Here is a 68209-nt window from a genome sequence, read left to right on the forward strand (position 1 = left end):
TAGTTCCGGGGTGGGTGGGTTCGGGGCATAATTTTAACAAACTTGAAACCAAATTTCCCAAGGATGCTTTTAAAAATCAATATGACACATATATATATATATATATATATATATATTTTATATATATATATATATATATATATATATATATATAGCCTCTCTATATACCCTTTGAACAAATTTGAATCTTCACTACCTGAGAATGCTTCCATATCAACTATTACTTATCATGGCTGTTCTTGGGAAGAATTTTAAAGATATTTTGATATATAATTTGATTCTACGCTACTTAGGATCCTTCCATGTAAATATGGCTTTTCATGACTGCTGTTCTTGAGAAAAAGAGTTTTCCCATGTTGAAATTTTATTGCCCGTCGTGACTCCTCCCTAAGCCTGTGTGGTTGAACAAACTTGAATCTAGACTACCTGAGGATTATTTTCTAACACAGTGGATAATTCTTGTAAAGGAGATTTTTAAATGATTTCATTAATTTTTCATAAAATCGCAATATGTTCCCTTGGAAAAAGGCATGGTCCTTCATTTGAACAGACTTAAATACCCTTAACCCAAGGATAGTTTGTGGCAAGTTTCGTTGAAATTGGCTGAGTCGCCCTAGAAGAGACGATGAAAATAAGAAAAGTGTACAACAATAACGATGACAGACAACGGACGAATTCAAATAAGAGGACTATGGGTCACAAAACCAACAAAATTGGCCTAGTGGTTCTTGAGAACAAGTTGAAAATCAATTCAATTTGAGATTTTTAAAACTTGTGTTTTTCAAACTTAAAAATGTGGCCGGAAAATCGGACCTCCAAATCATCTCTGGGATCAGCTGCCATGGACACAAAAATTCCTGACTGGTTACACTTGCCGTGTGCTTCTTGTCATGATCGGGAAATAACGTAAAAAAAATCCGTCGACAATTTTGTGTGTAATGACATAACTATTAGTATGAAAAACGTCAGTCAGCATTTGACTTGATGATAAAAACTGACAAGAAATGTTTATTTTCCATAGAAATTTCAAATGATGACTTTAAACGAGACTGTTTATATTTTTGTGTCATCAACTTGTTTGTCAATAACTTACCTCGTTTTAAAAGTGTTCATAGGCAGAGCATGCTCTTGCATGTCGAATAAACTAGGAGATATAAACCCCGTATGCAGGTGATGAAGGTACATTCATAATATTTCTGCATGAGTAAGAGAAGTTGACGATTGAAAAGTAAAATCATCTCTTTTGTCATTACGCTTGGTGTTTAGATCACCATTAACGTCTTTTTTCAAGTAGAATATCTTAATATAAATGAAAGATATGGAGAAAACGAACGGTATTCAAACTCAAAAATCCATAAAAGAATACAAAATAGAAGTAGAGCAAACAGGGACCTCCAAAATATCAGAGATGGGATAAGGTGCCATGGAGGAGTGAGCATCCCCTGCCGACCGGTCACACCCGCCGTGTGCTTCTTGTCATGATCGGGAAATATTGTAAAAAAAAATCCGCCGACAATTTTGTGTGTATATAATGGGCTAACAACTAGTATGAAAAACGTTAGTCAGTAATTGACATGATGATAAATTGTATTTGCTGACAAGGTCATTGTATCGACCATAGAAATTACGAAATGTTACTTTGAACGAAACTGCTGATATTGTTTCAGCAACTTGTTTGTCAATAATTTACTCATTTTAGAAATACTACATACGTAAAGCATGCTCTTGTGTATCGAATCAACAACCGAGAGATATAAACTCCGTATGCAGGTAATGAAGGTATATTGCTGCATAAAAGTGAGGAAAATTGACGACTGATACGCTATAAAGTCATCACGTTTAGATTTTGGACAAATTCTGCTTCATATGAATACAAAAATAGGTCTGCTAATAGTGTGCTTTAAGGTAGAGACCGGGTTTTCCAACAGTCTGTACCGTTTGTAATGTGTACATGTAATAACCCTGACTTTTTAAAAAGTAAGTCTGTGTTTTAATGCCTATGAAGCACAAATTACTTATACCCCATTCATACGACGAAAATTTGCTTATGTGTGCAAATTTACATATGAGTAAATATACTTACATATGAGTAAATATACGCACGTAAGTAAAAGTTAATTTGCTATGCGTTCAGACGAGATTTATGTACTGTAAGTAAATCCTTGTATTTTCATATAAAAATAAGGCGATCCACAGATTCAGAATTGTGGATTTTTATAGAGAAAGGTTATTTTCTTACTCTTTGGGTATAATACGACTAACTTTTGAATATTCCTCAAAGAACGTAGGGGCAAATCCGATCCATTTGTTTTCTTGTACGGATAAAAGCGAACTTTATAACTTTTAGGAAAAATTTACACACGAAAAAAGGAAAATTAATTAAAATCATTGTTTAAAGTTGGAAAATGGTTTAGCCTCGGTTCTAAAGACTATGGAAGAGCCGTTGGGTGTTAAGAAAAAGATGGTTGACTACTGGTTGCTGTCTTCAGAAGAATAAAGGACGACTGGAAATCTTTTTGGTGTTTGGAAATCTACAGTTCATCAAGTTTGCGAGTTCATTATGAAGTATCTAACTTGAATATTACATGTATTTTCCAGGAGAATGAAATGGGCAATCGATTTTAAAAAATTCAAACAAAAGAAATATGTGAATAGGAAATAAACACGAATCCCCTAGAAATTCATGGTGGGATCGGGTGCCAAGGAGAATACTTAAAATGCTTATTTTCAACAGTGTTGTTTAAATTCCTGTAACATCAATGTATGTCAGTAGCTTGTCTTGGTTTAAATATAAAGAAAGGTATAAGACAGTCAATCTGTAATGGGACCCGGGCGATTGATGCTATGCCTATTCCTATTGCAGCTCCGGAGGATTCCCATGAAGACTTCTTGAATTGTTAGGGGACTACTTATTGATCCTGCAGGACACATGTTTGCGCGAACACAGCTATATTTTTATAATTTAGAGGCATAATCATAGGTTTGTCAGAAAGGGTGCAAGATGCGCACGTTTTTGCAAATTCAAATTTATCTCAGAAGAGATTGTAGATATGGTGTGGATCCTTGTTTTCAGAGTTGAAAAAGCCATTTGTGGAAAGAACTATGCTAGTGCAGCCCGGCGTATCCTTTAAAGACTTTAAAGCAGTACCCTTATCAAAAATCAATTTACTTTCAGCTGTCCTTAAAGTACAGCAAAAATGACCATAAAAATCCAGTTTTTTTCTTTTGCTTTCTAGCCGTCATGTTAACAGACTGATATTATACACTTTACAATGCATAAACAACCGAAACAACACTTAAACTGGAGATTTATACAATAAACAAAACAAAATACATACAAAAGTAAATTTTGCTGCGTGTTCATACGACAAAATTTACACACAAGAACTGATAATTTGCGACAACATGTATGCAAAAGTTAATTTGCAGAAGTTGAAGGTGTAAATTTAAATTTCAGAATTTACATGTAAGCAAATCATTTCAATGCAAAAATTGCACATGTGAGTAAATTTACATACGAGTAAAATATACTGAGGTATGCAAATCATGTCGTATGAATGGGGTATTAGATATCTCGACATGGCATAAGAAATTTCTTGCAACGACCTTCCTTTAAACATTAAAATACACGTCTATCTAAGATATACTAGTATTTTACCAATAAGAATATTACTTTTCGTTATATACTTATTATGGACACGTTTTATCAGAGAAAGACATTTATGGCAAGAGAACAGCTAAAAATTATGAAAAAACGTGATGATCAACTTTGCTATTGTCAAAGTCCCTAATTTGTTCCAGTATACCGTTATCACATGCATATGGTGTCTTATGTTTCCTAGTATATTCACTTTGTAAGAACAGAAGATATATACACTGTACGACTTAAAAAGAGAAAATCTTAAAGACACAAGCACATCATCCTCGTGCACTTGAAAATAATTCCAAATAACTTAATTTTGATGTTTAAGTGTATATTTTTATAAATAGAAAAAATTGCAAAAATATCTCTCATTACGACCTTTCTGTGATTACCTTGTTTTCATACCTCTGAAGTACAATTTTCCTCTCCAAGCATTCCTATCTCTGCTTTTAATAGGTTCCACACAGCGTAAGTAAAGCAAATAAAATAAAATAGTCTCATTTGAATGAAAACAAATGTATCAATCTTAATGTAATCAAGATCAGCAATATTCTCATTAAAAAATTAAATAGGTATTATACTATCAGTAGTAACATAATTTAGACATACTTGACGTATCTTTATAAGCTCTAGACAGTTCAGTACAGGTTGTTAATATTCAGCATGATCAAGAACGCAGAAGCCTTCTTTTGATTCAGTCAGTATTTGTAATATTTTAAGTACAAATTATCTCCTATTATCTTATACAATATATTTTCTCTAGAATTATAAATATTATTATACCACCCGCTTGAAAAGCGGGAGGGTATATAGTAATCGTTAATTCCGTCCGTCTATACAGTACATGTGTATGTCCGATCTATTACGAATTTTACCATCTAAGAATATCCGCAACTCCTTCATAATATAATGAATTTGATGAAACTTTTATCAGAATCTTTATTACTTATTATTACTTTAATTAATAACTAGCAAAAAATTATCATGATAATCGTCATAATCAATTAATTGCTTTATAAATAAAGGGAAATGAAAAATTTTATTACACTGTGCTATTTATTTTCAATTTACTGTTTTTGTCCGTACAGCATTATCAAACTAATGCCCTGTTCACACGACAAGTTTAATTCGCAGTAAATTAATGCGAAGTAAACTAATGCGAATCAAACTAAAAGCAGAATTGCGTTCAAACACACAACCACGTCATTCTCAAGCACTTTAAAATAATTCCAAATAGCTTATATTTGATATTAAAGTATTTTTATCAATAGAAATTGAAATTGCACTTATTAAAAAAACGTCTCTCATAACGTATCTATATAGTAATAAACACATTTTTTCTAAGTTTTTTTTCAAAAATAGCACAATTTTAGCATGATGCAGGAGAGCATTTGACTTAATTTTGCCATTACGCATGCCCCAGAATTTAATTCAAATATTTTCTCTAAAAAAACGTAATAAAATATATGGTTTATTTATAAATAAAGAGAAATGGAAAATTTTATCACACTGTGCTATAATAATTCCAGTAACTTTACGTTTAATTTTTTTTAAACTGTTTTCGTGTGAACAGGGCATAAATTTACGTATAAATTTCAATATTGATCAGTTATAAAACTAATTAATTTTCTTACGATAATAGCAACATTAGATGAATTTAAATGATATGAAAGATGGAACCACAACAACATGGTTAACGAGAATTTACATTCATGAACTGGGAGTCAACAAATTAATCTTCCATGGTCGATTTCAGACTTATATTGTCGATATTCAAATAATCCCTCTTAGAATGCTGGAAACATACACCATTTAAATAACGACAGGTTAAAAAACTCATATTCCTCGGTAAACAACTAAATTTGCTGCTAAAATGAAATTCTTCTTAAACTTTATCAATGATCCTTTTTTATCAATTTTACTCGGAATATTCTCGTCAAGGACCTCTAGACTTCCAACATTTAAAAACATGTTGATATGAGATTCGCATTCTAAAGATTGTGATGGATATTGTACAGATAATATACATAGTTGTGTTACTTTCGGAGCTGGTCCGAGGTATTCATTTTATTAATTATACTCTGCAATTATTAATTTTTTTTTGTATTGTTTTTGAACAAAAATAAATTTTAATTTTTGGTTGACAGGTTCCTCCATTTCTTGTCTAAACTGCGTGTTTGTGTACAACTCAGATCTTTCGGAAATTCACGACGCAAACATAAATCGTGCAGTAACTGAATCCATAGACCCTTATACTACAACTCCAGAATGTCGAGCTGGGGCCGAGGACGCAAAATCCCATATGTCCACCTGTTCTTCTAGCACCCAGGGGAAAATTCCCGCGTGTGTGGCATATGAAGGAGATTTTATTTTCGTTTTGGCATCATCTAAATTAGGTATCTTTTAAACTCATTCCTATTCAGCAACTAATAAGAGTAAAGGCGATGACAATTTAAAAAAAACAACTCCTTATATAAAGATCTAAAGATCATTTGTAATTATATCCAAGGAATTTGATACTAAGTTTTTCTTTTATACATATAGATGCCAATTTTACGGCGTCTGTAGTCTACAGAGGCTGTGTAGAAGTTGACGCAAATTACCTCACATCCTGTTACCAGGTAAAGGAAACTGAATGGATGACACTGCCTTTGCCTTCAAAACTTCCGATGTTGACAAACTGTGCTTCTGCCGGGTACTACACGGGATCTGTCTGTCATACAACTGTTTTAAAAGCTGAATCGGCAGGTTACAAACAAGATTCAGGAGGACTTCCTGAACACAAAACTGCATTTATAAAGATTATTTTGTTGTTTGTATTCTTACAATTCACTTTTCTGTACTAAAAATCAGATATCACTTTAGATTTATTTGTTGTGCCATGCAGCTGATGCTCATTTATCACAAAAATCATGATGAAAAGAATGTCAATAAAAGTTTTTATTTAGGTACATGGATTAGTTGTAAAACTGATAACTAATATCAATACTCTGCAAAAAAAAAACCATATGAAATAATATTATAGATGTGACAAAATACAAGAGTTTTCTTTTATGTATAATTTTTAATAACTCTGCATTTTAATGGTGGGGTTTTTATGACATCAAATTGATTTATGAAAAAAAAAATTCAACATTTTTCAATAGCTTGCTGGAAGATATTTTTCAAAAAAAAAAAGATGAAACATATATTTTGAAAATGATGCACGTTAACACCAGCATCTGTTAATCATCAAGTTCAGACTACTTAATTGTTTAAAAAATCCAATTTAACTAAGCAACCAATCAAACCATTTTTAAATATCAGTGTCCATTTTTATCAAAAAATCAGTATACATGTAGAAAGTCAAAAATCTTTTTTTTTCTTGTTGAGAAATGGATACATGAAGCCTATAAACGTCTTACGTTTTGATAATATTGATATTAAAAAAATATATATTAGGAAATTTAGATTTTCTTAATTTTTTTGTGCTACCTAATTAATTATCAAACATGTTTTTATTTACTTGCATCTATGAAGAAGAAATTTTTTATTAATTTTCTATACATGATGAAGAAAACTTGCTGCTGCCTGCAACCATATCAACGACGTTTCATTATTGAATTAACATTTGTTACTTCCATTTATAGCTCAACTCATTGGGCCCAAGTAAACTCGAAATTCACGACACGACAGAGTTTACTGCATCTTTTCAATTTTAGATGTTGTGCTAACTACAGATTATAATAATGTCCGACAAAATTGTATGGCGGGATAACTGTCATCATAGCATACATGTACCTCCTAGTTTCCAACCCCATCATACAAATGTGTTGATGAATTTTCTTTTATCATTGTTTTATTTTCAACTTCAATAAACGCACTTGCCAGTCAACATAGAAATACAGTTAAATCCTGTGTTTTTAATTGGACAAGTTCCAGATTTTAGTTCTCCATTCAGTACATAGTGAATTGTGATTTCCTCAGCCGCAGCTCCCAACAAGTTTATTAATAGATCCGCCTCTTGATATACGATTGATCTGATTCTAGTACTTGATGCTGGTAACCATTTACTAGTATCTCCTAGGAGATAGACCTCGTTATCACTGCAATAAAATTTCAAATTAAATTTCATATATTATTTAATGAGGTGTGAAAACATGAGTTATAATAATAAATGATCATTTTGATATTTTTACGCATTGCATTGTAATATAATTCACATGAGGTGTATATCAAAGTGAATAAAATGCTTTTGCTTGAGTTTCTCCTGTGCCATATTTGTTCAGTGCACATTTAATGCCATGTTTTATTAGTTGTGTGAATTTTTGTTGCATTGAACAATTCCATTTCATTTTTAGGTAAATGTACATTTTTATAAACTGTTTTTTACATTATATATACGTATTGGTATATACGTTTACAATGATGTTCAAAATATATTTGAAACAAAAATGTTATACTAGATATACATACAAAACAGGCAATCAAGCATCATTAAAGAGTTTAAAAGACTAAACCTCTTAAAACACACTGAGATGTCATTAAAACAAAAAATAATTCTTTTACCCATGATTCATCTTTGGAACAAAGTGATAAAGGCAGAAGGCAGTCTTGGTACAGTTATTTGGAAGAACTAACTTTTCTGATTCCTTAAATTCTCGGACTGAGGACGGATCATTATAATCATAGTAAGCATATGGCACTCCTGGAACCTGGAAAATATTGTCCACAACCAAGGGAATGCGCATAGAAATTAATTAATTAATTAAAATTAAGAGTTGCATGCTTACCAGGAATTCCATATCCTTGTATTGCAGTGAAACATCCCCTGTTGTATCTACCGCCAGTATTGTTCCCCAGTGTAGGGCAGTGTCGTTTAACATGTTGACGCTGTAAGTCGACCAAACTTCAATTTTCGACGATTCAAAAGCTTCCTTGAAGAAAAGAAATTAAAATCAATTTTAATGTTTCTTCTGTAATTAATAAAAACATTTTATATGCTTTCTGTTCTACTCTAACAATCTCAGCGTCTTTTTTTACCATATATTTCTAAAAATACTTGAAATAGATGTTCAGATAGAATAACTTCACATAAACTGTATACTGGTATTTACTGATTGTTACTTTAAAAAGTGAAAATCTGGTTATTCATATGTTTTTATTTACATTCTAAAAATATCAGAGGATTAGATAACAATATCTTACAAATCAAGAACATGCTTGTATTCTGAAAGCAATATAACCTTTATGATTTGAACATCCATAGCAGTGGCTGGTTTCGCTGGGTGCATCAGTTGACCATAATAAATACATGTCCTAAAATGTGGATAAAACTCTTTAGCTAACTCTCTTACGGTAACCTTCAGAAAGTCAAAAAAGCCTATTATGGTGGAGTTTTCTCACTTATTGATCAGATCAAAATCCATGTGACCAGACATATCACTCGGGCCATAAGGACCAGTGGAAAGTGTAGCCACAAGAGCATTCAGCCGTGTGTAGGGCTCAGACTTCTCTGTAAGGTATATTTTAACAAAATCAGGTAATTTCAAAACCTCATGTACAATATCTTTTTAGGAAAACGACTTCAAAGCATTTGTATGTAGAATCGAAATGATTTTTAACAAAGTTATTTTGTACACGACTAATCAAAAGATAAGAAAATTGGCCATTTCCGTTTTTATTGAGAAGCAGTTGGCTACGATGTCAAAGAAACCAGTTTTTCAATTCCTCATTAGAAATATTTCTATAAAGCATATAATTATGCAGTTTGATGCTATTTATGTTTGTTTGAAAAGTGTTCAGATTTTACATTTTCCAAAGTGTTTTTGAAGTTTTATATAGAATTTGCATTTGATTAACACCACTTCTTGAATACTAATTAAGTTGTTGCACAATACCTCTGAATGAAGTTTTTCCTTCATAGTTGTTATATTTAGTTAGGAGTAAGCAAGTTTTCTTTCCCCAAAAGGAACAATAAGTAAGAAGTTATGTTGCTTGGTCGCATTTAGTTGAATTGATGGACACTGGCCTCTTTAATGATTGAATAAATGTAAATGTAGCTTACTATATCTATTTCCTGGCTGCGTTTCTGTTGTCCAGAAAGTGTCTTTTGATGGTGCTATCCCAAGAGCATGCGCAAAAAGTGACGAAACACCAATCCGCCATTGTTCTCCTCCGGGGGAATAGTCGTCACTTACACGTGCCTTAAAAAGAAAAAAAACAAAAGTAAACGATTCGCCATAAGGGATTTTTGCAAAATATTTCTTTTTTATTAAGTGAGGAACCCTTTTGTGAAAAGTGGCAATGTATTGATCATCGTTTTATTTACTACCCTATGTAAATAAATGGCTATTACTTGTGTGACTTGTGAGAGGGTTAGCGACTGTAGAGCATGTCGGGGGTTTGCCATGCAGTATTGAATGACGACATTGTTAGCCTTTGCTGCTTTGTTCATCTGTGTCAGCCACATTTCTCCCAAGGTCAGGTTCGTCTTTAAGGCCGTTATTTTGTCAAACTGAACGTTTAACCAATCCTGAAAGATACAGATTTATGACATAACCAGTATGTTATTCGTACCTAAGACATGTAAGACTGGGTTCAAAAACTTTGAAGATTGTGCATATTACCTGTTCATACATAACAAGTCCCCACGTCAAAGTCTTATTCAAAAGATCATTCCAGAATTTCTGAGAAAAAAATTACAATCAAGATAAGTGGGATGAAAATACAACATTAATCAGAAAAATTTTAACATTAATAAAGATGTCTGAATGTTTTATTTCATATCAAATACCGACATTAATTATTTGAAAAGCATGTAAACTATAAAAGGCTTGTCTGGTTGAAACACTGCTGTGAGAAAACCTGTTCTTCTTAAAGGAAGACGGTATATACAAGGTTTATTGTGGTTTCAACGCATCCTTTTAAAATAACGATCAAAATACAAATTCAATACATAGTTTATAGGTTACAGTTTTGATGAGGAGATATTTACCTGGTCTATAGGCAAAGCACCTGACTCCTCGACAATAAAATCGTACTGACCACCATTCTGTTTTGCGTAACTTGTATCCTTTGACCTTTCCATTTACAGTTTTCAGGAAAAATATTATAGAATTTTTTAATAAAAAGTTTTTAACATCGTCGGATAAATATGAATTTAAGTTGATTTTTATTACAATAAAAATATGATAAACCCCTAAATGGTGCAATTTGGGGGACAAAATTAGTGTCTTGGTTCAATTTGAATCATAATTTCATATATCATCATAAACATTTTGTATTCAACTTTTTTCTAAGATTTATTTAGTAATTTCAATAAAAGCAGAATCAAATCACATCTCACCAGTATCGATTATGTAGAGCTAGTAAGGAAAATGTGTGATTGTAGAAATATCTGTAAAATTAATGTAAATCTCAAATGACCTCAAACGACAATCATATTACTATGAAAACGATCATTACAATAACCTATATTGTGTAGTTGATTTCGTTCACTACTGTGTTTACCCAAATCCGTGAGGGAAGACATCGGAGCGTGGTTCCCACAACTTAACACCCCCTGACAGTCCTTTGTAGTACCACCAGGAGTCAAACTGGAAATAGCTACAATTCATAGTAGTAAGATTCCTGTTATATATACCCAAACAAATCGTCAATTCATTGGAAAAAATACATTTATGTTGATGTAAAATCGTACTTGAATGTATTTACTGTCTTATTTATTAGATCCATCATTGTTTCTTCATACGTCTTCTTTGGCTCTGTCTTGTAATAGTAATATGCTCCTGAAATTAATCAAAAATTAACCTGTAGTATTGTCTTACATATATATGTACATGTATATGAAATCACTTTATTCTGGAATTTTACAATTCCTTATGATTTCTATCGTTGAAGATTATAAATTATGCCATTTCAAGTCTTTAGTTTACCATTGTCTGTCCAGTACCCGGCTCTATGAAGGGTCAGATCTTGTGCCAAAGATTGCTCCTTACTGCCATACATCTTCCTCAAAGCCTTCCCCCATCCTTCAAAAGCCTGTTCATAATACAATTTTTTTCATTCATTTAAAAGTTCGTTTAATTTATGAGAAATACATCACAAACCTTGAAGAACCCCCCCCCCCCCAAAAAAAAAACAAAACAAAAAAAACATAATTTTTTCAGAGAACAAAGATTTGGTTGAAAGTTTCTTGTCAGAATTGCAAAGGCCAAAACAAGTGTCACAAGAAAACATTGATGTAACCATCAACTGTCGCCCGGGAAATATATAAAGTAAACAATGGAAATAAGTCTTGATCATCAAACCGCTTTGATATGTGTGAAAAGACATGCGTCTAATTGATGGAGACGATAGTGGCGAATATTTTGAAAACTCATAGTCGGATAAAAATCAAACAAAAATGATACAATTTTAAACTTGCTCAATTCCTCAAGTAAATGTTGGCTGCATAAAATATAAATTGAAGTTAGACACATGCATCACCTCTTTCAAAAATGTACTTTAATTTTCAATTTCCGAATATAAAACACGAACTGTGCAGAGTACGTTTTTATGCGAAAAGTAAAATTCGATGTTCTAATAAAAAGGGACCTGTCATTTTTTCTATAGTACAATGATAAGCAACTTTATATATTAAATATGAAAAACATACATATTTTTACAGATTCACTTTATGGAAGTAAATATATTATGTATCTCCTAATTTATAAAGGAAAGAACATTCTGATTAGCAATCTTTTCAATGTTTTGAAAACCTTTTATTCTGAATAACTACTCCCGCCCCAATCCCCATACACCAACACTTAAACTTATATGTATACAGCAGCCCGGTCCCCCGGGCTGCAATAAACTTTATTCAATGAACTCGCTGCTAAAGAGCAACAACAGCTTTGAAAACAGTTATAATAAAAAATTATTACATTTATCATATACTTAGTAGTAAATACACCGATTCTGAACGGTGCGATACGGGTGACGTCACAATACCCAATATCGAGGACCGGTCCGAAAATCCATATCATGTATCGGACCGGAGGGCAGAAAATCCTTATCAAACCGAAAGTAATGTTTAAAAGTTTAAAAGTAATGTTTAAAAGTTTAAAAGTTAATTCACTTCATTTTATTTATATATTCATGTAAAATACTAGTAATTCTATAATTACATTTGTGGACTTAATTTTTCCAATTACCTAAAATTGGCTCTATTAAATTTTAAAGAAAAAGATCATAAACATGTGCGAAACATTCTTCAATGACTTTTATGTGAACTCGCATATTAAGAATTTTAAATACATGTATATGATAAATAGAATATTACATACTAAAATCCATATCATATGTCATATCAGCCTTCGGGCCCCATATCAATTCTCGGGCTGATATGGGGCCACTCGTGCTGATATGACATCTGATATGGATTTTAGTATGTAATATATTCTCTATCTATATTGTAGGTCCAAACCTTATTTATTCCTTTCGCGTAATATACTATTGTAAAGTAGGTATAATGGTATGGAACTTCATCTACACCTCCCATAATGCCCCAGTAGACGTTCCCACCGACTTCCTTGTCGTGCCAGTTCGAGGCTACCATAAATTCAGTTAAAGGGGAGATAATCAAAGTATTAGCCTCGTTATCAAAAATAACCAGTGGTCCACCAGTAAGACCGTCCCTTATTTCCTTCGTCTTACTTCCCCATCTGTAGAAATAGGATTCATCGAAAAATGTCCATATTGCATACATGTACATTTTATGTGTATTGAAACGTACATTTTTGAGCATCAAACTGGTAAACGTTCAAAAGTTATATTAAAAAAAAAGTCTGTACTGGAGATGCTTACTTTCCGATGACTTTATTTGTGTCTCCTAACATATATCCACCAAATGACAGATAACCCCTGTCAACAACACCGTCCTCAATCCGGAATCCCGGAAATCCAGAAATGATTTCATCAAAAGATTTTGCTTTCGTACCAGTTCCTCCGTCTGTGTAGTTCTATTTCAAGATATAGAAACAAGTTAACAACTTTTCTTCTGTAACCTTTCACAATACACATGTTTTGTTAGAAAAGTATATACATAGATTTATAAGTCTTTAACATTTTATTTTCAGTCTTATTGATCTTTGATAAAATAGTTATCCACATAGAACTTTCTCAACTTTTTCCTAAAAGGAAAGTTATACTTGGTATTTACAACTCATTTGAAAATAAATATTTTTTAACACTTGATTACCTGCACAAAAACAAGGATGTTGGGGTCGTCGTAATATCGTATAGAGACGAACATTTCCTTCTTCCCAGCCCTGTACAAATAATCTCTTGTGGAAAAGTTCCCCAGTTTGTCGACTCCTACCTCCTTCCCAGTATAGAACAGCTTAAGCGAACCATCTGCTGCAGAGAAAAGCTTACCGCTGTCCCGGAAAAATGTCGGCGCACTTCCCAGCCACAAGTTCCCATCAACGTAAAGAGAGTAATTCCCATGGTCGTCAGTTTTAAGAGAAAATGGTTTTTGTAAAACTGCTATTTGGATGAAGGCTAAAATAAATTAAGGGGTAATATTTTTATCCTTTATAGCAATATTACAACATATAAGTTTACTATTAGACCAAAGTATACTTACATTGAAATACGATAAAGAATTTGGTAGACATTTCCTAGTGTGTTCCAATTTGATAACAGTACGGTCTCTTATCTTCTTTTCGAAAACAACAAATAATGGTAGAATGCATGTAGTCTTCTGGAAATTCAACAGTTTTGTATCTTGCTTCGCTTAAAATGACAAGTTTTACAAAACTACAAGGGTTGAAAAACAATTTCAACTAATTCTAACCAAATCCTGTATTATAGTGTAGTATGGAAAGGAGGAATGAGTAAACATACATTGAAAATTCATAAATACATATATATTGAAAACATATGGCTGGTGACCCCTGTATTTCCAGTCAGGTGCTCTAACCACTGAGCTATCTAGGCCGATGTCCTCAATCCAGCCTAATTTCCTACATTCCCCCTTCCTTAAATAGTCTTCGACCCCGAAGACACAACTCAAGTTCACCTTGTCAGGACTTAATATTAGTAATTATACACTGCCTGAACAAGGTAGGCCACGGCACCATCTGTAGTATGGAAAGGAGGAATGAGTAAACATACATTGAAAATTCATAAATACATATATATTGAAAACATATGGCTGGACCGGGAATCGAACCCGGGACCCCTGTATTTCTAGTCAGGTGCTCTAACCACTGAGCTATCCAGGCCGATGTCCTCAGTCCAGCCTAATTTCCTACATTCCCCCTTCCTTAAATAGTCTTCGACCCCGAAGACACAACTCAAGTTCACCTTGTCAGGACTTAACATTAGTAATTATACATTATATATTGCCTGAACAAGGTAGGCCACGGCACCATCTGTAGTATGGAAAGGAGGAATGAGTAAACATACATTGAAAATTCATAAATACATATATATTGAAAACATATGGCTGGACCGGAAATCGAACCCGGGACCCCTCAGTCAGGTGCTCTAACCACTGAGCTATCCAGGCCGATGTCCTCAATCCAGCCTAATTTCCTACAATAGTTTCATTCATCAAATGTCTATTACAGTAAGAAATTCTTATATGAAAACCTTTTGTGGTACAGGAGGAATGTTGCGACGATTTGCAAAATTGTCATATGTTCTAGCTGAAGGCGAACGCTAAAAATTTGGGATATGTTAAAATAGTAATTAAATGTTTTTTTTTAATAATATGTAAAAATTTGAAACACGAAAAAAAAAAAAATTCAATTGAAATAAAAAAAAACAAACCTGCAAAAGTTGTGGCCAAGGTAAAAGTTTTTTGAAAAGTAGGTCAAACTCCAAGGTCAAGGTCCAAGGGGCAAAGTTCTAGGTATTCGTTGAAAGGTCTTCTCACAAGAATTATATATATGAAATATGAAAGCCCTAGCACTTACCATTCAAAAGATATGGTCAAAATTAAAGTTTTTTTCATAGTACGGAAATCTCCAAGTTCAAGGTCAAAAGGTCAAAGTTGTTGGTATCCAATAAAAGGTCTCGCTACAAAAAATATATATGTGAAACATGAAAGTCCTAGTACCTACCGTTCAAAAGTTAGGGCCAAAATAAAATTTTGGAATTTTTGTGTAAAAGTGGGTCAAACTCCAAGGTCAAGGTAAAAAGGTCAAAATAGGTGGTACCCAAATAAAGGTCTTGTCACAAGGAATACACATATAAAATATGACAGTCATAGCTCCACTAAATTTAAAGTTATGTGCAAGGTTAAAGTTTTTGTGACGGACGGACAGACTGACAGACTGACGGACAGACAGACGGAGAGAAGGACAGACGGACAGACGGACAGACGAATAAGATTTAATGTCCCCTCGCTTTCGCGAAAGCGGGGGACAATAAAATAAACCGATCTCGGCACATAGTGTTAAAAGGATCCATAGAGTATAAAATAAACTGATATCGACCATTAAATAAGATAAGTATCTTTGTCTCTTTTTTTATTTATTTATTTATCTATTTACAAGTCAATATGATCATTAAAAGTATGAAAATACTTTTTAGTAATATAATAATGAATAGCAAGTGGGAATAATTTCTCTCAGTAGCTAGAATATATTTTGAATTAAGTTCTGGTCAGGACCAGCCTGAGAACACTTGATCGAATGTTCCTGATGCTCAAAAATCTAGTAAACAGAACTTTTATTCCTACATGATGTTATGTTTGTGATTGGATTCCAACGTTAGGAAAAGCTGGCCGAAATCCGGAAATGTTGGGTGCGTCGATTTACCCAAAAGGACCCAAAAGGACCCAAAAGGAACCCAAAAGGACCCAAAAGGAACCCAAAAGGAACCCAAAAGGACACAAAAGGAAATCAAAAGGACTCGAATTAATATATTATAATACATTGAAAAATAATAATTTGAATTAAATTATGAATATTATATTATAAATTTACCTAAAAATTGGCAAAAACATACATTTATATTGTTGCAACTTTTCTTAAAGAAATAACATACGACTTTTATAACACATCAATCATTAAATCTGGTCAGATATGCTTTGATTTCTTTTAGCTGAATTTAACAAAGTGCACTGTATTATTCTATTTCTCCTTCTGTTTTATTATATCTTATTATATGATATTTGATAAATAAAGAAATAAGTTTATTTAATGACATGTTCTAGGCATATGGTATCGGGGATGGGTGGGGGTGGGGGATGGGGGGGGGGCTCCCACCTCAACCCAAACACGCACTTTACCCTCAAAAAACTAGTTTTAGTTTTAATAAAATATGAAAGTATTCATTATATACCCATTTAATCTCTTTATTTCAAGTCCTTTTGGGTCGTTCTTAATTTCCTTTTGGGTCCTTTTGGGTTCCTTTTGGGTCCTTTTGGGTTCCTTTTGGGTCCTTTTGGGTTCTTTTGGGTCCTTTTGGGTAAATCGACGCACCGGGAAATGTTCGATACAGTCTGAATTTTAGTGATTTTCAAAATGGCTGCCTCCAGTGTGAGAAATTTGGATAAGTCCGAAAACGAGAGAAAAGGGATATTAGATACATTTCATGAAAACTTTTTAAGCAGACATTTGCGTTTTCTAGATGCTGTTGATAAATTCAAATTAGAAGTGACGGTCTTAGGTGCATATGAGATCGGATCTTGCAATGCAGCCGATCCTGATAAGGGGTGCAACTTCAAAAAGGCAGCATGCACACTGAAACCTACGAACAAAAAGTTTGCTCTAGCAAATTTCTTTATTCCTGCTTTCAAAATGTTGCATAAATTTGTAAGAAACAGGGAAATTCCTAATGATGGAAATATGAAACTGCTTCTTGAACGGCTTGTCAAGTTCTTGATACGCACAGGTATATGCATGTAGTTCAAATTTCATAATGAGCAAGTTTTCAATCTGCTATTTAATTTGTTATATCCATACATGTATCAATACATGTAGGATAGGTGTTTTGCTCTTCTCAGCCTGAAATTGAGACCATAAATTTTGCCTTCTGTTTTTACATAATTTAGTTTGGTAAACTGCAGTAATTTGGACATATAACATATACATTTGATACGATCAGCTATAGTCAGTAAAACACATAATTTAATGAATCCTGATATTTCTCTATTTTTTGCATTGAATGTATGTAATCATTTTACTGACTTGAATTAATATTATATATCCAATGTTTAATTATGCTTGCGGTTTATTTTGCAGAAATCCATGCTGCCCTGTCACAGATGAAGGACTGCAGTGATGAGACTGAATTGATCATTCTTCTCATCTTTCATTTGTTTTCTCCACTGTCCCTATCATCCTACTTCACGGTTAATCAATCAAAGTCCAGTCAACCCAAAGTCTGTCCTTGTGGGAAGAAACACAGAAAAATCATCTATGGTGACACAAGCATTGGTAAGGTCTTTAAAATGTCATATACCAGGCTCATATTTTGGCTAACTGCATCCAATTATGTTTACAAATTGAATTTTAAGAACATATTGGTACAATACAAATGTTATCATGATCTTAGATTCAGTACAATGCAGTAAAAGACTGATAAGTACAAAGATCTTTTCCCTAATTATATGTATTGTATATTGTATTATGTCAATGCTGCAAAAATGCATTACTGCGGAGAACTCTTAAAATTTTCAATTTGTTTACGTTTTATTAATCATGTGACATTGTCTCTGACTTGTTCTCCTGTCTTAAAGGTAATACAGATGTTTGGCATGGTACTGTTGATTTGATTATGGAAGGAGCGGATGTCATCATAGTTACACCAGACAAAGGAACCTCAGAAGATTTAGACTCAAGAGAAGCCGTGAAACAAGGACAATTTGACATGAATAACAATTCAGCAGGAAGTAGCCTTGTACAAGTGGCAGCAAAAACAATAGTTCATTCCTTCTACCACCACCAAATTCACCCAGATCATTCCAATACACTTATCCCCTGTATCGGTGTTTCACCGACAGGTTTAATCTTTTACTTCTATGACTCTGTACATGATGTTTTGCTTGGGAGTACACATTTTCCACTGGCTACTTTTTCCCCGCTACATTTAAACTGGACAACCGTTATAGCTGTGTGGATGGTATTGAATCATAGTTACTTGTGCAATGGACTTTCTTCATTAGATATAGATGAAGTTCCTAAATCCCATTTTTTGGACATTGCCAGAAGCAAACTTGATATTTACAAACATGAGTTACAGAGGGGACGAGTTGGAACAAGGCACTTCAGTGTATTCAACCTAAATCCAAATTCATTCATTAATGCCAAATTCATAGCAGCACCCGAGTTAGCAGATCTATAATTCAGCTTATGATGTGTTGAATTCATTTCACCTATCAAAATATACAAAACTAAACAACTGCTAAAGAAAAGTAATATTGTGAATTATTAGATTTTTGTTTTGGTAGGCAATATTGAATTAAGTAGTTGTGTAAAGTGAAATTATTTCAAATTATTTATTTAAAATGCTGTGACATTAAATATTTTTTTGAACATACATTGATATCTTTAAACTGGTATTCAGACATGAATCTTGTATATTAAATTAAACATTTACATTTTGCTTAATGCATGTACTGAAGAGTTAAATGAAATCTGAATTTCAAATTCGATCACCATGTTCACACAGGTTTTCAAGCATTAAATACATGGTCAGGAAACAATTTATTGTCATCTTATGTTCATTCATGTACTTGCAAAAACACACTAAAAACTATATTGTGTTTTTTAAGCTTATTTTTAAAGGATTTTGTTTTGTAGTCAGAGAAAGCTGAAATTTTAGTATATACATGTACAGTTTTCCTAAAAAAAAAAAAATCAGGGGGAATAACTCGTACTTCAGTAAAAAAAAAAAAAATCACTAAGTTAAATTCTGTTGACAAAATTGAAAATTTGACAATTTACTTTAAGCAGGCCATAGCATGAAATGCTACAATAGAAAAAATATAAGAAATATCCCTACTCAGACAATTTAATTGATTCTTTAATAATATTTTTGTACAGAGAAATATTCTAAATTCTTCTCTAAAACTTTTGCAAGTCTTGAGAAAAAAGGGGGGGGGGGGTAAGAGGGGGGTCGTTTTAATTTCAAGCACAAACTATCTCAATTATGGTCCAATTGTTTGAGCAAAGTTTTACAAGAAACACCTCTTAGATGCTTACTTGTGTAATACATGCATATACAACTCTGACACAGTTAGGCACTTCCTCTTTTAAAATCTTCAGTACCAGTGTTCTCTCAACTTAACTCAATAATGAAAAATTCATCATTGTTGTTTGTATTTAATTTTGAAAAGCATTATTATGGAAATCAATAATGAAAAATTCATCATTGTTGTTTGTATTTAATTTGAAAAGCATTATTATGGAAACACTTTGAATGCAAAATACATAAATGACTTATTGCTTTCATCACTCTTTCAATTTGACAATGGAACACATTTTTGTAGAGAGTTTACTTAACAAAGTCAGATATTTAGCCATGTCTTCAGTGATGATCGGACCTAAAACTCCTACTCGGGAGGTACTAGTTACACGAACAATAACTCCATTACCAACTCTCAACATCAAATATACTTTTCTTTAGTAAGATCTCAATTATACATGTATAAGCTTCATAAATGTAAACGTATTCAATGCTTCTTGTCTTTAACTGGCTCCCAGACAAAATAGATAGACCAGTACACAATGTTAAATAAAATGTAGCACAAAGGGAAAACAACACGAGCATGTTGATCCACAGTTCTTCTTCTTTTATTATCCTTATCCATTTTATTGACGATATATTTCTTCTCTGAAACCTGAAATAATTGATAAAAAACATTATTTTGCTAATTTTGCACCGCTTTAAGCTATAATTATTTTCATACGATAAGTAATTAATGCTACAAATGGATTGAAATAATATCTTCATATAATTTGATATAAAAAAAAGCAGGCACATCGTTTCGTTTTTTTAGAAATTTAGGGAATGACAACTAAAAAAAAATCACAAGCAAACAAAACTAACAAGCAAAAGATGTCAAGGGTCCACATTGCTCGCCTGAGCACTTTGGCAAAGAAGAGGAGCAGTATTGAAAAGTTGAAGAATACTTATTGTTCCGACGTTTTATCCTCCATTGAGGCCTTGCCCTACCTCCAGGGGCATGGATTGATTGAAACACATCTGAAATTACTAGTACTCAGAGCGAGGATGCTTTCGAATGTTCATGAGTTTTAACTGTTGAGAATTTTTGAAGATTTTTTTCCGTATCTTAACTACTAGTATGTGAAAAATTTGATCTCTAATAGTGATTCCACCCTAACCCCAGGGAAGGGGAGTGGCCCTTCATTTGAACACATTTATTGAAGGGTAAACGTACTTTGTGCCAAGTTTGGTTGAAATTGGCCCGCTGGTTCCGGTGAAAAGACGAAAATGTGAAATTTTAGCGACGACAAAGGACAAACTTCAGTCAGAATGCTCACTTGAACGTTTGGCTCAGGTGAGCTAAATATGAAAAAGGTCCAAAATCTTATTGCGTGTTTCTGGCAGTAAAAGTATATGTTTGGGTAAAAGTGAGGGGGCATGCCCTCTGATACTAAGTGCCTGTCAACGCAGATGTTCTTTATGCCAATACCTGTATACCGTCTGTTTCATTGCTAGGAATGGAGGCCATGCGTTTTATTATGTCACTGAAGTTGTTTGAATAAGGGGTACCGGCTTCTTTATCAAGCGCCTTTTTAAGATGCTGGCGGGTTTGAACATTAATATATGCAAATTCAATCACGGCAAGGAAAACGAAACCGAGGCTCGCTGCTGTCCACACATTCATTGCTGTTATATATGAAACGTTTTGGACACTGATATATTCATTCTGTGTCGTCATTGCTAACACAGTTAGAATTCCCAGGGATGTCCTGGCTGCTGTAGCCTCGATATCGATCCAGAAGGAAATCCATGAGAGCGTGACAATGAGCATGGACGGCACGTACATGTGAGTGAAGTAGAAGCCATTCATCCGAGTCAAGTATAGGTCAAGTCCTATACAGGAGTAGTTATCTGCAAGTTGTATAATGTTTTTATACATAAACAACACGATTTAAAAATGCATGTATATAAGCAAAAGGTTGGCAAAAAAAAAAATGATGACTGAATTATGTGATCAACATGTGAAAACAAACAATTTTAAAAGAATCTCATCATCTCGAGCACTTATTTAATTTTCAAATCTCCAAATGGCTCCGCTGTGAAATGGCATACATGTATAATGGAAATAAATTGTATTTGAGCAAAACATTTTTCTGCTCTTTTCAAAATTATTATCAGATACATGTATTAACTTACATCCCATATATTTCCGATCACATTTGTAGGCTACAGTTCTGTCTACCGTGAACTGTGTTAGTTTTATGTTGGGACTGAGAATCGCAGGCGAAGAGGCCCAGCGCACCTTCATATATTTAGCACTATGGCCATCTATTTAAAATATGTATATGCTATAAGCTACATATTTAAATCTGGTATATATACATGTAACATCTGTCAATGCTTATTAAACTACTATTAACACAAATTGATATAAACTAAAATCTGCAGACGATATAAATTTATTCATTTTGTTTGATGTTTTGTCACAGTTAATGCACATGTCAAATATGAAAGCCCTATCTTTTCTCATTCAAAAGTTATAAGTAACAAGATGCGTTTGTGAAACACTGATGACCCCGTATGGCAACATAACGAAGATTAAACTTTTCTTAAATGCAAATTAAAAAGTAGGGTCTTCTCACAAGAAATACGATGGTGAAATATGAAAGCACTTGCACCACCTGTTCAAACGTTATGGCCAAGGATAAGTGTTTGAAATGTAGGTCAAACTCCATAGTCAAAGAGTCAAAGTTGTTGGTTTCTTAAAAAAGGTCTCGTCACAAGAATTAGATTTGTGAAGTATGAAAGCCATAGCCCTTACCGTTCAAAAGTTATGGCCAAGGTTAAAGTTATTAAAAAGTAGGTCAAACTCCAAGGTCAGAATGTAAAGTTCTTGATATCCAATGAAAGGTCTTGTCACAAGAATTAAATATTTGAAGTAAAAAAGCCCTAGCCCTGACCCTTCAAAGATATGGTCAGTCTGTTTTTTAAAAGTAAGTCAAACTCCAAGGTCAAGACCAAAGGATCAAAGTTCTTGATATCCAATGAAAGTTCTTCTCATAAGGATTACATATTAGAAGTATGAACGCCCTACCTCTTACCGTGAAAAAGTTGTGGCCAAGGTTTAAGTTTTTGAAAGGTAAGTAAAACTCCAAGGTCATGGTCAAAGGGTCAAAGTTGTTGGTATCCAATGAAATGTTTTGCCACAAAGAATACATATATGAAATATGAAAGTCCTAGTTTCTACCGTTCAAAAGTTATTGTCAAAGTAAAACTTAAAATTTTTTTGTAAAAGTGGGTCAAACTCCAAGGTCAAGGTTAAAAGGTCAAATTTGGTGGTGCCCAAAGAAAGGTCTTGTCACAAAGAATACAATGTTCATACTAGTATGTGAAATATGAAAGTTTCAGCTCCACTAAATCAAAAGTTTTGGGCAAGGTTAAAGTTTTTGTGACGGATGGACAGACTAAGACGGACAGACGAATGAGATTTAATGTCCCTTCGCTTTCGTTAATTTATACTTACAACTCTCTATTGTTAAAGAGCAGACCTGTTTATCCAGGGGATACTTCCTCAAGTCCATGTGACAGGAGTAGGTTCCCGTGACTCTGAAAAGGGTTGGGCAAATTTTTTTTTGGTATCACTTATAGAAACATTCTATACATGCTTGTCCTGTTTCTTGGTACATACAAATTAACAATTCAAAGAATGAAGTCTAGCAGAAATTTTTATTATCTGTCACTATATGTATTACTATAGGTATGTTCATGAATGATTGTCAATAATGGTGAAAATTGAAGACAAATTGATTTTCTTAGGACGAGAGAGCAAATAAGCAAGATCTTTTGTTGTTGATGAAAATTTCAAATTCACGTATCCACCGATATGAAAGAAATCTTAAGAAAAAACAAGTTGTGTTTGTGAAACACTGATGACCTTGCATGATAGTGTTTTGAAGGTTGAAGTTTCTCAAATGCAAGTTTAATCCAATATCGGGATGAAAAATGTTTTGACCCCCCCCCCCAAGAACTTACTCTCAATGAAAATTCCTGTGAAATATGAATGTCCAAGCTTTAACCATTAAAAAGTAATGGCCAAAGTCAAGGTCAAAGGGTCAAACTAAAGGTTCCCAGGGGAAGGCCTTGTTATAAGAAATACACATTTGAATTTGAAATCTTGACATGGTCAGGATTGCCATCCTCATTGGCCAGGATTGATTTTTAATGAATTATATAGAACATGACATGGTGGTCTTCTATGGCTTCCCATAATCCTGACTAAGACATGTTATCATTCCTGACTTGGTCAAGATTGAATCATGACCGGACCAAGATAGGATGGCCGTGTTATCAATCCTGACTTGGCCAGGATAAGATGGCCATGTTATCAATCTTGACGTGGTCAACATTGAATCATGACTTGGTCAGGATAGGATGACCATGTTATCAATGTTGACTTAGTCATGTTGTCAATCCTGACCAGGTCAAGATGGTAAAAATCATGACTTGGTCATGTTTGAAATCTAGACATTATGAGGATTGCCATCCTTACCGGCTAGGCTTGGTTTTGAATGAAATATATAGAACAATACAATGGGGATTCCCCTATGGCTTTCCATACTTTTGGTATCAAAAGGAAGGCTTTGTTACATGGAATACACCTATGAAATCTGAATGTTCAATTGCTAACTGTTTAAAAGTTCTCTTCAAATTAAAGATTTAATCAAAAGTAGGCTAAACTTAAAGGCTAATTATAAGGTCAAAAGGTCAACTTACAGCCATATGACAAGATTTTATAACAATGAATACACATTAGAAGTATGAAATCCTTAGCATTAACTGCTCTATAGTCATTGCCAAGGTTTAAATTTGGTAAATTCTTGCAAAATTGGGTAAAACTCTAAAATAAAGAGGTCAAATATGTTGGTACCCAAAGAACAGCTTCTAAAGTTATACACATGCGAAATATGAAAAGTCATAGCTCCAACCAATGAAAAGTTATGTGCAATGTTAAAGTTTTTGCGGACGAACAGATAAAAAGACAAACAGCTAGGAAACCAGATTGACAGGGCATAAACTATATACCCCCGTATTTTCAATAAATTTATTAACTTTGAAGAATTCTCAATTTTTAAAATCGAACAGAAGGGAAATCGATTGAGTTATCTATAGTTAAATGTTTTATGCAGAAATTACCTGATACTATGTAACAGTTTGCCCTCAGGTAATATATTTAGCATTCTGTTTGGAACCGATACGCTGTGAAACTGAGCTGATTTTTCATTTAGGAAATAAATATCTGGCACCCAGATGGCCTCCATAGCAGAGTGGGGTAGTTCAAGAAAGGTAACTCCACTTGTGTTATATGTCAGTCGCGAATCTTTCCATCGTTGTCGCAGGAAGAAGCTCATCTCGAATTCCTAGATTATTAAATATGCATCTCTTTGAAGACAATAGTTAAGTTTAGTGAAATATACATGTATACATAGTTCCTCAAATTTATTAAAGACATCATCTTTAAAAAAATGTTTGGTTGCCCTTTCCCGACCTATTCTCTTTAGAGAAGTGGACAGGCTTTCGCCTACATGTATATCCATAGATGGATGTAGTCGAATTAAGAGAATATTCCTGACCATCTGACTAAAATTAGCCCGAGTCAAAACATTTATTTACATTTCAGGACACGGTATTTTTTTTCTTTTTATTCTTCTCATCCCGCGTCAACACATCTGTTGAAATTTTCTAGAAAACAATTCCCACCTACCTACCGACCAAATGATTTTACCCCCAGTCAGAAGAAGGCAAAAAAAAAAAAAAACATCACTTAATGGCCTGAAATTATCCCAAATTATATTTTATGCATTTTGAAACTGTGATTTGATCCTTTATGAAATACATATGAAGTGTTTTTCTGAGATTTAACGATATAGATTTATTGCATTGTAGCATCACTAGGGACCTTCTGAATGTAATATTTATAAATTAATCCATACACCTGTCGATTTATTAACTGTCCCAGCTTAATTAAAATATTACTTTATTTAATATTATATTAAATGCCAAAATCAAAGGGCTGAATCACTGTTACTTTTGTCTGTCGGTTCTGGAAAAGCAATCGGAAATAAGGTTTTAATGTTTATCAAAGGTTTGTCACTTCGCCATTACGTACAACGTCGAACATGATCGAGATTGAAGATAGAATGTATATTTGTACCAGAATATAAAGAAAGATGTTTGATCATTACTCTTAGAGTAAAAATGTTACAGTAAAATGTTACGGCATTCAGTAAACGAACTCCTCTATCGCTGTGGCCTTTACGATTAAGATGTGTTACTTGTATAAATTCTTAATACCAACCATTGTTTTGTCACTAGAGAAATCCAGACTTAATATATATAACTGCACATAGTCTGTCACAGGACCATCTCCTAAAGGTTTAAAAAGTGAATCAATATTTTTAAAATGAGAATTTGAAATGTCAAAGTGCAAACAAGTTTGAAAAAAAACTTACCCGCATCATCAGTCGGTGAAATCCTCTTATCATAGTGTGCCAGTAAATCATCTATAATTTTCTGTCTAAAATAAATGTTTATTATTTTATTCCTACATATATGCCAGTGTTTATGTATATGCTAGTTCCTTGACTTAGCTTCATTACTTCCACCAATAGAAAATAATTTTTTAACACTTACAGCACACGAAGGTAAGCAAACATTACTTTCCGTAAAATTTTAAATCGTAAAAAACTTTTTTATATAAAGTGTACCGAGTCATTGTCTTTAAAAAATAAAAAAATGAATATTTCTATATAAAAAAAAATAGAAACCAAAACTTTTACTTTTAAAATATCTTATTAAAATTTGAAGAAAAAAATAGACTAATGAAAATCTGACTTACTTGTTGATTATGTTTGTATGCAATTCAACAAACTGAAAGAACATTGGCAGCACAAAACAAAATGTTGATGGCATCCTCACCATCTCTCAATGAAAACACGATAGCTAAATGTTCCCCGGAAATTTAAGTTTTTTAAAAAATAAATCCTTGACAAAGCAAACATTACATTACGAAATTTTAAAAATATTTTTAAATGCGCCGTTCAGAAATTGTTGATTTGTTTTAAATCAGTATCCAGAAATTTAAAATTCCATCCCACTCAAACACGGTATATTTTCTCATGAATAATGGCCACTATTGATAAAAAATGTCAATGGTGCCTTAATTCCACTGAGAAAGTCAATAACGTGTATATAAACAATAAAATTCAGACATTCTTTCAAAGCCTGTACATTTATGGAGAAATAGTATTGTGATATTAAAATAACTCAAATTTATTCTGAAAGGCCATAAAGTAATAGGATCAATTTTAGTTTAAAATAACTGCTTTTTCAGTAAATCTGAAATATGTATCAAAGACCTTTACTTTTGATTTTCTTTTCTGAATATTAAGATAACTATGACTCATCTGCCTTAATTAATTCAGTAAAAGTTTAAGACTAAATATTATTTTCTTCATGACAATTTGTTAGTGCAAAAAAGTCAAATAATTTCGTTTTTGAAGTAATTTGAAATTTCTTTGTCACAATTTTGAATGGGTCTTTTCAAGATAGATTAAGGTATATTTGGTTCTACTGATTTATTTGGGAAAAAATAGAGGGGGGGAAAAGTGATTTATATTCTAGACACAATTTCTGTGTTAAAAGGTCATATTAAATATATCATAAAAGAAAGTTTATTGACCCCCATTTTTGTTTTTGAATTTTAATTAATTTAGTGTGTAGATACTAAAAAATACTTGTCAAAAAATCTTTCGCCATTGGAATGCAGGAACCAACCAAAATAGTCAGGTAAAGCAATTTAATGTACAATGTATAGGTTCCACTGATCAGAAAGTTAAAAAAAATGGGTGTGTGAAACTCATGCATTGTAATCCTCCACAGTATTTACATATTTACATAAAGTAGATCAAAACCAAATCAAAAACGTACTCACCAAAAAAATTGCATAATTTGTCTACTTTCATTCCAAGCTCTGTTAAACTTCTTTGAATTCTAATATTATGTACTTCACTACACTGCATAACAGCTTTAACTGGATTTTAGTTTTGGGTATCAGAGGTATACATTATTTTATAACATATCTCCGGAATTAGTATCATAGCAAATGCTAAAACACGCACAGACCATGCGTACATTTTTCATAGAAATATTTATAATACAGCAAAACAATATGCAATTGATTAGTCATAGCATTTGCCAAAGGCTAACTGTTACCAATTGCTTTGCAAAGCAATCTTGAGTTAAATATCATTTTTAGAATGAATATTTAAAATATCGTAAAATTTACTATATTTTAAAGGGAACTAGTTATTCAGACTCATTCTTTACTATGAAACAAACTGAACGAACATGATTAAATTTAAGTATCATCCTGTCAGTGATGATGAATTTTGAGCTAATGCATGATTCGACTGGTGCATTATGGACTGATAAAAAACATTTGATCTTGGTAGTCCCAAATTGTCCCATATTATTTCAACACACTATTGCAGGCTACTAGTGCAGTGAATTTACAGTTGAAAGTTACAAGAAATATTCTTTTTCTAGCATTATAAAATCTTGAGTTAAATAGCATTTCTGGAATTAATATTTAAAGTATGTTATCGTCGTTACAAAACTGACGGCACTCGTTCGCAAATGAATCCATGGGGAATAGTTTCACCAACATCATCCCACAGTCCTTTATATGTTACAGTCAGTGCAATAGAAGAACGATAGCTTTGAGGTTCCCCGGGATACCAGTGAAATGTGACAATTTCTCTTCCGTCGGAAAAAGTCCAGATACCATTGTTTTGTTTTTTACCGTCAATTCGATATTTCGAAACAGAGCCTAAAAATGGCAAAAAAAAAAGCCCCAAGAATATATAGTTATTTTGCTACCAGAGAATATGCAATGAAATGTCATGTAATTACTTCCTTACTTGTTGTTTGTAGTTTTAATGATTCTACAAAAAGTTGTTTCCTGTATGTATTGATTCTCAGCAAATGGCCATTACTTTGTTGACAGGATGTCACAGCATCAGCCTTGGTTAAAGCCACAGCATTAATTTTATAACACAGAGGGATCAAAGGATCGTAGACATATCCATGTGATGAACACTCGGATTGAAGTTTATCTAGTAAGACATTTAAGGAATGAATTTAATAGCTACCCATTTTATACGGTATAAACTGGGTTGGGGCAGTTTACGCTTTATAAACCGCGAAGCGGTTTATAAGAAAGCGTAAACTGTTCCAACCCAGTTTATACCGTATAAATGGGGAGCTATTAAATTCATTCCTTATGATTTCATTTTCATTCAATTGATGTAAGAAAGAAAGATGATTGTTCCAACAAAATGACTTCAGTTTGTACAAAATTTGAATGTAACGTCAGGCGGATTGATACGTTTTTGACGCGCGTCATTGTGACGTAGGCAACCCATTTTATACGATATAAAATAATTTTTTATCCAATCAAATACAGTGTTACAACCAGAATTAAATTATATACAAATAGGTGACGAACTAACATGCAGCTCCTTATAAATTACGTCATCTTAAGATTAATAAAAAATAGGCTGGACGATACAGTCCTGAATCATATAGTAATTATAACAATTACTTGTGATTAAAATGCTGCTCCTTTAACACCGTCACATATGGTACAAGTGTATATACATCATTTAATATGGCATATTTCAAATACATTACCAAATATTTATCCGAGATACCAAGGGAACATGTTTTCTTAATAATCTTATCGGAGATCATATTAATTTACTTTGAAGTAGAAAATTTTTTAATTATTAAGTCTATATATTAAACATTTCGAATTGTCCGAATTTCCCCTGGTCCGAACTAATATTTTTCCTGAAGTAAACAAGTAAACATTAGTCTCTAAATCTAATAAAAAAAAAAACTACAAAAAATCAAGAGAATTTTAGCGGTCAATATCTTGGCGTTTTATTGAACGCTGAGTTTGTATTACGTATAATAATGAGTATGCACGAAATATTCCAAATACGAGCGTTCAATATCGAAAAAATGTCGTTCTGGTGAAATTCTCCGAGTCAAATTAAAGAAAAGAGGTGGTATCTAGGTAAGATGTGTTTATTATTTTTTTTTTACACAAAAATGAAATTACTAATTAAGAATTTAGTACGTATTAGACCCACTGAAACCTAAAAAGCAAATCATAACGTTCTGTAGGGTGATCGGAATGATGCCTTATTGAACACTTATAGGACAAGCCTTAATTTAATACATCGATACCAAAATAATCATTAATTTGAGTTTTTTAGTGGAATAATTATTATAAATTATGAGGAAATGTTTTCGCTATATAATAAAGGAGTTATTGAACTTATATTGGTGAATATTGGTACAAGCTGTCTGTACAAATACTTATTACTCAAGGCATCTTTGTTCTTGAAATGCTGTAAAAGTGATTAAGTTTTTTGAAGGTCACTTCTCGTGATTTGAAGGAGGAAAAATTAGGATCTAAATCTTTTGAATTCAATTTCCTGAGTAAAAAAAGTGTTGAGTTGCTATAGGTCTGAAATTTCACATTTAGTAGAAGTAAGTGGGAAATCAATTCTACTAGACCGACCTCTGCATCTCACGGAATTAAAAAAAATAACCTCCAAGAAGATAAATGAGTTCCAAATGAAATGATGATTAAGATTCAACAAATTGTTTAACAGTTTTTGTCTAAGACAACATTATTGCTGAATATTTGATATGAAAACAGAATAATTACCAACTATATCAAAATGAAACACACTGTATGACTTCGTAAAATATGACTCGGTGGTATAACTTTCACTGAACTGTTTGGATGCTTCCAAAGTCACACAGTGGGTTCCATTAAAGAAAAACGAAGAACAAGTTGAAGAAGCGTGACACTCTCGTCCACACATTCCCAGCATCTGTTTGGACGTTAACTCAATGGGTTTAACCGTTGGGTTTGTATTCAGTTGTCTAGCATATGTTGTATGTTTGTATGACTGTGCCGAAACTAAAAGTAGCAATAAAATTATGTATGATTTTGGCTTGTCATTTAAATCTTTTCCGGAGCATATGATTATATAGGAAAATAATCTTTTTAATTAAGTAAACAGAGAAAATATCAAGTCGTCTTTAATTCCCTTATTATTCAATGGATTGAACACAGGAAAACATTCAAATTCAATAAGTGTTTTTATGAAAATTGTTTTTAATAAAATTGGACAAAAACGTTCCTTCTCAAAATTGATTTTTTTTAAACACCATTGCATGGTATGCACATATATTATACAAGATACACACAATTAAAGTCTTCATATTCGAAAATGGGATTTGATTTATATTGTACATACCTTCATTCAGAAATAACAGCAGTATAATCATGTTCAATGCGTAAACCCTATCAGAACAGTTTCCGAAATGTGAAGTTTAACATCAATCGCAATAAATATTCGAAAATTCTTGGGAGACTGAAAGTCAATTAACAGACATTAGCAGAAACTTTAACCACTTAAAAATTAATTTTTCTGCTGAATTATGCTTCAAATGATCGTTTCTTGTCTGCACATAAAAAAACGTCATGATAAACAGTTAAGATAATTATGCTTGATAGGTTAAAGGGTTACTCTAATTGCTGATTATGATAATGATAATTGCTGATCATTTTGTGCAACGGGTTGTAAGTGGATTTCACACATTCCAAAAAGGAAAAAAATAGGCTAAAAGATCTTTATGTTGATTTTTCATGAATAATATTTTTTTAATTTAAACTTCAAGCACCGTTCTACAGTTGATAAGAGCGTCGTTCAATAAATAATGGAACATGTCATCTAAAAACCAGAAAAGTACGTAATACATAACTATGCTTTACACTTTCGATCCCCAAGGCATTCCCTGTTACCCTTTACTCATGTTAGGTCTTTTTATCCATGAACAGAAAACCTCAGCATATACTCATCTTTCGGGGTTCCCCAAAGACACTGATGGATATAATTTCCCACGAAATTCCTGACATTGTACAATCTATTATTGTTTTCATGTGTTTGGGGAATAAAACGATCTTACAAAGGCTTAGATCTAGCTGATATGAGCGGTGGAAATGTCCTGTTTACTTTCTTTTCTTCAAAATCTTATTTATTTCTCTAAGCTTATTTGCAACTGCAATGTCAGTGACAGGAAAAATACCGTGGTCACCGAAACAATGACTACCGTTGCAGGAAATCAGCTTAACTTTACTTACTGCAATTCGAACATCAAAGTTACAAATGCTAGTCCTTTATTTGGATGTATGTACATGTTCTAAAGGACATATCTTATTGTTTTCTCTTCCCACTGTTTTCCCTCAATTTTCCTTCAATTATGTACTGTTTAATTCTTTTAATATTAGTTTATAAATACATGTCATTTAAAACACAATTTTGTAAATTGTATCTTGATCTCAAATGGAAAGAACTAACATAGGTCATTGGCCTGCTGTTCAATCCATGTTCATTGTATACTTTTTTGTATATTATGAATAAAATACTTCTTAAACTACACAGATTTGAAGTTAATATCTTCTCTAATTTTCTGTATGGTATTACGAATTATATATTTTGATAGCATTTCACACAAAAATATATTAAAAATCTTATTTCGTCTAAACGTTATTGAAACTTCAAATTTTTGGATGGATTTGATTGACACATCCTTGCACTATCCCAAATTTTAATTTTATTCTTATTACCGAGGAAAAGTGGCAATCTTGTTGTGTATTAATAAAAAATATTAAAACATGTGATAACAAACAGTTTCAAAAAAATCTCATATCGAGCATTTATCAAATTTTCAAATCTCCATATGGCTCCTCAATTTAGTAGCACACACATATACTAGAAGTGAATTATATTTGAGATAAAAAAAATTCTCTTAAGTTGAATATTACAGCATATTGAGGAAGCTTTAAACACCAACAAAAACTTCTTTGACTTGGAGGGAAAAAATTATCATATAAAGGTGTGCATGTTGAAACTTTGTCAATCATTTATAACATACGATGCCTGCCTTATTTCCACAGGAAAAAGGTTTTTAAAAAACAGTGCACTATTTGTGAGCAGAAATCACTGCTGTTTACTTGCATTGGAAAAATTAATGAAAATAATGAAATTAATTACTTATCCTTGTTCTTATATAATGCTAAAAATATTTTAATATATTACAAATCATGTAATTAACTGAAATTACATTTTTGAAAATCTTACTTCTAAGGGCAGATCACTCTAACTGCATAAAGCTACCCTATAAGTAGAACTTTTTAGTGTGCAGTGTTTAGACCTTCCTTAAATAAATAGGGAAAGATGACGATGGAAAAGCTGAAGTATATCATTAGCTTAGTCATCATTTGACGGTTTAAGCCTTAACCAGTAAACCATCCAAATATAAAACGAATTCGACAGACTCTGAAGTTTCATTTGAGAAAAATATCATGTTGACATTATTCTTAACTCTTTATTGTGCTATTTACGGCTTCACATTCGGTTTATTGATCATATCATTCATTCATCATACAAAGAAAATTAAAAAAATTCTTTCGATCAAAAACGAAATTAAATGTAGAAATCCAAATGACTAAAAACAAGATCTACTTGATTTAAAAGGAAACACAAAACGCATTTGTGTTATTATCCTTTTCTATTCCCTTTCTAAGCTTGCTTACATACATGTCCTCTAATCTAACGTCAAACCTCTCATCTGTATTGACGTTTGATTGTCTGCGCCATTGAGTTTTCCTTTTTATCCTATTTACTTATGTATTTTTCATTGCACACAAATTATATCATTTCATAACGCACAACAATTATTGTTTGCCAAGGGAAATCAACAAGCTGTTGTTCTGCATTAACTTTTAGACTGCGCATGTTTTTTAAAAATCCTTTCCTATGGTTGTTGTTGCTATGTTCAATTAAAAAAAAAATTAAACTTCGTACAATTTACATGAAACCCATTGCAAATGCTTCGGATATACATTTATGTCCTATGCAATACACTGCTTTAAAAATTGAAATAAAAATGGATGTTTTTTTTTATTGTAAACAACATTCACTTGAGACAGTCCAATAAGTTCTAAGAGAGTGCATTATGAACACAATAGGTTATAGGCCTCAAACTGTCCATACTGTGAGAAGAAAGAACCATGGTCGGGCTTAACGGCCTTCCAACAGTTCTTTCTTCTCACAGAATGAACATTTTTTGGCCTATATTCATTGTAATTGGACAATTACAGGTAATACAATTTTTGAATATCTGACTAAAGAATATTTAATCACAAGGCCTGGGATTCCAACACCATTGTGTTGTGATTGTGAATGCTGAAAGATTGTCTTCTTTTGAGGGAGAACGCATATTCTTTATGTAAAACAAATGCAGACATGAAGAGGCCATTCTCAAATGATATTTTGAATTTTGAACCTAGGATTGTCAAGAAAATGAACTTTGAGCTCAAAGTGGATTTTTTCATTAAAAATTTTTCAACTTTTTGTCAAGACATTTCAAGGACGCAGAAATGCAAAGGGAACGTAGAAAAGTTTCCGTAATTGAATTAACAATATTCATATGATTTAAAAGAGGGTAATAAGAGCAAAAAATGTAAACAGGCAGTTGTGACAGAGAGAATGCTACACAATCACAATTCTCAACGTTGATGTTTTCTTGCTTAAGAACCCCTTTGATAAACAAATCAACAAAATGATAAGCTTTTTTCTCGCTGTACAGTCAGAAACACAACGGGAGAGGAGTAGACAAAACTTTTGACAAAACATCCTTGCATTCTTGTCGTAGAAAAAAAAAACGATGGATGTGCTCCTGCAGAAAAATGAGCAAAATTATCCAAAGTACTAGTGAGATATAAGAAGGAGTGATTGATTCTTGCTAGGAGAAGTGATATCCCCTTGAGTGTTGTTGGTGCAAATTTCACTCCAATAGAATTCTAAGATATTTCCTTCATTGGCAGTGTAAGTTTTGATATTCATTGTGAGTTGGAATATACATTTCATCATTTTTGGGAATAATTACAAATTTTTGGTTCTCTTACTTGGAATTGATTATTTGATTACATTGTGAAACATGCTACATTAATTGCCTTATATATTTTTTGTGTTTATGCGTGGTGTGTTTTCTTAATCCAATGAGTTACCTGTAGCCATTCAATAGGTTAGTAAAAACTTTCCATTATTTTTAATAATAGACAGATTTTTTAACTTATTGGACAGTTTCCGGTAATTTATTGGACTGTTTAGGGCCTTGCAAGAAATAGAAAGTATTTAAAGAACAAGATGATGTCAGACTCTTTTAAATGCATTTATATGTATATATTTAGAAGTTTACATTCACAAAACATTGGTCGCCCAAACTTTAACCTCTGCCAAATGAAGATAGTTGTCAGAGCCTTTAGCAATCTGGATTTTGACGTATCTAACCCTTCTGACAAGTGGACAGCGCACTACAATCCTTGTCCTCTCCTGGTCCTTCAAAATGCCCACAAAGTTCCATATTCATATGCGAAGACCCAACACTGATATTCGCATCACGAAAGCGATTTGCTGTAATAAAGAGACTGAAAAATCAACGTTTTATAATCTGTAAATCATATTTCCTCAGTTAGAACAGTATATTTACCATAAGTACGCTTGGCGTTTTGCTCGCAAAAAATCTCGCGTATTTATCAAGTATCAAGATTCTTATAATATTACTAAACGAGGCCCACGGGCCTTATAGGTCAACTGAGTATTATGTAACTACTTTCCAACAATTGAATTGGTTCGTGTTTTAAATCAAAGGCCATTGTCACAATTTCTATTTAATTTCATTATGTTGTTTATGGCGTACCATAATTTCATTCTCATCGTATAGTCGTTACGGATAGCTGTAAGATCGGTTTGTACAATTCGTCGAAGTGGGAGTTCAGAGCAGGCCGTAGAAGTGAGAAGATGTGTCCTTCCTAGAGAAAATGTCGTATGACCCGTGTGGTCGCGTAAAATAGCTGTGTGCATTAGGCCTGAATGTTTTGTGAGTGTTTGAGAAGCTTTCCTGTGTGGACTGTAGAGTAAAGTTGAGAACTTTGGCAGAGGTGAGTTTGAAATGTTTATTTTCTTAGCTAGGTTATTTTGTGGGGTTTTTTTTTCTTTGTCTATAGTTATTACTTTGTTAAGTTTTATTAGTGACAGACAATATATCCGACATATCCAATTGTTCCTTGTGAATGCGTTATTACCGACTATGGAAACCCAGACTTTGAAGTAATGTGTTATTATAGGTGACCAGCTCGATCAGCTGTGTATACATGTATCGTACGTGTGACGTTACAGGATACTGTGATGTTACTGCAGCGTTGGAGGAAATCCTACGTACTAATACGTTGATGGTTGATGTGGACTGTGTCGCAACGATAACAGGAACTCTAACCAGCGACTGTGTGTATATACGAACAAATGAACAATACGACAACGTCTTGGGTCACATTAGAAAAATCTGCGGATATGTGCACGTGTCAAAGAAACATTCATCTGGTCGGGTTTGACAATGTTTTAGTCAATGTATAGACACTATTATTATTTTTTTGTTTATTATTATTTTTTTTTCTTTGTTTTTTTTTATTTGTGCGAGTGTTGTAGTTGTGCGTGCTGTGTGTGTGTGTAGATGTTCTATATTTTGTTTTAGAGCAGTATAATAAACTTTTGTTTGCATGTACTCTGTGTCCTTTTTACAAGATTTAGTTACAGCGAGGGATTATTTCCATGCCATTTATCACAAATTGTGTCAGCCATGAAATTCAAAATTTTGAAAGAGGCACTATTGCTTATCATAACTATACACTTAGCTTGCTTACTTTCGTTACTGAATACCCAGAGGTAGATCAGAGTAACAAAGAGGAAAAGCATTTCCAATTAATAACCAGTTGTGCATCCCACCCCATAGGAACTACTGACCCTCGGGGCACATATTTCAAACTTCTGGAAATTTTATCATAAAATTTATTTCATCATAAATGGTTAATTAATACCAAAAACCAGATTTCAAAGCATTATTTATTTTCAGACTATGTAACCCCCATCCTAAGTACCTTGATACAGAGGCCCTGAAATTAACCATTTTGGAAGAGGCACCTTTCATCATCATTAATATGAACTTAGAACATTGACATAATACCCAGGAGCAAAGGAAAAGGTTAATGCATTTTCAATATATTATCATTAGAGCCCCGCCCTAACACCAAAACCACTGCCCCGTGGGTCCTGAAATTCATAAATCTGGAAGAGGCATCCTTCCTCATTATAAATATGTATATAGTTCATTGGTTTAATACTCAGGAGCCGATAAGAAGATTATTGAAGAATTAATGTATTTTCACTATATAATCAATAGAGCCCCCCCCCTAACCCCAGAACCCTCAATCCAGGGGACACAAAATTCCCAATTTTGAAAGAGACATTCTTGTTCATCATAACTATGTACTTGGTTAGTTTGTTTAATACCCAGGAGCAGAGAAGAAGATTTTCAAAGATCCATGCATTTTCACTATACAATTAATAGAGCCGCGCCCTAACACACCAGAACCCTTGACCCCGGGGTCATGAAATTCACCTTTTTGGAAGGGGTAGCCTTATTCAACATAACTATATATTGGTTTGTTTATTATATACCCAGGAGCAAAGAAGATTTTCAAAGAAATAATGCATTTTCACAATATAATCTATTGAGCCCCGCCCTAGCACCTAAGAACCTCTGACCCTGGGGCCATGAAATTAACAGTTTTGGAAGAGGCAGCCTTAATCAACATAAATTTGTACTTATTCAATGCCCAAGAGCAGAGAAGAAGATTTTCAAAGAAATAATGCATTTTCACTATATAGTCTATTTAGCCCCTCCCTAGCACTAAAACCCCTGAGCCCAGGGCCATGAATTTCAAAATTTTGGTAGAAGACTCAATGCTTGTTACAACCATGCAATCACAGTTTAACTGCTTGATGCCCAGGAGTAAAGAAGAAGATTTTTAAGATTGCATTAATTTTAGTGGTTTTTGCCCCACCCGTCAGCCCCCAAGGGGGGGGGGGGGCAGGGACCATGAAATTCATAATTTTTGTTCTCCTTCACCCATAGATGCTTTATACCACATTTGGTTGAAAATGGTTGAGTGGTTGCCGAGAAGAATATGAAAATGTTCAAATGTTAACGCACGACGACGGACAAAAACGGATAGCAATAGGTCACCTGAGTTTAGACTGACAGTTAGCCCTCCAGAAAGAAAGGCTTTTTCTAGGCATATATAATGGTGAGTGTATTTTGTTAGTTAAACCATTGCTTATGTTATGAATGTTTTAGCTGCTAGAGAAAAACCTAATACTGTATGTAGATCACTATTATATTTTCTCGATACATTAATCTTGCGAATAAGCTGATTGGTATTTATTAGAGAGAAAATAAGTTAACTTAGCGATCTGTTGTTTCTGTTGTATATAATCCTGTAAAATATATATATATACGCGAGAAATAAATTTTGCGAGCATATAGAACCGCGTAAAACGCAGAAATAAAAATTTCTCGCGAATAAAAAGTGATTTGCAGTATCCGTTTGTAGTTATTATTTTCATTATTTATTTAAGCTTAGCAATCTTCAAGAATATGAAAAGAGACACACTATATTTTTACTATACATGATCATATCGTAGGTTCACCCGCTAATTAAATGATATATACTTATGAAATATTCAAGAAGTATTCAAAAGATTCCTTCGTATAAAGCAAAAGAAAACCAAATAAAAAATCTACTCACCGAAAGAATTAGATAATTTGTCTATTTTTATTCCAAACTCTGTTAAACTTCTCTGAATTCCAATAATATGTGTTTCACTACACTGCACAACAGCTTTAACTGGATTTTCGTTTTGGGTGGCAGAGGAAAAACATATCTCCAGATACAGTATAGTAGCAAATGCTAAAATACGTACAGGCTGCGCGTACATTTTTGATTAAAATATTTATAATGCAGTTTAACAGTATAACAATTTGTAGTTGATTAGTCGTAGCATTTGCCAAGGGCTGGCTGAAACCAACTGCATTATGATGCAAAACATTTTATATGTACATCTCGATCGGATATGCATTACGCCTTTTAGGCAAACATTTTAGCTCACCTGAGCCGAAGGCTCAAGTGAGCTTTTCTGATCACATTTTGTCCGTCGTCCGTCCATCTACAAATGTAGCTGTCTGTCTGTCCGTCTGTAAACTTTTCACATTTTCGACTTCTTCTCAAGAACCACTGGGCCAATTCTAACCAAACTTAGTACAAAGCATCCTTGGGAGATGGGGGATTTAAATTATTACAATGAAGGGCCATGTCCTCTGACAAGGAGAGATAATTAAAAAAAAATAGGTGCGGTCATTAAAAAATCTTCTCAAGAACCACTGTGCCAGAAAAGCTGAAAATTATGTGGAAGCATCCTGAGATAGTGTAGATTTTAAATTGTTCAAATCATGTCCCCCAGGGGTTGCGCGGGGCCACAATGGGGAATCAAATTTTTACATAGAAATATACAGGAAAAATCTTTTAAAAATTTCTTCTCAAGAACCACAGGGCGAGAAAAGCTGAAAATTATGTGGAAGCATCTTGGAATAGTGTAGATTCTAAATTGTTCAAATCATGACCCCAAGGGGTTGATCGGGGTCACTATAGGGAATCAAAGTTTTACATAGAAATATATAGGAAAAATCTTTAAAAATCTTCTTATCAAGAACTACTTAGCCAGAAAAGCTGAAAGTTATGAGGAAGTATCCTGGGGGTAGTGTAGATTTTAATTTATCCAAATTATGACCTGTGGAATACGATGGGGTCACAATAGGTATTACAAGGGGGAAATCTGGTTAAAAATAGCATGGTCAAAGCTTCTCAGGTGAGCTATGTGGCCCATGGACCATGTTTTTTTTTTAATTATGGCTATATTTTAAAAGGGAACTAGTTTTTCAGTCTAATCCTTTAAAAGTGCATTTTACTATGAAACAAATTGAACGAACATGATTAAATTCAAGTATCATTCTGTGAGTGGTGATGAATTTTAGCTAATTAATGCATGACTTGTCTTCCACGTTCAACAGCTGGACTGATAAAAACCATTAGACACTCATAATACTCGGTAGCATATTATTTCAAAGCACTATTGTAGCCTATTTAACTAGTGCAGTGCATTTACAGTTGAAAGTACAAAGATATATTCTTTTTCTAGCATTATTTAAAACTGCATCTAACTGCAATGGTTTTATTACGTCAACAATAAAACAATCTAAGATCAGATGTTCAATCTGGAGTTAAAAGGCATTTCTTGTATCAATATTTAAAGTATCGTAAATTTAAATAAGTGTTCACATTTACATTGTCATCGTAGTTACAAAAATGAAGGCACTCGTTCGCAAATAAATCCATGGGGCCAAGTTGCACTTATGTCATCCCACAGTCCTTTATATGTCACCCTCAGTCCAATAGATTCATGACTTTCTTTAGGTTCCCCGGAGTACCAGTAAAATGTGGCAATTTCTCTTCCGTCAGAAAAAGTCCAGGAACCATTGTTTTGCTTTTCTCCGTCAATTCTATATTTCGAAACAGATGCTAAAAATAAACAAAAAAACACTTGTATAGTTTTTATAGCTACCATAGAATATGCATGTAAATTGAATGTAGCGGTACATATATTTTGAAAATTAATGTGTGCGGTTATGTTATTTGAACTTGAGACATACATGTATTTTATTCCATCTGATATTAGAAATGTATTATCTGATTCAGTTTTATCTTTTACAGAATCCAATTTACCTTGCAACTTTCACATGAAAGAATTATACTGTGTAAACCCCCCTTTTTTGGAAAAATTGCATGTAAAGCACCTCATATGAATAATAAAATTATGGAAACAAGAGAAAAGGCAGTATATTTTTTTAACAAACCGTAATATTTCCGCTAAAATATATAAAATTAAACGATTATAAATGCAATAAGTCATATTGGTAGGTAAATAAATATTCATTACATTTGGGTAAATTTATATGATCATTTCCTGTATAAAAATGGAAGAAACATTTTTTATTCTAACAATAAACCAAAACTTTGATCACCCACGCCTAACGAAACAATGAAATGTCATCTAATTAACCATGTGATACATAGAAAAATGACTTTCTTACCTGTTGTTTGTAGGTTTAATGATTCTACCAAAATTTGTTTCCTGTATGTATTAATTCTCAGCAAATGACCATTATTTTGTTGACAGGATGTCACAGCATCAGCCTTTGTTAAAGCCACAGCATTAATTTTATAACACAGAGGGACCAAAGGATCGTAGACATATCCATGTGATGAACACTCAGATTGAAGTTTACCTAGTAAGACATATTATGCAAATATATGACGAAATTACATGTAACCACTGTATACAAAGTGCTAATCGAAAATCTACTTGATTTGGATCACTAGCTATATTTGTTTGGATCATTCGAAGTTTCTGTCTGCACATTTAGACAAAAATGTGCTTTTATATACGTTTTCTTACTGATAATAAAACTGCTTCAAACAATATGAGATTTCTTCGTGGTATATTTAAAGATTATCATATTTTTGTTTCATCTACCCCTCCATAAACATCGGTAGCACGCGTTTTTCACGCATCTGATGGTCATTTTTCGACTAATCACCCACTGGAATGGACTGTCGACATTATTTTAATAAAACATTTATTGTAATGTTTAATATGAATCTTTATCAAACGTAAGCTATTAAATTTGACTACAAGGTCTTCTTTATATCTTGGCAATTACATCAAATGTGCACCTACCCAACTTTTCCAGAGCTATTTTAGATTTGCGTAGAAAATATCCGGAAAGCTATCTTTGTTGTCATGACAGCTATACTTTTTTCGAGTATACATACAGCATTTAAGCCTATTGTGCAATACTATAATAATACAATTATATTTAACAAAATCAATATCACAAAAATATGTGCAACATATCAGTCAATATCGTCTGTCTTCCCACCAACTAGAGATAGAACGAGGAAGATTTTTTAATATTTCTAGAATAGAAAGATTATGTAAATTTAGTACAATGTCTCAGGTTGAAGAGTACCATTTTATTCTGGTTTGTCCATTTTTCCCGTTAGAAAAGAGTATATTAAGAAATATTATCACCAAAAACCCTCTACCTTTAAACTTGTTCAATTGTTGTCGACAAAAAATGTAAAAGATGTAAATGTAAACTGGGAAAATATCTTAGGAATGTACAAGATTGAGAGCAGAAGTTAATTTGACATTGATATAACGAATTTATCCTCACTACTACTATTACTAAATTTATAATATGATGCCTTGTCTGCTTTATGAACTAGAATGAATAGTTTATAAGAATTGTTCTATGATCCTGCTTTACTTAATGTACAAATGATATTGAAATTGTTATACATATATTGTACAATCTGATTGTATATACAGTGTACGTGAAACCTATGAACTATATGGCTTTTGGTAATAAACAATACAATACCAAATATGAAGTCTGTATCTCTCATGGTTCAAAAGTTATGGCGAAAGTTAAAGTTGACAAGAGACAGATAAACAAACAGACAGGACAAAAACAATAAACGCCCGGGCGTATAAATTAAAATGCTGCTTCTTTAAAACACGTATGGTACAAGTGTATATATTTAACATTATTGTAAATTTTAAAAAAAAATTAACGTTACCAAATATTTGTGCAAGATACCAAAGGATCATGTTTCCTTCATAATCTTATTAGAAATCATTTTAATTACCAAATCACAATTTGTGGTTTATCTATATGTATATATATATATATATATATATATATATATATATATATATATATATATATATATATATATATATATATATATATATATATATAATACGATTAAAGATAGTATAGTTTTTCAGGATATAACGTTGGGCAATACAGCCCATCAGTTTACAAAATAACAAATAGTACATATAATATATAATACAATGACTCTAATGAATAAAGATGCATAGTTATTTTTCAGTGCATTTTTGTGTTTTGGAATGCTGAAGTGATTAAATAATTTCTCAAGGTCACTTTTCGTGATTTGAAGGGGGGAAACAGGATCTACATCTTTTGAATTTACTTTCCTGAGTAAACAAGTGTTGAGTTGTTATAGGACTGAAATGTTACATTTTAATGGAGAAATAAATGGGAAAAATCAACCATCAAGAAGATAAATGACTTCAAATTGATATTCCTTATAATCAACAATCGGTTAACATTTTTTATCTAAGACAACATACATAATTGCTGAATATTTGATATGAAAACATAATAATTACCAACTATATCAAAATGAAACACACTGTCTGACTTCGTAAAATATGACTCGGTGATATCACTTTCACTGAACTGTTTAGATCCTTCGAACGTCACACAGTGGGTTCCATTAAAGAAAAACGAAGAACAAGTTGAAGAAGCGTGACACTCTCGTCCACATACATGTATCCCGACCATCTCTTTGGACGTTAACTCACTGGGTTTAACTGTTGGGTGTGTAATCAGTTGTCTAACATATGTCGTATGTTTGTATGACTGTGCCAAAACTAAAGGAAACTATACGATTATGTATTATAATTTTAACTTAACATTTAAATCTTTGCCGAAGCATCTGATTATAGTAAAACAATCTCTTAATTAATTACGCGGTGAAAGTATCAATATATCATTCATTCCCTTTTGATTGAATAGATTGAACCACAGGTTTTCGCGTACCTATCAATTATACCTAAATTTTCATTAAATAAAAAGATACGCAATACGTATAATAATAATATTATAGGTATTACGTATCTTTTTTATTTACCTAAAATTTCGGCAAAATTGATAGGTACGCGAACTCCTGTGATTGAACACAGACAAACTTAAACGCAATAAGTGCTTTTATGAAAATTGATTTCAATAATATTTAACATATATATGTTTCTTCTCAAAATTATGTTTTTTAAACACCAATACATTGAATATATATAAACAATTAAATTCATCATATACGATAGAGGGATTTGAATTACATTGTACCTACCTTCATTCAAAAATAACAGCAGTAGAATCATGTTCAGTGCGTAAACCCCATCAGAACGGTCTCTGTAATGTGAAGTTTAACGTCAATAGCAATAAATATCCGAAAATTCCTGGGAGACTGAAAGTCGATTAACAGGCAATAACACAAGCTTAAAGTCATTCATTCATCATTTATTTCCTCTGTAAAGAGATTTTAGGTAGAACAAAATAGAGCATTAAATTATGTACATATCATATTTCATTTATACAAATAAGGGAAGATAAAGCGTCAAAGATAATGTCAATTACATGTACAATGTCGCTCACAATTGTCCATGCAACAAACTTACATGTGCGATACACCGCACATAATCTTTGATACTTTGTTTTTGGAAACCTTGTTGTTGTACATTGGGGATAGTATTTTTTTCTAAAGTGGATCGTGATATTCTGTTAGACAGAATTTTCTCAAAAAGTTTGTAAATACAAGGCAGAAGAGCGACAGGTCTATAGGTGTTGCAAGAATTTTTGGGTTTATTACCGCCTTTGAATATGGGAACAATCAGTACTTGTTTCCATGTAGAGGAACAGATCCTAACGTCATTGTCGCATTGTACAGCTTGCAGAGATACGCTACCAAATTTGATATGTTTCATTTGTTACACCATCAATGCCTGGGGCTTTGCGCGTTATGAGAGCTGAGATTGCACTTATAACATCATGTGTTATGTGATCTTCATTGGAAGACTCAGAAGCACTTGTTTTGATGCGTGCATAATGACCCTCGATGACATGTTGAAAGTGTTTGTCAAAATGATCGTCTTCCAGTGGACGGTAAATCTCGTAAAAATCTGCGAAGGCATTTGCTGTGCCGTCAGGATCGGTGTGGGTTTTACCATTGGCGTCGCAAATTTCTGGATATATTCTAGAAAAGCGTGGTCGCCTTTGTTTGACAAGTCGCCAAAATAGACTTATGTCCATTCCGCTGCTTCATCCAAATCTCGGTAAACAGATTTCAAATAATTTTCATACTCTACGTTTTGGGCATTTCGAAAGTTGCGTTTGGCACGTTTATAGTCACTATATGATTGAAAAACCATACCTCTGGACCTGCCCTCGGAAACCCATACGCGGCGCAATGACGTTCTTTTGCATGGAGCTCCTTTACGTTTTTAGTCCAACCAGGTTTTGTGAATGGATTCATCTGGGACTTTGGGTTGAAATAGTTTGCAGATGTAGTTAGGATATCTACAATTGATTTATAGTAATTTTCAATGTTTTCCCTTGTACGTATTTGAACATTAAGTATCCTGTGCAACTCCTGTTCATTGTGTTGCCTATAGTTAGTGATAGCTTCAGGACTGGCCTTATGCCATGACGTGAGTTTACAGTGAGAATTTTCCAGGAAATGTTGTTTTGCCTTGAGACTGAAAGATACAAAAACTGGCAAGTGGTCAGATGTAATTAAAATTGATCCTTCCTTAAAGACAGAGTAGAGATTTAGATTGCTTGCAATCTTCCAGTCAAACAGAATGTAATTGATCATTGTTTCTTTCGGTGTGAAAGTAAATTGTTCTCCTTCAACGCAGAAGTCTATCATAGGAGTGCATATAGCACATTGTTCAACAAAACTGCGTAAGATTTCGGATTTTGCGTTGTTAACGTGGAACTCACGTAGGAGACTATCATTGAAGTCACCAGAAAATAGGACTTCGCCGTACTGACAATATTGTTCGTATAAACCTTGCATAATGTCAATGTTAGACTTATAGTCGTCAAGTACATTATCAGATGGTAGATATACACCAAAAATGAAAAGAGGCACAGTATCGAATAATGTTACTTGAATACCAACTATGTTGTTAGTAGAATCACAAGGAATTTCCCTTACAGAGAATTGTAGATTTTTATTGATAAGGATAGCGACGCCACCTTTACCGCAGTGCCGTAAAACGGGACAATCCTCTGAATCACTCTCAATCTTCAAAATGCTGTAGTATTTTGAGTGTGTGCTATTAAGGTAGTTTCTAGAATTTTTACCAAGTTGTGTTCCGACAGTATGGCAAAGTCGCATTTTGATTTTTCCAATAACGAACTTTTTGTACAGCATTTGTAAGTGCCATGGTTAAGGAAGAGTCAAAATGTGACTGATTTTGAACCTGATCATTAAGGTGTGAAGTACCGTTATCGCTTGTATGCGTGCTATGTAAGGTGTAAGAAGTACTTGTAGAGGAAACCACCGTTGCAAATGATTTACTCATTTTGGTCATTTTCGTTTCAGACACCTGTTCAGCCCTGAACAAAGCTTTGACAGCCTCGATACATCGTCATTCAGCTTATTATTTTTTACTTGATATTCTGTAAAGTGTAAGCCATCGAGGCATTTTAGTTGCGAATTGGTAGTTTTCATAAATGTCTCGCAGCCAGAGGCATATGTGTCCAAGCTGTTTTTCAATTTTTCAAGCTCAGAAATAAGAGATGCATATTTTGATTTTAAGCTAGACACAGTTTTGCTGAGATTTTGCATATGTTTAGTGTCGTTTATGTGTGTCTCTTCGAGCTTGTTAACTCTTTGGAGGAGGCTCTGTACGAGAGAGCGTAATTCAATCAATGACGTTTATGGAAATTCGGACTGTCTGTGTTTTGATTTGTCAAATACATCGGATAGATAAGAACTGTCACCGCTGCAGAACATATGCAATGCAAAGCAATATTTTGCGAAATTGGCTACACTAGAATTGAGTTTGGTTGATTTTCTTGCCGTAAGGTTGCCCGTTGGACATCCTTCCATTGTTTTTGTTCTTAAATCTTAAGGGTACTTACCACAAACAAAAAATGGATGCGCGGGTTGATATATATTTTTTGACTGATTTTGATTTGAAATGACAGAAATAATAAATCCCTGAAATATTACGAAATCGTAGGTTTTCCTTGGTGCTTAGATATGAGAATTTGTTTTGCCTTCTATATAATTCCATACAAAATTTTGCACAATTTTTTAACTTTATGACAAAATCTTATATAATTCTCCCACTTTACTTGGTAAACATTATTCAGGTTGTCAATTTAAATGTAAATCTGTGAGAAATAATGCTGATTTCTGAAAAAAGTTTGTTTGTGTTATTTATCCTTAAACACAGAGATGATCTGTAGTCTATAATAACGTGTTCTTTACTGGATGTCAATTCTAAAACTTTTGCACATAACGATCTTTCGGAAGATTTTGAAGCTTTGTGTCCAGATATCGAAAATCGGAACTGGAGACAGAGTTAGAGTCAAACGTTTGAGGATCAAGTGTGTGTGTACTTGTATGGTCTCCACTACCGTGAATATCGCTCATGATAACCTCGCCATTTAGTGCATTAATCAAATCAGTATTTTGAGGAGTATAAGCACATTCAAAATCACAATCGGCATTGTATTGATTTGCAGAATCGTTTACACATTCAGATTGAGTACTTAAAAAGTCTATATTGGCGTTGGCATTCTGCAATTCGACATACACTTTCTCAGGCGATGTGATATGACCAGTCGTGACCAGCGCCACAATAGCCATTATATATCCGTATAGCCTGATAACAAAGAAATCTTCAGTGTTATTTGTAAAAGTCAAAAATTGTCGTGCGCCGACCACCGATATTTAACACTTTTTAAATGTTGCATATGACATCACAGGCCTATAATATTTTGTCAAAATAAAAAATGACAATTTTCCAACAACATACTAAAAATTATAAGTTTTGGTTGAAAAGTAAAAAATATACTACCTCGGCAAATGACAATTACTTCATTGACAGAATGGCATTATCATTGATAAAGCTACCAGAATGATTTTATTAATAGCATAAATGGACTTGGAGTTAAAAGGCATCTGTGTGACTACAATCAGATCAATTTTTTATTACCAAAAAATAAGTTGTACTGACATGATTGTATTAAAAGTACACGTCACAAAAAACCAGCTCTCAATGTTAAAGCGGTGCCGTAATTTTTTTTTTACATTTTACCAAAGCTTAGAGTTTTATGATTCCATTTCAGTCTTATTTTTTCTTTTTTTCGATTTTGCTTTTGTTTTGTTTTGTTGTTTTTTGGTATTGTTTTTCGTAGATTTTTTGTTTTAAAACTATATACCTATTAGGCCTGTATTCATATCAGATGAAAAGCTAATTTTTACTCCAAAAAATTCTGACGTGCACATTTGCTTCTTTCATCCTTTATGTAAATGGAAACAACCGTTTAATGAAAAGTAATGATATACATGTAGTACAATAGTACAACATGTATCAAAATAAAGTTTCTAGTACAGGTAAATAGAAAATGTCAATAAATGAGTACTCATACGTATGACATAATACAAAAGATATCAAAATAATGTTGCTTTATAGAATGCTGAAGAAAACGTTAATTAAGTAAGTAAGTAAGTAAGTAAATTTTATTTAAAGTCGGCATTGTATACATTACATAACAAGAAACATGAGCTCTGTAGAGCTCTTAAACCGACTATCACAGTTAAAATATCACAAGAAAACATTTACAACATAAATAAAACATGCAAAAACACATGTACCTATATACACATACATATGACAGATAAAACGAATTTTAAGAATTTAACAAATTTTAACAATTTATAATTTCTTTAGAATAAGTTAAAGAAAAAAAAAATAGACAACTTGAAAAGCAATATGATTGCATTAAGAGGAACAAAAATAAATATAACGTGAGTATTATCAATAAATACATAAAAGTCATATGATAGTAATAAAAATTAAGCACTACGTTTAACCCATAAATTTAGATTAAAAATAACTAATTGTATTATTAATAATAATAAAAATAAATAAATAAAAAACGGTAAATAAATAAACTTGAAAGTTTAGAAATTAAAAATTCACACAGACATAGCTAAACCAAATTTTTTAAATATAATAAATTATCAATTTAGAAAGAAGAAGGAGAAAAAAAAAACAAATAAAAAAAAACAACAATAATTTAAAAATAATTTATGTTTAATTAGTTAATGAAATTGATAATTTATTATATTAAAAAAATTAAGACTTTTTATATATCTACTTCTGTTCCTCAACAAATTGCGGGATTTTGCAGTACATGCATTTCTTTATGCGTTAAGCCTGTAATTAACTGTCAAAGAAAATTACAATATACTGTTAGATTAATCTGTCAGCAGTGAAAAACATATAACATTTCCGGCGCATGCGCGATGTCCCCTCGCTTTTGCGAAAGCGGGGGACAATAAGAGACAAAATGAGTAACAGGATATAAGTATTCATTCAGAACATTAATGCAAAGCAATCTGAACGATTTCTTACTGTCGATTGAGACTTAAGAGATTTTATTGTAAAATCTTGAGCAATTCATTAAGGCGAAAATTAAAAAATCGACCAAACACAGGAAGTTGTCCTGATTGAATGCATTCAATTATATTTTATGGGCGATTTAATTGCAAATGAATATTGGATGAAATTTAATGCTGTCAATTAACCCATGTATGGGACACACAGCGAGTGAATTATTTCTGTCCTTGGTTTCCTTGGTTTGCATGTTCTCTAATAGATTTGAATATGTTATGAAAGTCTACATCGTTTTCGAAAATAAAATTGTGATTTCAAACTTAAACAAAAATTTGCTTGTCTCAAATCAGACCCAATCCGATTGAAAATAAAATTCATGCCGATTTTAATTGTATAAATATTTGGATATTATAACCAATATTCACAGAAATACTAGATTAAATGCGTATGCATACAATGATAAAACCTGATTTCTCGACCCCCGGAGACTGTATCGGAGAAAAAGGAATTTGTTGATTTACTTTGCATTCATTTTATCGGATCAGTTTAATTTCAGTTAAGATTGAAATTTTGAAAAAAAATGTTCGTACAAGCCCACAGCGATATTTTTCTTCTTATGTTGAAGTTTTTTAAAGGATGATTATTATTGTTCATCGTGAAGATTTCCAGGCATTATTAGTATTATCAGCTATAAATCATGAGAATAAGTGTGTTCCAACATCCAACGACTACTGTCTATCAGTAATTTACAAGAAAATAAGAGATGCATAGAATAGGTTAACTACAAAGTCACAAGAAAAAGAGCTACACTTTAGAATTCTTCAGTCATCTCTGAGCTGTAAGGGAAATGAATTTGATATTATAGCTCTGTATTGATTGTCAGTAAGCATTTCTATTATTCAGAAGAGTATTTTTCGTAAATGTAATAACATCACTTTCGTTTGTTCACTTGTTAAATATCAGGGATCGAGAGGAATGCTTTGTAAGAGAGGTAGAAAGACGATATATGAAAAATGTAAAATGTTGATCTTTAGGTAATTAAACTGAAAGTCCTTTCGCAAATAAATCCATGGGGTGTGTTTCTTTAACGTCGTCCCATTTTCCTTCATATGTTACTCTCAGTGCAATAGATTTCAGGTTATCACTCAGTTCGCCAGTGTACCAGTAAAACATGGTGGAATGTTTAGAATACACGTCAACATGGAATGAAAAAAATAGAAATTATTTCTCCTTCGCGGATCGGCATACACATATAACGGTAACGTTACCTTACTTTACTCTGCACCACTATTACAATTATACTCAATGCACATGGACAGGCATTCTAATTTCAAGCCAGACTTAATAATAACTATGTTCCTTACTCATTGCCTTTCATGACAAATTAACAACTAAATAGTAAATTTCAGTTTTTTGAATCTTCAACTTCCCCTGTCTACAAGCATGACTTTCTTGATCTAGATTTTTGCCAATATCACCAGCATACGGTGTTTATGTGTCCAAAGTGATTCAAATTGCAAAAACATCCTCCGAGAACATTTAATCTTTAAACTAATAGAGGCTCTTGACAAATAATTTGATTAAACAGGGATTCACTATTCTCTCTTGAATCATTACTTCGAAAATTCTATTTTACTCACAATTTCACTGTTTTGTAAACAGAACCTAGCTTTAGGTCATTATCTGACGTATTACAATTGTCATGTATACGTTCGTTTTGCATATACTTATTTGGACCAAAAACCACATAGATATTGTCAATAAGAAACTCAAGCATCTTTTTTAATGTCGACTTCAGTGTACGTCTGTGTAAAATAAGAATGTTTTAACAAAATAATTTTGCAAATGACCAATGACAGGGTAAGTAAACTTCCGAGTTCCAATTTTATTGAAAAAGCAGCTGTCAATGATATCAAAAAGACTGGACTTTAATTTATCGTGGGGAATGGTTTTGTATAAAGTTAAAAGGTCGTAAGTTTTTAAGCTGTTGATTTTGGTAAAATCTTGTGATTTCTAATTTTCCAAAAATTCCTTGGCATTTTTAAGTATCCACATCTGATTTACACCACTTCTAATGTCATTCGAACACGTCTTTCTTTGTAAGGCAGTGCAGATCGACTTAATTATAAGACATACCATTCATAAGCAAGTAATTATCGAAATGTCCACAATTTTGGCGCACTTTTTTATATACAGGATACGATAAAATGACATCCTAAAGCGAAATGAAGATCCCGGTAGGGGACATGTATTGCTTTTGCAATACTCTCAAAAGCAATACTCTCAGAATGCGTGTTTACTTTGTATTCATATGAAGCAAAATTTGTTCAAAAACTTCTACGTGAAAAGAAGAAAATACTTGCTGTGGCTTTCAACTCGACATTGACATCTCGACGACGTACATATTGTAAATCAACAATTTTTAAATTCATTTTTATTTATTTTAAAATAAATTTTAATTAAAATTTCTTATACAGTTTTTAAATATATTTCTAAAACAGCGAAAATATTTATTCTGTCAATCTGTCTTCAAGAAAGGCTATATTCAAAAGATAAGTTTAATTCCAATTTTTAAAAGTATATCGTTTTTTTGTCTTTGCAATGTACCATGATAGCTCATTGAATAAACAGCGTACAAGTAAAACAGTGGTCATGGGTTCGCTTTGATCACACGATGAGCGACAGACAACCAGAACTCTTACAGCTCAAATAAGCCAAAATCCTAGATTAATGACATCCATACCTGTCGCTTAAGTTCAGTGATTCTGACAAAAGTTATTTCATGTACGCAGATTATCTCTGCAAATGACCATCATTTCGTTGACAGAATGGCATTAGTCTTAAAGTTTGATAAAGCTACAAGATTGATTTAATAGCGTAACGAGACTTTGCACAAGAGGCATATGAGTGACTACAACCATATTGAATTTTACGTCATAAGATGAACACGATTGGATTAAACAACAAATAGACAAGAGTGGAGAACGTTTGTTGCTGCCCTACACACCACAGGGTGTAAAGGGCAATGGTGATTGTATTAAAAGTACATAGCATAAAAGCACAGGCACCTGAAGTTACTTATTTTTCTTTTAATAAAAATATATATCCCCCACCAAATAATAAACACTGTACACATCGTCCTTCATCTTGAAGTTTTCTTCTCGGTCACATCCACTTGTATTTTCGTATGAAAATCGGTAAAATAAATTCCCTGCAACCATTTTCTGTATGTGACCAGTATTTCGAGATCTAAATTTACGGACAGTGCAACCAGAAGGGCGCATCACACTTGTAAATATTGAAAATCTCTCTTCAATCTCGATCTACTGCTTCAACAATCCGATTTAATCTTTATCAATTCCTCTTGTAAATGTTGGCTGCATAAAATTTAAATTTTAATCACCTACATTTGTAAATTCAAAAATCTATTTCACATGTAGAAACACGAATTGTGTAAAGAACCTTTTTATGCAATAAGTAAAATTCGATGTTCTAAAAAAGGGACATGTCGTTTTTTTCGACAGTAAATGATACATGTAAGCAAATTATAATTATATTAAATATGAAAAACATATATATTTTTAAAGATTTGCTTTATGGAAGTAAATATATTGTGTGTCTCGTAATTTATAAAGGGAAAGAAAATTCTGATTTACGAGGGACGTTCAATAAATAATGTCATCAGCTCGATGACACACAACATAGAAATCATATGCAATTAAGTTTGACTTCCTCTAATTATTGAATCTTTAATGAGTTGAAATCAGTTTATGTGACCGCTTTTCATCACATTATTCCATTGAGAGAAGCTGGAAAACAAGGGCTACAAGGACATTGCATATAAAATGAATAGTCAAGAACCAGTAAACAAGAGTGAAATATTAAACGCTTCATTAAAGCAGCTGTAAAACGTATTAATATCCAAAAATACATTAACTGAAAAATGTGAAATTTACAGCAACCAATGTCTGTTTTATAGACACGTGAACAGGTGGATTTCAATAAACAAAAATTATATAATGGGCATCAAAAATGGGTACCGTCCTTGGCAACAAGGACATACAACAACCAATGTATATTTGCGAAAATTCAACAGACTATCACTGATTATGTTTTTTTTTACTTTAAGACAGCAAAATTGATAGAAATCATTTTGGGGGTAGTTCACACTGTTTTAAACAAACATTTGAGTGAAAACGACAGCGTGTAGGAATATCTAAACAATTATTTTTAAAAAATCAAAAATTGTACTTATCCACGTTTGTCTGAAATTCAATTAGATAATGAAATTTGAATCCATTTTGCTTTAAACCCTCAAAACAAATTTACGATAAGATGCACTTGACAAAACAAACTGCAAAGGCCTAAAAAGAGCAAAGAATTGCAAGAGCACAAAAACAGATTTATGTGCTTTTTCTTAAATATTAGCGGTCCTATTGTTCAAATTCATATTTGGGGAGGAATTTCAATTTTTGGAGGAGTCTAGAAAACATTTTTTTGCAGAAAAATTGAAAGGTTTATGAGAGGAAGGAAACAGAATGAAAAATTCACAACATTAAATTTCTTCATGACAGCGTCCAAACCCACAGGCCATGCAGAGTAAAGGAGTTTGGGGGATAAACAGAAAGTTAATGTTTTGTCACGCCAACAAAATTTACCAGATCTTTCAACCTTTGACTTGTGTCATTGCCCAAACTTAGATAAACATCTATTAGAAAGAAAAAAAAACAAGTACAGCAAATCATGGGTTCTGCCATATTCCAGTATACGAGGGGTCATACTCAAAAATGTGTTCTAAAAACAATTAGAAATTGAATAAAAATGTTACGGACATGTGTTTTAATTAAAAGAGAATATTTTAGTTAAATCGTTCAGACTAAATCATAGATAAGCGTTTTTTTTTTTTTTTGTTTCTTTCCGAGCCCCAATGACATTATTTATTGAACGCCCCTCGTATAATCTTTTTAATGACACATGCGTTTTTGTCGACCCTTATAACCAAAATGCTTGCCTTCCGTCTAACGGCCCTTGGTAAACAGTTCGGTTCATTGTCCGACAATACGCATGTTGCCCCTGAACCCAGTCAAAAACTGTATAATGTTTACTTTTGATGTGATGCAGTATATTCGTGTCAATGAAACTGGGTACTTCTAACATATGTTTGAATAATTTGTAATTAATGAGTGTAAAAGAATGCTGCAAATACCCTTTTCACTGAAGACGTCAGTAGACATTTATTCGTTCAAAAAATATATATAATAATTTAAAAATCGATATCAGTGTAAGTAAATGTATATGACAAAGAGACAAAATGTGGAAAAAAATATATTTATTCAGAAGATTCATGTAAAGCAATCCGATTTTTTTTTTACTGCCTATTGATAATTGAAAAAATATATTATCAAATCTTGAATTGAACAATTCATTAAGGCAAAAATAAAAAAATCGATCAAGCCCCAGGAAGTTGTCCTTATTGCATGCATTCTATTATATGTTATGGCAGATTTAATGGGAAATGAAAATTAATGGATGAAATTTAATGCTGACAATAAACCCAGTAATTGGACAGATAGAAAGTGAATTATTTCTGTCCTGGTTTGTGTGTTGTTTTATAGATTTGAGTATGGCATGAAAGTATTCATTAATTTCGAAAATCAATTGTAAAACTTTTTTTAAAATTTGCTTGTTTCAAATCTGATCCAATACAATTGAAATCTAACTCATGCCGATTTGAATTATAATGTGCTTTACGGTGTGACCATTGGGGCGAGCGCTGTTATACTCAAAACACACTTGAAACATTGATCAGCTACTTCAACATCTAGTCGCATGAGACATCTCGACTAGCTATGACGTAACGGAACTCGTCGGAGCTTACGGAGACAGCCCAGTGTCTGGTTGAACTATAGACATAGTGCAATTTTTGTCAAAAGACATTGCAGAGTTATTTTTTGTTTCTTTTAAAAACTTCTACAAACTGAAAGCCTTTTAATATTTAAGTTATTTTTTTCCCGTAAAGGTTATTGGGTAGCAAAAGAATTCTGGGAATGTTTCACAGAAAAGTTTGCTTTACGTATGTACAGATTTCATTCCGAATTTCCTCTGTTCGTACATGTTAGTCTATTGAGATCGCTTCGCGAGGCGTTCGCGACGCTCGCTGATAATTTGGATATCATAACCAATATAACAAAATACTAGATTAAACGCCTTTGAATTCAATAATAAAACCTGAATTCCCGATCCGCGGAAACTGCAGGAATTTCTTGATTTACTCTGCATTCATTTTATCGGATAACTCTTATTTGAGGTAATTTCGATGAAATTTTAAAATAATTCATAAAAAGCCCACATGAATATTTTTCTTCCTATGCTGAAGCTGTTATTATTTATCATTAAAGAGTTCTAGGTATAATAAGTATTAACAACTATAATTCATGAATAATATTGTGTTCCAACTTCAGACTACTTTTTATCGGTAATTTACACGAATAAGAAATGCATACACTACGGTAACTACAAAGTCAAAAGAAAAAGATTTTTTGGAATTCTTCAGTCATATTTGAGCTGTAAGGGAACTGAATTTGATGCTATAGCTCTGTATTGATTGCCAATAAGCATTGCTATTATTTTGAAGTGATCTAGAAGAATGCTTTGTAAAAAAAGATAGAAAGACGATATATGAAATATAGATGCACATATGCAAACTGCTGATCTTTAGGTAATTAAACTGAAAGTCCTTTCGCAAATAAATCCATGGGGGCGTGTTTCTTTAACATCGTCCCATTTTCCTTCATATGTTACTCTCAATGCAATAGATTTTAGGTTATCTCTCGGTTCGCCAGGGTACCAGTAAAACGTGGTTATTTTTCGCCCGTCGGAAAAGGTCCAAATACCATTGGAGTTTTTCTCCCCATCGATTCTATATTTTGAGATAGAACCTATAAAAAAATTAAATGATTTATTAAAAAAAAAATACGATAGTGCTTCGCAGTGTTTTTAATTCCATGATTAAGAAGAAAGTAATTTTCAGTAATATTTAAAAATTCGATACAAAAACAGCAGATTTATTGATGAACGATACAGTATCAGTATTTACGTCTATATTTACATCTGTTTGAGAGTTCATTTATTTTTTCCCTCTGTCATGACATACGCAAAGGTATTAATTAAATATTTACACGGATTTAAAATTTTATAAGGTTAGAAATTAAAAAATGTTTTCATTTTTTTTAATTTTCAAAAGAACTTTAATTGTCATATAATATCTGATGTACCGGTATATTAATCTTCATGTACGTACGTTTTGTATAGAATTATATTGACCACAAGTGTCTACTTAAAGTGTTTCTAGGGGTTAGTGTTCTTGCTCTTCATGAACATAACTGTATGGTTATGAGATTAATCAAAGCTACATGTAATTGTTTTCACTTTTACATAAACGTACTTTTTTGGGCTGAAAAGATAATGGAACGCTGTACCTGTTGCTTGTAGGTTCAAGGATTCTACCAAAAGTTGTTTCCTGTATGTGTTTATTCTCAGCAAATGACCATTACTTTGTTCACAAGATGCCATTGCGTCAGCCTTTGCTAAACCTGTATCGTTTACTTTGTAACACAATGGGACTAGGGGATCATAGAGGTATCCATGTGACGTACACTCAGCAGCAAATGTACCTATAATGAAACCAAAAATACCTTAATCAACACATACGATTGACGAGAAACAACCCTTTATATACGCATAACATAATTTGTAGTTTTTTAGAAGGTCAAAAGGAACAGATTTTTATTGTTTATTAAGGTCAGACGACACGTTCCTCAAAAAATATATAATTTTTCCTAAGAATTTGTCATTGAAGTAAAGGTACTTAAACAAGACCTTACCAGGCATTTTTTAGGGTCATATTTCTTATATAACCCTATATGGGTAATGTTCTAAATGGCCTATTACAGAATTTTTTGTGTACTTATATTTAAAAACATTTTAAAAACATTGGTGAAATCAGAAGAGAATGACAAATATGAATATTTTTTTATATAATACCAAGAGATACCAAGAGATACAAAACGTATATTTGAGGAACGTGTCATGTGACCTTAAATGACAAAGTATTACTGGTTTTGTTGAAATACAAATATCATTATTTATAAAAAAAAGTTTACAATGTGTTAATATAAATTCAAAGTAATTTGCAAGGATTATTTTACTTGACGTTGTTTGCAATGTGCTTTTTCAACTAACGACTTTACTTCGTTTGAAAATTGCGCTTGTTTTCATCTTGTTCATTTTCAATATTATTTTCCTCCTTACTCATTTTTGTACTTGTTTTAATCTCAAATGACTTGACTGATAATGTTAGGGATCAGAGAAATTCCATCCATACTTTATAAGGATTTTGTTCTTTGATGACTGATTATCAACGCGTTTTCTTTTTTCTTTTCTTTTCTTTCGTTTTTTTATTTTTATTTTTTTGGCAATGTGCCTTTGCAGTATCAGATAGTTGGATGGATATTTTCTACAAACATGTATATATATGATGACAAAGGACTGTAGTTTTAAAAGAAACATGACTTTTTAACAGCTAAAATCTTATCTGGCAGACTGAGAGGATAAAGAATATAATCTTTGTTAGACGTGTGGATGCATAATTATATGCATTGAAGTTGTTCTAGACTTTCTCTCACATATCATTCACTGTTGTTTAGAGCATAATTCAAAGTATATTAAACATTGTCATAATTACCAGAAATGTCAGAATGAACCAGTCTGTTTGATAAAATAAAATACTCCTCTCTTTGACCGCCTTCATCGAAATACATAGTCCCCTCGAAAGTCACACAATGAGTTCCATTGAATAAAAAGGAAGAGCATGTTGAAGAGTAATGGCATATTTGTCCACACTCACTAACGGTCTTGGTTTCAATAGTTCCTAATAAAGTTGGTTGTGATGGCGTTATTGTATTCAGCTGTCTAGCATACGTCGTATGTGTATAGGTTTGGGCTGCAGCTAAAAGTATTCACAATATTAAAGAATATTATGATAACGTGTCATTTCTGACTTAACATGAAGAATTTTATAAGAAGTATATTTTAGAATAAATGTGAGCTTGTGCAAATTAGCAAGTAAAGTACTCTGAAAAAAATTGTTTCACAAATTTGCATGAGTAATTTAGTATGTGACCTTTTTCCTCTAATAAAATAATATAATTTGGGTATTAGAAATCTGAACAGGTAGCACGTTTTCCATAAAGCTTTGAATGAACAAGTGCATATTGGTTGCACGTGTCGAGTCATTTTTAAAAGTAAAAGATGGATTTTTCTTTGTTAAAAGTCTAATAGTAAATTTATACCTGTTCATTATATCTGCAGTTTTTTGGCAATGTCAAAAGAAAAAATATACAAAATTTATTACAATTAAAAATATCTCTTAAACCAATGTTTAATATCTATACAGAAACATGAATTCTTTTACGAGAAAACATATTTAGTGCTATTGTTTCGAATTAAAAATGAAACACGTGAGTAGATAAAGCTTTGTTTTCAAAAGAGTAACATTTGAAGTTGATACTTTTTTTTTAAATAGATGTTCTGACAAGCTTTGTTTTCAATAAAGTGACATTCCTTAACAATCGACAGGGCTGTTGCTTAGAAAACCATTTACTTTAGAAAATAAAAAGTTAGATTTATCGTGGCGCAGTGGTTAGAGCGTCTGCTCTAGAGTCGCGAAGTAAGGAGTTAATCCTTACGTCGGGGTTTCGAATCCTACTGTGGGACGTGGAGTCCTTCGGATGAGACCGTATAAACGTAGGTCCCGTGTCGCAGTAGGTGCTGGCACGATAAAGAACCCTCTCTTCTCAATTGCCCTAATGCCGAGTATAGGACAAATTTTGTAGCTCTCCACCGGCAAGTGGTGGCGTCTCCATGTTTGAAAAATTCTCGAGAGGAACGTTAAACAAAATACAATCAATCAATCAAACTTAGAATCTACTATTTTCCAATTATTACAACATTTACATAGGTCATTATACTGCGTGTCGTTTCTAGAAAATTTATTGAAGCCAAATTAAAAATAATCTGAGTGATACTTCAAGAAATGTTCATTGCAAACACAGAATTTATTTTCATTCCGTAAATGTTTTTTAAGATTCTGTATAATCATTAGAAAGGCAAAAAAGTATCTAACCTTTTCTTAATGAAAGCAGCTGAAGGATCAAACAGAGTAAACATTCCATCATTATGAAGACTAAATTGTTTCGATTCCACAGTAAAAGTTAAAAGGCACTGGGGATACCTCCGGAAGTAGGAAATCAATCAGACTGCTCGCAATCTCGATCAGCAAGGATTTGCAGGAACCATTTATGAAATTATAAAATCAGTTTCTTATTATGCCTTTCCTCTCGAGTTGAAAATTTCGAATCCCCCTTTCTTTTATTTATTTTTGGTACAAGTACGACTGCATTTATTTTTTTTTTATAATAAAATATTTTTTTCATAAGGTAAGATTGGATAAGAAAATACAGTTTTATTACGTGCTTTACTTCTAACTGGCCAATTTGTTATTTGTTGGAAAATCTAGTTTGTTGCATGTTTAGTTATCTCTGTGGATTTTGCTAAAAGATCATGGACATTGGTTTGTTCTGTTTCTGTTCAGTCTCGTGAATTCATTCGCTTATTCATCATTCTTCCCCTAAAACGATAACATTTATACTTTCAACAATTGCAGTTCTTATTCAAATTGTATATTTGCACAATTTCAAATTTATTTTTTTCACTCCAAAAATTTGCTGCCAATCTGAAATAGTTCGTTTTGTACGGAAGCCCTGGAGTGACATTGACTTACTTGTTATGACTTATTTGTTATAACTTATTTGTTTTGACTTATTTGTTTTGAGATTTTTTTGTTAGTTCTAACTAACTGTAGGTAAGCTATTGAGAACGATTAATTGTAGTTTTGTAGTTAAACGTACAAAACTGATGTGATTGCTAAAATTTTATCTGTTAATTACGGACGCCCTTGAGTGATATTGACTTATTTCTTATGTGTTTTGACTTATTTCTTATGTGTTTTGACTTATTTCTTATGTGTTTTGACTTAGTTCTTATGTGCTTAGACTTAGTTCTTATGACTTAACTTTGAATTCTCGTTATTTTAAATTTGTTATGACAAGTTTAGTTTACAAAAAGTGGCGTGAAAGATGAAGGCAACGTATAGTTTCAGAACAAAGAAATAAATGTCCTTGAATTTATTACTAACGACAAGATAAAATAATAACCATGTTCTTGTCTTCAATCATTATGCAAACTGGAAGTTACATATAAGAATTAAATAATTACTTTTAGGAAATAAAAATTAAGTTATAACAACAAAAATAATATTTACTTTAGAAATAATAACTGTTCTGGATGTTAAACTACAATTCGCCTATCAAAACCACAGTTAGAATAGGACTAAATATCATTTTTATTATAAAAGTAAGCCAAGCAACAGATTTCAATAGCCTTCCTACACTTAGTTATCTCTAGCTACGAAACAGTAACAACAAATAAGTCAAAACAAAAAAGTTAAAACAAGTAAGTCATAACAAGTAAGTCAATGTCCCTCCAGGGCTTCCGTAGTTTTGCAACAACGCTTCGAAAAATAGTGAGGCAATATTTTGTGAAGGTCAAGGACTTATGGAGTCCCTTCCCTTTACAATAAACATGTAACAGTTCAATCTGAATGTCATGTATAGTACTCAAAAATAAAATAGCAGTAGAAATTAAGTATTAATACAATGAAAGATGAGACACCAATAACATTTTTACGTCTTTTTTAATTTCACAACTATTCAATCTGTATATAGTTGAAATCAAATCAAAATTCACAGATTCCTACTCGAAGCATTTATGTTGATTGAATGTTATCATCTCTAATTAAATGGTATTGTTCAGCTGTCTAAATTAATGGCTAATATTGATTTCCAAACACGGAATCATTTGTACAAATTATTATTCCTATTTGTATTTCACCAGCAACTGTTAAATGTTATTGGATGAAAAATATAAATAATTGTTTGTCTTCATTAATACTTCATTAAATGCAATACAATAATTGGCAATTGATAATACCCCCAAAGGCCAATAACCGGGTAAGGCGTTTAGTTGTTTACCAGGTTCAAACTTGTAAATTACCATAGGCATAGAATGGAGCACCATCCTTAACGTTTCTTGCAATTAGGGAGTAAGGTTTTTCCAATCCCCAGTAGGCTCCACTGAAAATAACCTCTCTTTTGCATTTTTTGACCAAACCCGCTAGGGGCGCAACAAAAGGCATACCTCAACCATTTGTGCTTTAGTAACAGATCACCATTAAAACGTCTTTGTTGGCTACCAGAAATTCTTTGAAAAAAAGATCCCAATCTCGTTTAGCATTCAGAAATGAGTTGTTTCGATAATATTGTTTTATATAAAAGTTTTTGTTTTTTTTTGGCATTTTGTTTTAACATGTACTGGAGATTTTTTTGCTTGTTTTTGTTTTATCTTTTAGACGAAATTCTAATATTCATCACATAGTGTAAGGAATCACTTGTGATTGAGTTCTCCTGCCTTTAAAAAAAGCAAAACAAAAAACAAACAAATATGGATTGAGATCTGCATGAAAACCTAGTAAACGATTGGAAGAATTTATATTTATGTAACTGTGCATATATTATTTCTGTAACTACCTGAATGGAAAATTGAAGTTTTATATTGAGTCTGCATCCCAATGTTCTCAAGAAGTTTATACTTCAGGGGCCCGTTTTACAAAAGGACTTACGACTTAAGACCAAATTTAATTCTTCATATAACTTATTTAATCAACATTATATCAAAAATCATTTTCAACTTTAAAAAAGGAATATGTGGTAAGATATTTTTTACACAAAAATTTTCAAAGAGAATTATTAATTTTGCAAAATCTTTACAATAATCTGAAGTTTTGGGTCATAGTCGTAAGTTCTTTTGTAAAACGGGCCCAGATTATTTGACCACTATTCGATGCGTTGGCTTCCATCCTGAAAAGGATCAGGATATGGAGGTGGTAATTGCTTAATTGCTGCAGTCTGGTCATTGACTTTTAATTCTGCATATATCGGTCAAGCACTTTATTAAGAGTTTGCACACAAAAGACTGATGATGAATGCTTATCAAAACATTCAGTTTAATTATGCAAAACACTTATATTATCGATTGACATAATTACCTTTGCTTCCATTCTGTTGTTTGTTGTCCTGAACTGATTTTTAGTAAAATATTCTGTAATAACATTAAAATTCATTTTATATGCAATCGTATTTGATTCACTTAACATTCTTTAATAGTCACATTTCAAAGACATCTTTGATCTTTCATTGAGACTGAAAGGAGAATCTATGATTTGATTTGATTTAGCTGACTAAAGTAATCCGTAAATGCGGAGTATTTTGATCTTAATCTACGCCTTATCATTGGTCTGGCATTCAGGTACGGATGTATCCTCTTTCCCTATCCCATCAATCTGCCAGTTATCGACACTCGTATCATTATAGGAAGGAAACGGTCCGTCACAATAGAGGAAACCTTAGCTTTAATTAACCTGACAGTCGTTTACATCGATCATCAAGGAAAATTATAACAACCTTTCTCTTTGTATATAGCCATCACTTTTCACAAAAACTTATTTTTACCTTTTTTCATGTATAATTACCTTTTCTCTTTCTCTTTCACAACTTTCTGATCTGTCTTGTTTTCCCCAAGAAACACAGAATCTACAACAAGCAGTTGATTTTGAGATCTTCAATATTTATTAAGTTTTGTTTCTTTTTAATTACTAGTAATACAGTACTGAACAAATTTTGTACGTAAAGAAATACGCTCGCTAACTCTCGAATCCCGCCTACATTTTGGAACCATTTAATTCAATATAAATAGCAATTTGGTCATATAATCTTTGTTTAATACAAAGAACATTTCAATGGTAATTTAATTGATGAATTGTCTTAATACCAGCGCTAAACAGTAAATTATCTATAATTCCAGCTCTTGAAAAAAGAGGGGTACGATATTTTCCATTGAAATCGGAGTTTCAAGCATCACCATATTTTGAAATAGTCTTGGATATGATTAAATGTTCCTTATATCTTTTCTTATGTTTTATGCAAATAAGTAAAACATAAATATATCAATAAAATATAATGTTTCAGTTGTAAATCGCTTTAAAATTGGTGGAAAAAAGCATTTATCGTTTTTTGTCAATAAACATATATTCCCCGGTGTCGCACAAAAAGCTTTGGTATGAATTTGTGAAATAACATTGAATATTATCCGTTAAAAGGAATTTTGGTGAGACGGGGGAGAAAGATATTTTCAAAATAGTTTCCGTTTTCCGTTGATTTCTATAGTGAAAAACACAAGTTTTACCAAAATTTTAGGGGTATCTCTCTTTGTTTTCCCAAATAAGTAATGTTTTATGAAAATCCATATAATCATCTATAAAAAATATTAAAAATTCGAATATGTTAACTTTTCAAAATTGACTTGGAGGTAGGCATGCTTTCTCTCATAATTGTTTGTTAGTCATTTCGGATAAGAGCTTAAAACAGATTTTATTTGTTCATAATTAAGGTCTTATATCAGCTTACATGCATCTGCTTTGTTTTTGTATGTAAGTCCTTTAATCAGCAAGAGGTCAATACGGCACATGTAACTCAGTCATTAGAGCCTCTCTCCGTGATCTAAGGTCGCAACATGTCCATAGAATAATACAAAGCAGGAGCAGAGCAAACACGGACCTGCAAAACATCAGGGGGGGGGGGGATCAGGTGCTATGTAGCTGAAGTCATCCACTTAATTAGCTCAACATTAAATTCAAAATTTAACTTAGGATATGATTGGTCGTCGGTGTTTTTAAATTATTGACAAACAAGTTGATGAAACAAGAAAATCAGCAGTCTCGTTTAAAGTCATCATTTCTTAAGTTCTAAGGTCGATACAATGAACTTGTTAGCAAATACAAGTTATCATTGAGTCATATTGCTAACTGACTAGGGCTGGGTATTGGCCAGAGATTTCTTATTGCGATATTTTTAACTGTATTGCGTATATTACGTATTGCAATATCTTCAACAAAAATAAAATGGCATTTTCTTATTAAATTAACGTTAATTTACATGCAGAGTGTAGATACTTATGCAAAGTAACCCAAAGGGAAAAAAATCTTGTTGATTTTATTAAAGATATGCTCTGAAATACATCCATAAAACAGCTCTGTCTTACTATTTGGCTTAATAATGTAACGGTTTAGACTTTGTTTATTCCAATTACGCATGTCGGCCATTGAGGATCTGTGATTGGCTGAAGCTGATCATGTGACCTTAAACAAAGGTATATAAGCAAGCGCAGCTCAGCTGCGGGGTTCTTTGAGTCCAAGCAGCAGAGGGAAGAAGACTGAATTTTAGGATATACGGTTAGGTGGGTGGATTGCCTAATATTGAGGCTTGCCACAACTATTTAACAATACTGGGTGGATTGCCTGACGACGAAGGCTTGCCACAATAAATAGGTTGTATTGTATTATTGTGTGACTAACCATTTAGAGGAAAGTCAACCCCCTTGAGGCTTACCTGGTCAGCTTTTGGGATAGTGTAAGTCTCTGATAGCAGTGGATGACTGTGCGTCCTGAACAAGGACAATTCAGTATCTTCTGTTGTCAGAGGCTGACCAATAGGAGATTGGACTTAGCGTCGTGACTGACACTACGAGCCTGATTGAGGCAATATTGGTGTCGGTCCGGTGCCATTGGGTGAACCCAGAATTTTTGTAAATATAAGGCCGACATTCAAGTGTGATTTTCCCCTAAGTAAGGGAAGGGCCATTTTCGTATATATTTGCAGGCCAATCATTTTATCCAATTATTTTTAAGAGGAAAATTATTTATTGTAAATATCAATCTTTACCGAGATCCTGGAATCAACCAGGTACGATCCCTCAACACGTTACAATTACAAGTCTTTCCTAAATTCATTTTTACATTTAATGATAAAATTCCTTAGTCTAAGCATTGTCCCGATATATCGATATTACAAAAACGAATTGCAATACGATATCTTTTGTCATTGTATTGCAATATACCAAAATATCGATATTTTTGCCCAGCCCTATGACTGACATTTTTCATACTAATTATTTGTCTATTATTTATACACTTAATCAACGACCGATTTTTTCCGTTATTTCATGACAAGGAGCTGAGGGCTGGTGTGACCGGTCGGCAGGGGATGCTCACTCCTCCATGACACCTGATCCCACCTCTGATGTTTTTGAGGTCAGTGTTTACTCTGCTCCTGTTTTGTATTTTTACAAAGTATATTGACTTTTAATCTTGATTACAGTTCGTTATCTCCCTATGTTTCATGGAAAAAAGAACTGTACAAACCCCCTTGCCCCAAGTATTTTTAGGTCACCTGAGTCACTCAGGTGACCTATTGCTATCTGTTTTTGTCCGTCGTCGTACGTCGTTCGTCGTCAATCGGTCGTAAACTTTTGAACATTTTCAGCTTATTCTCTGGAACGGCTGAGCCAATTTCAACCAAATTTTGTATACAGCATCTATGGGTGAAGGGGAACAAAACTTGTGAAATTCATGGCCCCTGCCCCCCTGGGGCCTTAGGGGTGGGGCCAAAACCACCAAAATTTATGCAATCTTTAAAAATCTTCTTCTTTGCTCCTGGACATCTAGCAGTCAAACTGTTGGCATGATGATAATCAGCATTGAGTCTTCTACCAAAATTGTGAAATTCATGGCCCCTGGGTCAGGGGTTCTGGGATTAGGGTGGGGCTATATAGATCATATAGTAAAAGTGCAATATTTCTTTGAAAATCTTCTTATCTGCTCCTGGGTATTAAATAAACTAACTAAGTATATAGTTATGATAAGCAAGAATGCCTCTTTTAAAATTGTGAATTTTATGGCCCCTTGGTTAGGGGTTCTGGTGTTAGGGCGGGACTCTATTGATTATATAGTGAAAATACATTAATTCTTTGAAAATCTTCTTCTCTGCTCCTGGGTATCAAATAAATTAATAAAGCACAAAGTTATGATGAGCAAGAATGCCTCTTTCAAAAGTGTGAATTTTATGGCACCTGGGGCAGGGGTTCTGGTGTCAGGGCGGGGCTCTATTGATTTATATAGTGAAAATACATAAGTTCTTTGAAAACCTTCTTCTCTGCTCCTGGGTATTAGATAAACTAAGTATATACTTATGTAGTTATGATAAGCAAGATTGCCTCTTCCAAAATTGTGAAATTTATGGCCCCAGGGTCAGGGGTTCTGGTGTTAGGGCGGGGCTCTATTGATTATATAGTGAAAATAAATATTCTTTGAAAATCTTCTTCTCTGCTCTTGGGTATTAAATAAACTAACTAAGCACATAGTTATGATGAGCAAGAGTTCCTCTTCCAAAATTGTGAATTTTATGGCCCCATGGTCAGAGGTCCTGATGCTAGGGCAGGGCTCTATTGATTACATAGTGAAAATGCTTTTATTCTTTGAAAATCTTCTCTGCTCCTGGGTATTAAATAAACTAACTAAGCACATAGTTATGATGAGCAACAATGCCTCTTTTAAAATTGTGAATTTTATGGCCCCAGGGTCAAGGGTTTTTGTGTTAGGGCGGGGCTGTATTAGTTATAGTGAAAATACGTTAAATCTAAGTGTATCGTAATGATGCGTAATGGTTCCTTTTTCAAAATTTTGAATGTCATGGTGTCTAGTTTAAAACATGAACTAAACTCAATCATGGAAAGTTGTTGCATGATGCTCAGGTGACCTATAAGGCCCATGGGCCTCTTGTTTCTAAATCCAAGGGGCATAACTCGATCGTACCCTAAACTTTCTTAGATTGATTGATTTATTGATTGTATGTTGTTTAACGTCACTCTCGAGAATTTTCATTCATATGGAGATGCCACTACCTGTTGGTTGAGCTACAAAGTTTGTCCTATATTCGGCACCCAGGGCCATTGAGCAGTGAGGGATCTTTTTTTTTCATGACAGCACCTACTGCGACACGGGACCTCGGTTTATACGGTCTCATCCGAGGGGCCGGTCTCCACGTCCCCCAGAGGGTTTTGGACTCCTTACTTTGCGACTCTAGAGCAGACGCTCTAACCATTGCGCCAGGCGGGCGAAATCTTTACCTAGATATCCTTGTGAAATTTCATTTCAATATGTGCAATCTCTGCAAAGAAATTAAACGGAAACTGATTATGGACAGCAAAGCAATATGTCCTTCCTTCTTGTGAGGGAGGAGAATTCCTGAATCCGCGCCCGATATGGTCAGTTGGCTGTTAAAAGCCTCACCAAGAAGGTTGATTCCAAAGTGTCGTTCGTGGTTGGATGTGAAAATTATTATATAATAAACACTCAACTTTGATTGGTAACAAAAACCGGAATTCTCTGTCGAGACTCTACTGGATTGTACTTATAATAAAGGAAGAGAAAAGTGGCAGTTGGGACCTTAAACTTTGCAAAAGCAGTAAGGCCAGCATTTTTTTTTTATTTTTTAGGTTTACAAACCCGCCTGTCAAGTTTTTGAATTTTCAGAAAAAAAAATAAAATTAAGAAAAACAGAATTTTTTCTTTCCGATGTCAAATTTGAGTCGGGATCGAGATTTCAAATTTACGAACTCGTACTTCCGGTTTTAAAATTAACATGGCCGGTAAATAAAAGTAGATCTGCAACGTCTAAAGCAGCACCATAGTGTTGTTTAGTGTAAAAAAAAATATCAATATTAGTGCCATTCAAAACGTATCACCCGTTCAGAGGACAAATAAATTGCTGACGACTTTGTTGCAGTGACACGCTGGTGAGATAATTACATGTATGTATCCGTATTCAAAAGTATCTGTCTGTAAATTATTTTCTTTCCACAGGTCTAAAGCTGCCCATGGTAGCTATTGCCAGTGACT

The 68209-nt window shown here is 32.9% G+C and overlaps 5 protein-coding genes, 1 long non-coding RNA gene and 1 other non-coding gene across 9 annotated transcripts; 1 reads left to right on the plus strand and 6 right to left on the minus strand.

Moving 5' to 3' along the window:
• Positions 1-7445: 7445 nt before the first annotated feature.
• Positions 7446-14375, minus strand: LOC134241649 (uncharacterized). Its single transcript, XM_062723683.1, has 17 exons — positions 14253-14375; positions 13866-14167; positions 13472-13626; positions 13092-13329; positions 11560-11665; positions 11325-11412; positions 11135-11230; positions 10971-11021; positions 10620-10704; positions 10252-10311; positions 9981-10157; positions 9690-9828; positions 9029-9137; positions 8869-8941; positions 8416-8559; positions 8192-8337; positions 7446-7728 (listed from the first exon to the last, which is right to left on the minus strand). Exons 1-17 carry the CDS (start codon positions 14281-14283, stop codon positions 7494-7496), a joined length of 2235 nt encoding a protein of 744 aa, XP_062579667.1. The 5' UTR covers positions 14284-14375; the 3' UTR covers positions 7446-7493.
• Positions 14376-14819: 444 nt separating this feature from the next.
• On the minus strand, positions 14820-14893 carry Trnas-aga (transfer RNA serine (anticodon AGA)). Its single transcript has one exon. It is a non-coding gene; the product is annotated as a tRNA-Ser (tRNA).
• A 2243-nt stretch (positions 14894-17136) lies between these two features.
• On the plus strand, positions 17137-19707 carry LOC134241650 (uncharacterized). Its single transcript, XM_062723684.1, has 3 exons — positions 17137-17512; positions 17863-18057; positions 18360-19707. The coding sequence occupies exons 1-3, from the start codon at positions 17143-17145 to the stop codon at positions 18962-18964; spliced, it is 1170 nt and encodes a 389-aa protein (XP_062579668.1). The 5' UTR covers positions 17137-17142; the 3' UTR covers positions 18965-19707.
• Positions 19708-20224: 517 nt separating this feature from the next.
• LOC134241663 (glycine receptor subunit alpha-2-like) lies at positions 20225-25197 on the minus strand. Its single transcript, XM_062723697.1, has 5 exons — positions 24983-25197; positions 23313-23395; positions 21986-22117; positions 21279-21700; positions 20225-20462 (listed from the first exon to the last, which is right to left on the minus strand). Exons 1-5 carry the CDS (start codon positions 25195-25197, stop codon positions 20295-20297), a joined length of 1020 nt encoding a protein of 339 aa, XP_062579681.1. The 3' UTR covers positions 20225-20294.
• A 920-nt stretch (positions 25198-26117) lies between these two features.
• Positions 26118-31216, minus strand: LOC134241664 (macrophage mannose receptor 1-like). Its single transcript, XM_062723698.1, has 6 exons — positions 31186-31216; positions 30588-30845; positions 28768-28962; positions 28469-28676; positions 26299-26363; positions 26118-26215 (listed from the first exon to the last, which is right to left on the minus strand). Exons 1-6 carry the CDS (start codon positions 31214-31216, stop codon positions 26118-26120), a joined length of 855 nt encoding a protein of 284 aa, XP_062579682.1.
• A 3938-nt stretch (positions 31217-35154) lies between these two features.
• On the minus strand, positions 35155-38886 carry LOC134241652 (uncharacterized). The gene is made up of 2 exons (XR_009986704.1): positions 38640-38886; positions 35155-35409 (listed from the first exon to the last, which is right to left on the minus strand). It is a non-coding gene; the product is annotated as an uncharacterized LOC134241652 (long non-coding RNA).
• Positions 38887-40163: 1277 nt separating this feature from the next.
• Positions 40164-59489, minus strand: LOC134241653 (uncharacterized). Of its 3 annotated transcripts, none has more exons than XM_062723686.1 (5): positions 56721-56841; positions 43953-44014; positions 43210-43473; positions 41039-41233; positions 40164-40466 (listed from the first exon to the last, which is right to left on the minus strand). In XM_062723686.1, the coding sequence occupies exons 2-5, from the start codon at positions 43981-43983 to the stop codon at positions 40246-40248; spliced, it is 711 nt and encodes a 236-aa protein (XP_062579670.1). In that variant the 5' UTR covers positions 43984-44014; positions 56721-56841; the 3' UTR covers positions 40164-40245. The 3 variants fall into 3 exon arrangements, with proteins under 3 accessions (XP_062579670.1, XP_062579671.1, XP_062579669.1); XM_062723687.1 differs by lacking the exons at positions 40164-40466; positions 41039-41233 and adding exons at positions 57986-58249; positions 59426-59489 and having other exon boundaries at positions 43381-43473; positions 56721-56915; XM_062723685.1 differs by lacking the exons at positions 40164-40466; positions 41039-41233; positions 43210-43473; positions 43953-44014 and adding exons at positions 55417-56180; positions 57986-58249; positions 59426-59489 and having other exon boundaries at positions 56721-56915.
• Between the last annotated feature and the right edge of the window lie 8720 nt (positions 59490-68209).

The sequence above is a fragment of the Saccostrea cucullata genome, unplaced genomic scaffold, assembly GCF_032062105.1.
Source record: "Saccostrea cucullata isolate Sc308-1 unplaced genomic scaffold, CSIRO_AGI_Scuc_v1 ctg267, whole genome shotgun sequence".
Taxonomy (NCBI): Eukaryota; Metazoa; Mollusca; class Bivalvia; order Ostreida; family Ostreidae; genus Saccostrea; species Saccostrea cuccullata.

Coding starts and splice junctions, on each gene's coding strand:
- LOC134241650 (XM_062723684.1), top strand. CDS start 17,143: ATGGCTGCCTCCAGTGTGAGAAATTTGGATAAGTCCGAAAACGAGAGA. Junction 17,513..17,862: donor CAAGTTCTTGATACGCACAG/GTATATGCATGT, acceptor TTTATTTTGCAG/AAATCCATGCTGCCCTGTCA. Junction 18,058..18,359: donor CTATGGTGACACAAGCATTG/GTAAGGTCTTTA, acceptor CCTGTCTTAAAG/GTAATACAGATGTTTGGCAT.
- LOC134241653 (XM_062723685.1), bottom strand. CDS start 59,477: ATGATGGAATGTTTACTCTGTTTGATCCTTCAGCTGCTTTCATTAAGA. Junction 58,250..59,425: donor GCTGCTTTCATTAAGAAAAG/GTTAGATACTTT, acceptor GAATACTTTTAG/CTGCAGCCCAAACCTATACA. Junction 56,916..57,985: donor GGTTCATTCTGACATTTCTG/GTAATTATGACA, acceptor GTTTCATTATAG/GTACATTTGCTGCTGAGTGT.
- LOC134241649 (XM_062723683.1), bottom strand. CDS start 14,283: ATGTCTACCAAATTCTTTATCGTATTTCAAT. Junction 10,312..10,619: donor GTGCTTTGCCTATAGACCAG/GTAAATATCTCC, acceptor TTTTTTTCTCAG/AAATTCTGGAATGATCTTTT. Junction 7,729..8,191: donor GTTCCAAAGATGAATCATGG/GTAAAAGAATTA, acceptor ATTTTATTGCAG/TGATAACGAGGTCTATCTCC.
- LOC134241663 (XM_062723697.1), bottom strand. CDS start 25,197: ATGAGCTTCTTCCTGCGACAACGATGGAAAGATTCGCGACTGACATAT. Junction 23,396..24,982: donor AAACTGTTACATAGTATCAG/GTAATTTCTGCA, acceptor AACCCTTTTCAG/AGTCACGGGAACCTACTCCT. Junction 22,118..23,312: donor CTCTTTAACAATAGAGAGTT/GTAAGTATAAAT, acceptor TATTTTAAATAG/ATGGCCATAGTGCTAAATAT.
- LOC134241664 (XM_062723698.1), bottom strand. CDS start 31,216: ATGATTATACTGCTGTTATTTCTGAATGAAG. Junction 28,963..30,587: donor GTTTCATTTTGATATAGTTG/GTAATTATTCTG, acceptor ATGTCTTACTAG/ATAAACTTCAATCCGAGTGT. Junction 28,677..28,767: donor ATTAAAACTACAAACAACAA/GTAAGGAAGTAA, acceptor TGCCATTTTTAG/GCTCTGTTTCGAAATATCGA.